At 34.2% G+C, this 72,089-nt stretch overlaps 2 protein-coding genes and 1 pseudogene across 2 annotated transcripts in view; 2 read left to right on the top strand and 1 right to left on the bottom strand.

The window, feature by feature from the left end:
* Positions 1-3,879: 3,879 nt before the first annotated feature.
* On the top strand, positions 3,880-30,394 carry CTEXP (kinase family with ARM repeat domain-containing protein). Its single transcript, XM_039033894.2, has 22 exons — positions 3,880-4,195; positions 4,287-4,633; positions 8,744-8,842; positions 9,406-9,557; positions 13,129-13,201; positions 13,363-13,485; positions 14,208-14,316; positions 16,026-16,105; positions 17,442-17,523; positions 20,188-20,327; positions 20,400-20,510; positions 20,680-20,796; positions 21,306-21,395; positions 24,466-24,519; positions 24,982-25,056; positions 25,547-25,622; positions 25,801-25,900; positions 27,431-27,500; positions 27,906-27,976; positions 28,451-28,560; positions 29,499-29,759; positions 29,831-30,394. Exons 2-22 carry the CDS (start codon positions 4,508-4,510, stop codon positions 30,094-30,096), a joined length of 2,385 nt encoding a protein of 794 aa, XP_038889822.1. The 5' UTR covers positions 3,880-4,195; positions 4,287-4,507; the 3' UTR covers positions 30,097-30,394.
* On the bottom strand, positions 11,199-11,772 carry LOC150035600 (small ribosomal subunit protein eS12 pseudogene; annotated as a pseudogene).
* Positions 30,395-66,231: 35,837 nt separating the features above from the next.
* Positions 66,232-72,089, top strand: part of FHY1 (Haloacid dehalogenase-like hydrolase (HAD) superfamily protein) — a 7,375-nt gene continuing 1,517 nt past the window's right edge. Inside the window, exons 1-6 of the mRNA XM_039033867.2 lie at positions 66,232-66,685; positions 67,994-68,069; positions 69,749-69,800; positions 70,770-70,884; positions 70,962-71,032; positions 72,048-72,089. The exon at positions 72,048-72,089 is cut by the window's right edge and continues 46 nt beyond it. Coding sequence (XP_038889795.1) covers positions 66,354-66,685; positions 67,994-68,069; positions 69,749-69,800; positions 70,770-70,884; positions 70,962-71,032; positions 72,048-72,089 — 688 coding nt within the window. The 5' untranslated portion in view covers positions 66,232-66,353. The remainder of the gene's footprint in view (positions 66,686-67,993; positions 68,070-69,748; positions 69,801-70,769; positions 70,885-70,961; positions 71,033-72,047) is intronic.

Below are 72,089 nucleotides of genomic sequence, written 5' to 3' on the forward strand. Positions count from 1 at the left end.
TTCATAAAAATAACAATTGTGAATTGGTCTCACGACAACATTGTAGAAGACATAAAATGTAAAGGATGTCACAAATTTATTCATTACTGTATGTTCCTTTATTTATGAGAAATTATAGGAAACTTTTTAATTTTCAAGTTGTCAAATGAATCTTCTCCTAATTGGCAAATTATTTAGTCTATTTTAATTTTTTTTCTTTTTGGTAGTGCATAATTATAATGAGTATCTTCCTTTTCAACCATAAGAAAGATTCATAAACTTGTCTCATTTTTAAATTATAATGTTAATGTTGGGCATGTAGCCTTTGTTAATTCGTGAAATTTTATATTATTGTTATTTTATTATTTTTAGTTAGATCTTTGATTAGTTTTCTAATTTATTACAATCTTAAATATCTTATTTATATGTTTGAGCCAAAATGTTTATTTGGTTTCCATGTGTTTGAGTTTAACATTTTTTTCATTCATTATATTAGGAGAACTACAAATGACAACAATAAAGAACAACATAATCAAATTGTATAGATTCAAAAGATCTAAAATAAATGTATATATATATATATATATATATCTCAAACTTTTGATCTTAATTTATTCTCAAATTTACTCTAATAATAAGAGTTGTGCTATTTTTATAGGAAGAAAAAAAAATCGGTTGAATCACACAAACATACTACCAAAACTAGCAATCATCAAAATTTATGTTTTAAGTATTCCAAATATCCAAAAAAATGTGCAATCATTTTATATTGTTATGAATTAACCTAAAATAAGATATATATAGTTTTAGCCATTAATTATTTTATTTTAGTTCTCATGTTAGATATTTTTTTTAAAAAAAATTAAACTTAATAAAATATAAGTTCATTTGTTCTTGACATTTCATAAACAATTTTTTTGGTAAAAGAAACAATTCATCGATAAGTATAAGGGGAGAATCCCAAGCAAATTACAATAAAGATTGCCAGTTGGTGACTAAAAAGATAAATTGACGTGAGGGAAAGGGTACTTTAATTTGCACTAGGAAAAAGTAGTAGACAAAATAAGTTAAAAAAATTGAGCACGAGAAGAACAGGTATCGTTAAAAACCCTTCCATTTCTTTCACCCCATAAGCACTAGAGGAACGCACAAATGAAGGGCAACCAAATCACCTACTTAGAACCATCAAAAGGTTGACCCATTAATACGGAGGCCAAAACATCATAAATATTATTAAGACAAGTGAAAGACCAACCAAATGCAGACAAAAGAAGATTTCAAAAGCTAGTAGCAAAGGAACAATGGAAAAAAAAAGATGAATCGACGATTTCGCATGCTTATGACACATATGACACCAAGAGGGAGAAAGAGACATAGATGGCATGCAATGTTGCAAACGATCAGTTGTATTGATGGCACCCCAACTGAGGTCTTAAAGAAAGATTTTAATCCTCTTGGGATATTTATCCCTCCAAATCACTGAAAAAAGATCAGTCAAAACTGAATCCATATCACCCACTAAATCAGTCATAAGAGATTTAACAGTAAAGCCTATGGAAGGATCAAAAGGCACAACCAAGTATCAGGGGAGGAGCAAAAGTGGACAAATGGCAGATGAAGGGATAATGAAGCCCATTCATTAATCTCCAATTCAGTAAGATTACGACGTAAATTCAAATTCCAAGCAGATGAAGAAAAGATCCAAGTATTAGCAACAGTAACCTCAAGGTGTTGCACCAATTGAAAAAGCCTTGGATAAGTGTTGGCAAGGACACCACAACTGAGCCAAGAGTCATGCCAGAAAGACATAGAGGAACCATCACCAATATGACGTCTAATCCGATTGGCAATCAGATAAGCAAATGCACAAATGTACCACCAAGAAACTCTGGAAGAACTACTAGAAATAGGTAAAGGCCAAAACACAATCGGTGGAATAATACTTAGCAACAATAAGTTTCCTCCATAAAGCATCATGCTCAGATAAAATCTCCAAGTCCATTTGGTAAGAAGAGCAGAGTTTCAATGTTTAAAATTTCCAATGTCCAGACCACCCAATAATTGAGGACGCTGAGAGGCCACCTAGTTCACATTATGTAAGCCACCATCACCATGAGAACCTTCCTAAAAGAAATCTCTAACCAACTTATCAAGACAACCAATAATAGATGAAGAGGCTTGAAACAAAGACAAACAATTAGTTAGAAGGCTAGAGAGAGTGGCTTGAATGAGAGTGTGACGACCCCCTTTTAATATATAAGCATACTTCTAATTATGGAGCTCATGTTTAATTCTTTCAACCACAAGCTGCCAAAACAAAACAAACTTAGAATTGCCACCCAAAGGAAGCCCTATATAAGATGTAGGTCAAAAACCTCTTTTGCAACTAAAAGAATGTAACAACCAATCAAATTCAGAGTCTGAAACATGAATCCCGAGGAGCTCACTCTTAGCCAGACTGATTTTGAGCCCCGATGCAAATTAAAAAATGTGGACAATGTCAAACAAGTTCTGCAAAGTAGATATATCAGTAGTAGAAAACAATAAAGTGTCATAAGCAATCTGTAAGTGATTCAGAGAAAAATCTGAGTGACCAATAGGATGAGCAACTATAAGACTCAGCCCGGAGCTGTGGTAAAAAAAAAAGACTCAAACAATCAACAACAAGTATAAATAAGAAGCAAGAGAGAGGGTCGCCCTATCTTATTCTGCATGAGGGCATAATCTTGCCACAGGGGCGACCAATAACAATGATGGTATAATTCACACTAGTAATACAACCTCTAATCTAAGTGTGCGAACGATAACCAAATTCTTTTATCTGAAGAATAGAATCAAGAAAATCCCAATCAACCGTATCAAAGGCTTTCTCAAGGTCAAGTTTTAAAATAACCATTAGTTTATTCCTCTTGGTCCAATCATCAATAAGCTCATTAGCCATCAAAGAAGCATCAATAATCTATTTATTAGCCACAAAAGCAAGCTGATTGGCAACAATGGTGAAAGGAATAACCCTCTTCAGATGATTTGATAAAAACGGGCAATAATCTTATAAGCACATAAAATAAGGCTAATAGGTCTATAATTAGAAATAGAAATCAAGTCAACCTTATTAGGGATTAGACAAATATAAGTCTCATTCAGCTTCACATTAATAACCTCAGACATATAAAAATAATTAATAACTAACATCAAATCAGATTTAAGAGTAGTAAAAAAAATACCTGAAAAATTCATCTGTAAAACCATCTGCCCCAGGAGATTTACTAACACTAAGAGAAGAAATAGCAATAAAAATCTCATCTTTAGTAAAAGGATGCTCAAAGTCCATGGATCGAGAGGACGAAATATGATTCCATTCAAGATTAATTGGAAGAAAATGCTGATCCATGTCTTTTGTGAAAAGAGATGAATAAAATGACAGAAATTCAGTCTCAATATCATGAGCAGTCAAAAGACCACGACCATCCATGGAGAGAATTTCAATAATAGAAGACTTGTGACGACAAGTAGCAACAATTTAGTGAAAAAGCCAGGTATTTTCATCACCTGCAAGAAGCCATTTCATAAATAAAATTGATGTTCTAAAAATGTTTAGCCATGTGCATTACACGTATTTTATAGTTAGTTGTAAGAAATCGGGAGGAAATAGACTTAATTTTTAAAAACAAAAAATAAAAAAACGTCAAATAAGGATTAAAAAAAAGAGTAGTTTTTGTCTTTAGAATTTAACTAAGAATTCAACTATTTTATTAAAAAAAGCTTGTAAAACATTATAAGAAATTAAGAAGAAATAGACTTAAATTTCAAAAGAACAAAAAAAATCAAATAATTATACAACGAAACCAAAAATATCTAAATCCAAAATATTGAACCAAAACTATATTTTAATAGAAGAGAAACAATCATTTTAGTAGAAGAAAATGGACGGTATAAAAAAAACAAAAAAAAAAGGTTCTCTTTAACGGTCCCGTTCGACATCACTTCCGCCCCTCCATCCTTCCATCTTCCATACCGGATCCGACAACAGACGTCAGATCGATTCGCTCGTTTCAAGCTCTTCTTCTTCTTCATCGCCTCTGCCTTTCTAACTCTTTCCCTCTCTTTAATGTTTTGAAATTACAGCAGTTTCGAAGCTCTGAGGAAGAAACTCTTTCGAAAGTGTTCGTGAAAATTCAACACAGGGAGGGGAGAGCCACGGAGATAGACAAAAGTGGTCAGTGGATTTAAATCATCATTTCTATCTTCCTTTTTTTTTTTTCTTCCCTTAGTATGTGGTGAAATTATGGTTGTCGATTCTGTTGCAGGGGCGTAGGAGGAGAAAGGGAATTCGATATTTCAATCAGGGTTTAATGAAATTCGTGTCTGGTTTGGATGAACATTGAGTGGCGCTGTTGGACCAGTGAATGCATTTCGACCCATATTAGCTATTGAAATTTACCCACATAGCGGACTGCATCATCCCAATCAGGCAGGGCTCCCTCTTCTTTCCATTTATTGAAGGAGGAGGAAGAGGAAAGAATCGAAGATGTTTAAGTTCTTAAAGGGAGTGGTGGGTGGATCTGGGACTGGGCTCAAAGATCTGCCTTACAACATCGGCGATCCATACCCATCTGCCTGGGGCTCATGGACTCACTTTCGGGGTACCTCCAAGGTATGTTTTAACACGATAAGTAGTCGCTTGGTTATGAACATGATCTAACTTTGGCCTTGCGGATTGCTGAATTCTGGTTTGTTCAATGCTAGTGATTTGTACTGGATTTTTTTAATTGAATTGACGAGGCCTGATCCTGTAGTTGGGAAATTGTCCATCCTTTTCCCAGTTGGCTTCTTACTGTTTTGGTTGGTGGTGTGTAGCAGCTTGTTTATGTGGGTGAATTGAACAGCTTTAAATTCGACTACCTTGAGTTGTGTTTTGGGTTTTATTGCTCAACTTTTCCCAGCTTTGTTCCTTACGAGGTGAGGAAATGAACTCTAAAAAATTTTCTACGTTGAGATGAAAATTAAATCTGGTTCCATCATGTGGTTCATACACGTGAAAGGAAACGAAATGTACATCCAAATGTTGAATATTCTTCTATTAAATCTGGGTGTACGCGAGCTTGCGTTACCTAATGTAGCAAAACTCTTCTTCTTCCCTTTTTCTTCCCGTTTGGGGTCTGAAACACGTTAGTTAATTATAAAGTGTCCTATATGTATTTCCTATATAGGAAAATTATAAAGAAGATGGTCTTTGTAAAAAAGGTGACCTTCTGTTGGTGGTTACTGGCTCTACCAGATCCGAACATTAAAACCTTTCTGAGAAGGAAGTGGGTAATGGGCATGGCCTTACTTGAATAGGATTTGTTCTTTAGGTAATTAGTTCACATGGAGGTTCTCATATTTCTGTGACAACATGGAGGTTTCCAAGTAGTAGCTTGGTCTGCTGGGGTGTGTGCTTTATTGTGGGATCTTTGGGTGGAAAGGAATAATAGTGTTCCGAGGAGTGGAGAGAAACCATAGTGAGGTTTGGTCTTTGGTAAGATTTCATGTATCTCTTTGTGCTTCGGTTTCGAAGGCCTTTTGTGATTACTCTCTAGGCATTATTTCTCCTAGTCAGACACCCTTTATTTAATGGGATTTTTGTATGCCCCTAATTCTTTCATTTTTTCTCAATGAAAGCAATTGTTTCAAATAAAAAAAAAAAGTAGTAGCTTTGGGATTTAAATGTTGTATTTTTTCTGGTCGTCTGCTAATTCTTTTTCTTGATAGAGCAACAATTTTTTTTATAGTCGTGAAATTATAAAGGAGATGCTAGAAGGAACAAATTTTTGTGGTAGTGACCTAGAAGTTTATTTCTTTTTTTGGAAAAAGGAACATAACTTTTATTGATAAAATTGAAAGAGGCCAATGATAAAAATGCATTAACCTTCAAGAGAATAGAGAAACTGAAAAAAAACAAAAGAAGGAGAAATACTATTGAGATACAAAGAGGATAAGCCATCAAAATGCAAATACTTAAAACCTAACAAACCAGCTCCAGAAATGAAACCAAAAGCTAGAGAACACATAAACTTTAAAGCCACAGCCAATGGAAGACCAATGAGCAGACGGGTTAGGAAGTCTATTAAGACCAAAAGTGGGATGATCAAAACCAAAAAAAAAAAAAAAAAAAAAGAAAGAAACAAATTCCAAACTCTCGCTTCCAAGCTTGCAACTACTAGGAAAAAACACAACTTCTTAAGGGAAAAGCAATAAGGGCTAGGCTTAATTGCACAAACACAATAATTCCACAATAATAGTTCAATTCATGGACTATGCCACCAAGTTGAACTTTAAATGAAGGAGAATCCGGTGGAATTGATTTCATCTACAAACCACATTTTTCAATCAAAGCATAGGATTTGACAAGAACTATGGGTGACAATTCTTCTTGAACATTTTCACCATTCTGAAACAATGTATCAAAATCATCTACAAACTAAGCCTCTAAATTCTCCTCAACAAAATCATCTTGGGCTATCCATAATATCCTCACTAGTTACACTAACATCTAAATCTCCATCAGAATTGTAACAAAAAAAAATTGTCTCGAAGAGGTGGATGGCTATAAACTTCTTTAACAAAAGAACTATTTGATCCCTGGATTTTAATGATTGATTGGCTGAAATTCAAACAAGGAGGCAAAGGATGTTAATTGTACCTAAGAGATGTGTACTAAATTGAACTCCTCTGGAGATCTTGATTTTGGTGATCTAAAAAACCAAAATGTGGCTTTGTTGGCAAAATTTGGCTGGAGGTTTATTCATGAAAAGGAAGCTCATTGTTGTATGGTGGTAAAGAGTATTCATTGGAATGACTCTTTTGAATGGCATACGTCCGAAAAAGAGGGAAGGAATCTTAGAAGTCCTTGGATTACTATATCCCGAGCTTGGTTGCAAGTTGCAAAGTTTGCATCTTTTAATCTTGGCAGTGGTACTAGAATTTCTTTTTGGCATGACAGCTGGTTGAACTCTTCTCCCTTAAGTTCTTTGTTACCAAGATTAATAAGAATCACATTGATTCCTAATGGTTTGGTCTTTGATCATTGGGATTCGAGTACTTTATCATGGTCAATCAATTTCAGAAGATTTTTAAAAGAAGAGATGCTGGATTTTCAGAATCTTTTGCTATTATTAGATAGGAAAAGAGTAGTTGAAAGGCAAGATTCCAGATCTTCTTTAGATTGTTCAGACATTTGGCTTCATCCTTCCTGATGCACAAAAACTTATGGAAATCAAGATGCCCAAGGAGAAATCAACATCATTATTTGGGTGATAGTTTTTGGGTCCCTAAATTGTTCACAGGCCACAGTCTCTTCAAAGGAAGCTGCCAAATCATTCTCTTTTGCCCTCTATGTTCGATGATAATGAAGATTGCCAGCATATTTTCTTTGATTGCCCATTCTCTTTGGAAACGTGGAGAAAGTTATTTGCACCGTTTAACCTTCATTGGGTATTTTGCAATGATTTTAAAGGGAATGTTTCTCAGCTCGTAATAGGTCATTCTTTATTCGCACATTCGCTACAGTTGTGGATTAATGCAGCCAAAGCTGTTGTATCAGAAATTTGGTTTGAAAGGAACTGGCGCATCTTCAAAGACAAGTCGCTTTAGTGGTATAATCGTTTTGAAATTGCTAGAATCAAAGCTTCCTCTTGGTGCTCTCTTTCCAAGATATTTTCTGATTATTCAGTTTAAGATATTTGTTTAATTGAAATGCTTTCATTCAATCAATGTAATTATTGTCATCATGACATATAGTACTCTATTGTAATTGTTAGATTTTGTTTTGGGACATGATGAGGGTGCTATGGGTGTGTCAACCTAGTTGAGATAGCCGGGTGCGTCTGCTGATCCCTAGTATTAGTATGCGTATTTACTTAGTCTCTTTGTAATTCAAGCAATAGTCTCTTTACATTTCATCAATGAAAAGTGTTGTTTCCGTTTCAAAAATAAAAATTGAACTCTAAAAGTTTGGTAGCATATATCACTTTTTTGTTTTTTAATTTATTTTTTTCCCAATGGTAAGAAAAAGGATAATATGGAAATGAACATCTTTCAATGTTCACATCCTCTTCACCGGCCTTTAAGTCAACATATTGTGGGGTGCTCATTGAGATTTCCAAAGGACAATTTAGACTCCTAAAGGGAAGCTGATCCACCTCATTTAGAGCTGAAAGCAAAACTAGTTTTCTTGTCTGACAGTATGGGAACATCCTCTTCAACAAAATCAGATACCTCAAACACATCTTCATCACATTTAACTTCAATCAATCTTGCAATATCTAAAGAATTAGAAAAATCTTTGAAAAATAACTTGCCTTGAAGGATACTTGGAGGATCTAGCCACACCACCACACCGTTCCAAGTCCCAATTTTCGTTTGAATTTTTAAAGGATTCCTACTCCAAGTGTAGTTTTGAAATGTTTATGAAAGGTCAAGGCTATTATGACTGAGTGTAGATATGATATTGTATCTATGTTTGACTTTTTGCTTTCTTTTGTCCATTTGAAATGCAGTTTGCTGCTAAATATGAATGATTCTTGCATATAGGATTTCTGTCACTGATGTGTAGACTTCAGCAATTTTGGGTTTCTATGTTCACCTTTTCTGTTTTATGTATATTTTATGTCATCTCTATAATCTTCTGTCATTGCCAGCCTGCTGTTCAGGTTAAGGCATACGCCATCGTCTTCTGAAATTTTCATTTTAGGTGAAATTAATGTAAGAATGGTTTCATTTTCAGGATGATGGGTCTCCAGTCTCTATATTTTCTCTTTCAGGGAGTAATGCACAGGATGGACATCTGGCTGCAGGTCGCAATGGTGTGAAACGGCTGCGAACTGTAAGTTGCCAAGGCCTATTGTTATGGATCAAATGCATTCAAATGAGATTATTTTTTGTTTTTTTGTTCTGTCCTGTTCTGTTCTGTTTTTTTTTTTTTAATTATTATTTATTTTTTAACAAAAGCCACACTTCCATTGAAATCAAGCGAATAAATACAAGGGAGAATTAGGGGTGGGGGGGGGGGGGGGTGGGGGGTGGGTAGCTGATTCCCAAGAGGAGCCCAATTAACACAAATGAGATTATTTGTGTGTTTTCATATTTTTGACTGCTGTGCCATTTCAACTCTTGTTTTGTGGATTTTGATGCATTTTTTAAAACTAATTATGTATCTTATACCAAAAATGACATGCATAGTCTTTTGGGCCAAAAGCATTTTTTTTTTGAAAGCCAGTAATCTAATCCCCTTTGTCTACTCATTGACCTCATTATACTCCAAATTTTACTTCATTTTCCTTAATTTATGAATTGATTATTTTTCTGGGCTCTTCCATAAAATCTACTATGTGATTTTTCTAGAATATTTGCCTGACATTAATAATCTATATGTGCATCTTTATTCAGGTTAGGCATCCAAATATTTTATCCTTTCTTCACAGTACTGAGGCTGAAACTATTGATGGTTCTGCTTCCAAGGTTACGATTTATATTGTTACAGAGCCTGTTATGCCATTGTCTGAAAAGATCAAGGAATTGGGTCTAGAAGGCACCCAAAGGTAAAAGCAAAATCCAACCAGAAGCTTTTCTCCAATTTTGGTTTTTGCATTTTTTGCTGCTGGTAACATGTTTTTTTTATTTTTTTATTTTTTTTTTATATATATATATACACTGTTTTGTCATTCATTTTTCAGAAGTATATTGTTATATGTAAAATGATAATGTAAGAGGCAATGAATTTTGTTTCGAGCTTCTAAAATGGTCTGCCATTAATTTTATGCCCCGATAATTGATGCATTATTTAGTTATATAGACCTATAAGAAGTTCAAAATGAGAAGAAGATAAGGGATTTTTAATGTCAAGAAATGCTTCATTGGCGGAACAGTTTTGTCTATTTGTCATCATCAAAATGTGATTGCCTAACTCTTTCTCAAGGAGCTCTTAGAAGATATCTATTGGAGGATTGAAAATTGTAGGGTATGTTTGGGAGTGATTTTTGAGAAAGTGATTTTAGTGAATTAAACCCAACTCCCTGTAATCCGAGAATGAATGCCTCTGTTCTCTCTCAACCTCAACCCCCTACCCCCACCTCCTACCCATCAACATCGACCATGGTTCCTCTACTGCCAATGATCTTTTTTTGCTCCTGTCTTCCACCATGTCTATTTACCCAGCCATGTCTATTACCCTCGACTGTAAGATTTTCACCATTGAACAAGATGTCCGATAAAGATCCTCTTGAATCTGACTGACAGAAGCAACCAAAGATTGGGCTTTCTTCATCTCCATACACCAGTCTACATTTGCTTGGATTATCAAGACCTTCTAGTCTTTCCTAACATCCCTTCAGAGCCAGAAAAATTTTAGAGAGTTCTGTATCGACGAACATACCATCTGGGTAGAAAAATGCTTCCATCATCGTGGAACTTTGGTGGAGATTGCAAAGCTTTGATAATAATGGAAGGCTCAACAAAATCCTTGTTTCCATCGATGAAGAGAGAGGGGGTTGAAAGCTTTTTATACCTTACTACACTCTTTAAAGGTATTGCCACAATGCTGCGCCAGCCATTAATGCAACCTCTTCCAACCCCATAAATGTGGCCCTGACTACCTACAAAGAAGCTCTTAAGGCTAAAGCCCCCATCCTGTACTAATCTCATGAACCTCTTACAACATCCTTTTCCATTAATCGCCTCCGATTTGTGGATGACACTATCCTTTTCTCTCTTTTATTTATTTATGTTTTTTGAACTAGGGACCAAATTTTTCATTGATGAAATGAAGAGAGAGATTAATGCTCAATAGATACAAAACTCCACAAAGGAGAGAGAGAAGTAACTAAAAGACAAATCATTAAAAAAATGTTGAGTTTCTAATCTAAAATTCTAAATCTAAGAGAAGTTTCATATCCGTAACTTTTAGATTTGGAAGGAGGAAGGCAAATGAGAGGAAGGTTGGAGAGGAAAGAGAGGTGATGGCGATGTGGTGGTAAAAAAATGTCAGCAGCACATCTGTTGGAGTAGTTTGGTGGTGTTGTGGCAGCAACAGTTGGAGTAGTGTAATGGTGGTGTCAATGGTCGATGACCATTGAATGCCAGAAGAATAAAATGAGAGGGGAAAAAGAGGAGAGAGGAAGGGATAGGAAGAGCGAGAGAAGGTTCCAATTTAAAAAAGAAATATAAAACTAATTCCTCATCAACTTCAAAGTTATAAAACAAAAAAATTATCTAGTTAGCTTAATATTATAAACAAATGCTCAGTCGGTCCTACATAACTATAAGTTAAGTGAGACCAACAACTGTAGTCTCAACAGACACCATTTTGATAATCAATTTGAACTCACATGCTTCTGGACGATGTGAAGCGCCTCGTGATCTTCCCCAAAGTCCTTATCTACGACACAAGTGTAACCAACAACTTTCCTTGCCTTTCCTTCGGAATCAATCTTGCATTGACCGGCCCACTTGCCAAGGGGTTTTGCACTTGGGACTATCATCAAGTTAACTTTGTGCTCTGTACAAAGAGCTTTGACAAGTTTAACATAATTTGGCTGGTTGCAGTCTTCTCCTAAGACACAGAGCTGAGCAACATGCTTCTCAATAGCTTTAGCACTCTTGTGAAGGCCTCGAACAAGCCCACCATGAGCCAATGATTTTCTAAGAACAAGTTGCCAAGCAGTCTCAATGTCCGTCGGCTCACCTAGAGCTGGGGCGGAGCCTCAGCCACAACTGCAACTTCATCAGCTAACATTTTTCTTCTTGATTAGTAGTTCTTCCTCCTTCCTGTTGCACGAAAAAACAGAGATTGAGAGATAGCAGCGGCGATAGGACTACTTAACTATAAGTTAAGAGGAAGGACAATGTTAACAATAGGGACTAGAATGGAGATTATCCCAAACTTCTGGGTAAAAGTGTCGAGTTTGAAAACAAGGAAGGGGCCTATGTGAACTTCTTTAATAATTTTCAGTACTTTCCTCTATCTCGGTGTGAATTGAATTTTCTCTTTCATACTTTAGTTTTGTTTTTCTTTCAATTGGAAAAGTCTAATGTAACTATGTTAGATTGGTGTCTTTCTTTTACTGCTCCCCACCTTTATTTATCTATTTTCATTATTATTCTTTTAGAAATTTCATAATCCAATGAAGTTGTTTCTTACAAAAAAGAAAACATTGTTTTTGAAACCTTAGGAACTCAAATGCAACTTAATTCAGGCATTAGGAACCAAGTCTGTTCGAGTGGTTTCACATGTCATCATATCTGTTCTGTGTGCATGTCATACTTATGAGATGAGCAATCTTTTCAGCTTTTGTGATGGTTGATGCAGTGTTTTAAAAAGCCCTCTCAGGCATGCGCCTAGGCACGCCTAGGCCCAAGGTGTAGGTCTAGAGATGCCTTGGAAAAGCAAGGCTCACAAAGTAAGGCACGCCTTAGGCGCGTGCCTTTTGTGAAGCCCCAAGGATCAAAGCCCTACACCTTGGGGCTTTTCAATTATTTTTAAAAAATAGTAATAATTAAGGATTTTCCTTCTTTATTAACTAAAAGGATAAGTTTACCAAACCTAAATGCAAAATTTCTTGTGTTTTGGGTCCCTTTTTTTTTTCCATATTTTCACTTCAATTGTACTCTCTCTTTTAATGTAATATTTTTATATATAGTGCGCCTCACAAAAAAAAGCCCGCGCTTTTTTGTGCGCCTTGCGCCTAAACTCCAGACGGCCATTTAAAAACACTAGGTTGATGCAATATAATTTAAATATACCTATGTTATCACTTTGAGAAAAGGTTTCATTAGTACTTTTATTGGTCATTAATATTTATCAAATTCCATGTTGAAGATTATCCACATATGTTGGCTTTGTTGTGTTTCTTCTAAAGAAAATAGGGATGGAGTTCGCCAGTTCTTTGATTAACCTTATTGTTAGTTCTAAGTTTTGGGTTGTATTGTTTTCTTAGTCTTTTGTTGGGTTTTTTGGTTATCTTGTATTTTTTAGATTCTGGAGTGAGTTTTTTCTGGTCTCTCTCATTGTAATGTTTTATTCAATCAACAAAAATTGTTTCTTCTAAAGAAAATTTAAATAAAAACATTAATGACAAATCCATTCTTCATTCGGTGCATTTCCATTACTGGCAGGGATGAGTATTATGCTTGGGGTCTGCACCAGGTAGCCAAAGCTGTGAGCTTCTTGAACAACGACTGTAAACTTGTAAGTATTTTGATATTCTGCACCTGGATCCTAATTATGTTAGTATTCTAATTATGTGGTCAGACCATCACTTCCTCCTTACATTCAAATTGGCTCTGCCACAGCCAGCCTCCCCTGTTCCTTTCAAGTTTCAGCTGTTTAACTAGCTATATCTCCAACAGGTTCATGGTAATGTTTGCTTGGCCAGTGTTGTTGTAACTCCAACCTTGGATTGGAAGCTCCATGCTTTTGACGTTCTATCTGAGTTTGATGGAAGTAATGAAGCTTCGAATGGGCAAATGCTGGTAAATAATAATATCTCTTGAAGTCTTGAGTTTTGTGCGTGGAAATTTCCTTATCCTTTCTATTATGCTCCTGATGTTATGTTTATGAGCTGGATTTAAGAAGACAGAGTTGAAAACTAATTGTGGGATGTTAAGGGCTGGATATTGACTTATAGTAGATAATATTTTATATGGTCTCGTTCTAAAAAATGTGTAGTCTGTTTAATCGACACTACCCTAGTCAATCTGCAATGGATGCTTTCTCCATCGAATTAGATGTGGCATGAATATTTCAAGCATGGTGTGTTGCATTGCACTGTTGATCTCCGGTCGCAGGACCTTTGTTCTGTTTTTAGTTTTTATTTACTTAGATTGTATAATTTAAATTTTATTTTTAATTGGTAACCAAAAACGATTATTTGTTCAGATGGTACAATAATTACAATGATAGTTACGAGGGTAAGATATTCCCTACACTGGTGATGTAAATACAGATTACAAAAAATTCAACCTAGAATAGTTAGAAGCAAAACAAAGACCAAATATCAAAAGGCTCTCTTTATAGACCAACTAGAGTGGGGAATTTAACTCTAGGCTTACCAGTCCTAACAATTTTAACCTAGTAAATCTTTTAATGTGGCACTTGCAGCAGATAAAAATAGTCATCCTTTCCTTTATTTTGCGTGCTCTTCTTACATTGGAATTTTGGATTTCTGTGTTGGTAACTTGAGTATTTTCTTCAGCAATATGCCTGGCTCATTGGATCACAATATAAACCGATAGAATTGGTGAAGTCTGACTGGGCTGCTATTAGAAAGTCTCCTGCATGGGCCATTGATTCTTGGGGCTTGGGTAAGTTTGAATTACTCCTACTGGTTGGGTTGCTAATTTTTATTGGTTTTATTCAGTGAAGGAATTATATTATCCTGTTGATAGGTAACCTAGTAGAAATTCTTACTTGCTCTGTATGTATCTCCTTTTGCTAAAGGTATGACAAGATATATACATTTTTAAGGGAACAGTCGTTGATGATTGTAAACTTACCATTTATGAACAAATTAGCGGACTTTGATTTAGGAGGAGTATGACCAAAATCCCTTTGTTGACATCTTGAGTATGAATAAAATTCCCGAAAGTGCATTAGAAGGTCAACAAATAAAATGTATGAACAAACAAATTCTTACTTGTCCTGATCTAGGAGTGACTCTCAGCTCAAAGTCTTCATAAAGGCTGTGGGTGAGTGTGCACTACAGTTGTGACCCAATCATCTTCTTTAATTGCGAGATCCAAAAGACATTGTGAATTGAGGCCTTAGGAAGTAATTCCGATCTATATACCACTGCCCTAATCCTGTTTATCACCTTTCTTTTTTCTTAAGGCTTATAATACTTTGGAGATATTGGAGACAAGATTTTCACCTCTTTTTGGCCAATGAACCTTGCCTATAAGGTCTCAGCTTCAGAAAGACTTCATCCCCCACTGCAAAAAGGCCAACTCTCTTCTATTTTAACATATTTTTTTCATTCTACCTTGAGCCATTCCCAGATGCTTCTTCAGCATTGTCTCTATTCATCAATTACTATTCCAAGGCGTTGTTAGTGTTATTTCTCTCCCTACGAAATTAGGGGAGCTGGATGTTGGCCATAGACTACATTAATCGGGGTGGTGTTTATTAAAATATGAAACGTGGCATTGCACGTATATCGGTATTTAGCCTAGGGTAGCCCGTAGCTGTTTTCCCCTTTTCTCTGCTTGCCCATCCATTTGTGGGTGAAAAGTTGTGCTGTGTTTAAGTGTAGTAACTTCGAGAGTGAATGCCTCTATCAAAAAATTAGTCACAAATATTTTATCTTGGTCTAAGACAATGGATTTTGGGAATTGATGTAAGAAGAATGGGTTAATTGGGTAATTGGGCAATATTCTAAATTAATTCCCTTTTTATACCCCACTTATAATAAAACTCTATAAATAGGAGTCGTCCTCTCTTATATGAAACAATTATTACCACTTGAATAAAAGATGTACAAGATTGCTTTTTGGAATATTATCTTTGAGAATATTTAGGCTACATCAATTTGGTGTCAAAGCAACCGTCTGGGCCAACGTTGACTGCCGCTAGTGGAAGGAAGATGGGGAAGGTGTATAAAAGAGACCGTCTAGGCCAATGTCCTAAGTAATTCCAAATGCCTTCCAAAAACAGAATTGTGGAAGGTGTATAAAAGAGATGGTATTAAATAAGAAGTTTTTGACAATACTAACCGTCCCTTGTAAAGCAGCTTCTCCTATTGTAGCGTAAGTTTTGGGAACCCAGATGGATCTTGTTGCAGGATGGTGATGATCTTTTGCAACTCTTCTTCTTTCTGAACTTCCTGCTGAACTACGAATACATGGAGCGAGGGAGCTGATAGAGAGAGCAATTTGACATGCGTTTCTTTTGTCTTTTTGTTTTTCTCCCTTGTGGAGTTTTGTTGCTATGGAGCGTTAGTTTCTTTTTGTTGATGAAAAGTTGTCTTTTGTTAAAAAAAAAACTTACATTAATATTTCTTTATTGCGGTTGATAGGTTGTCTCATCTATGAACTATTTTCTGGTTTGAAGTTGGGCAAAACAGAGGAGCTGCGAAATACTGCTTCCATCCCCAAGGTTTCTGTTCTTATTTGAAAATTCTCATGGGATGTTGATTTTTCTCTTATTCTTTTTCTCAATGATTTTTACTTCCTTCCCACAACCAACTGTATGGTGTACTTTAGCTTTAAACACTTTTTTCACATGTTTTCTCTTATTCTTTTCTATGTCTGTGCACTGCGGTTGTTTGGCCTTTAAGGTGGGAAAAAATGTTTAGGAGGAAACATTAAGGAAGAAGTCTCTTATTTTAAGGAACATAAAGTCGTGATGAATGATCTGGGGAGTTTAGAGGTTGCTTCTTATACCTATGGTATTTATTATTTTTATCCAAAGAGAGAAACTGAATTTCCTTGATGAATGAAATGAAAGAGGGAGTTTATAGACTCCCAACACCAAAAATTGCATTACAAGAAAATCTCCTATTTAAAAGAAGAGAGGAAAGATGGTAATTGGTAAAAAGGTGTTTACGTTTACACCCATACAAAGCATAAAAAGATAACAAACCCATAAAGTTATCGAAATGTGAGTGCTTGTGATTGAAGTTTGTTCATTTCCTTTAAGGTTCCACCCATTTAAAGTTTAAAAAATCCAATAAATCACTGAATTTGGCAAACACAAAGACAAATGAAAAGTCTTCAAAAGAAGATTTCAATCACTTGAACCAGAAGGGCACTGGATGAATAAATGATCCAATGTTTTCTTCTTCCCTCAAGTACAGGCTACATGCTGAAGGGCAAAGGCTCCAAGGGGAAAGGCCTTTGTTTTTCATGTTCTTTTTGTAAGAAACACTTCATCGATAAATGAAATAGGGGAAACCCCTGCACCAAAAGGCGATTACAACATAATGTTTCCTATTGGAGGCCATGGTTCTTCATAGGGATAGGAAAATGTTTATGAATTTCATTGGACATAATGGAAGCTGGTGCTCCCTTCCAAATCCCAAGCTTCATTTGTAAATAAGTCATAAACTTCTCCCCTGTTTTTATTGTGCTACCTAATAAGTTTTCTCTAATGGTAAAGTATGTGTGGCTTTATTTATTGAAGGGGAAAATAGCAAGATGAAGGTCAAGACTAGAATGTAGAGTTGCAATGCACATTGGCTAGCTGGGCCCAAACATCATAACGATTGCCGAGTTCATTTAAAGTTCCTTAATTTCTCGTATTACAATCCCAAATTGGCCACCTACTATTCTAGAACGATTGCCATTGTTTTTTTAACTTACATCTCATTCAATTGCTTTGAATCTTGACAGATTTGTGGTATAAGTTCATGTTACCTTTTAACTTGCATCTCATTTGATTGCTTTCGAATCTTGAGTGATTTGTTTTCATTCGTGGATGTGTTTTCTGCCAGTCTTTACTTCCAGATTATCAACGGCTATTGAGCTCTATGCCTTCTCGCAGGTTGAACACATCCAAGCTTATAGAAAATAGTGGTGAGCTTCCTTATTACCATGAACTTGTATATTTGAATTACCAGAATGCACCATGAATTGTCATGGTCTAATTAAAATCCCTTTGGAAATAGCTACTGGGAAAATGCTTTAAATTATTCAATAATTTTCTTTAGGGAGCTTTTAATATGCCTCAGTGGAAGGAGGGATGAGAAAATCTTTGTTAGCATTGGACATTGGCCTCCTAAATCCATCATAACTATTATGAAAAAAAGATCATTTACTTAATATAGTTATTGATTTTTAGTTTGAAAAACTCAATTTCGATTTAGTATGAAGCAATATATTAAACAAAATCATTGAATTTGCTTTTATTAGAAGGTAAAAGGATAGTTGATGGGCAAAATTGTAGATCTTGTTGTTAGATGCTTCAGGTGCTTTTTCGGTCAAATCATTATTCAAGCATTTGAACTCATCTTCACCAATAGACAGCCTGTTGTACAAAAACTTATGGAAATCAAGCTGTCCAAGGAGAATAAATATTATAATTTGGGTAATGATTTATGGTTCTCTCATTTGCTCACAAACTCTTCAAAGGAAGCTGCCAAACCATTATCTTTTGCCCTCAATCTGCCCCCGTGTGTGCAGAATTCTGAAGACAGCCAGCATATCTTCTTTGAATGTCATTACTCATTGGAATTATGGAGGAAATTGTTTGTAACATTTAATCTTCATTCGGTTTTCAGCAATGTTTTCAAGGAGAATGTGGCTCAGCTTATCATTGGTCTTTTTTTAATAGCTCACTCGCTTCAGTTATGGATTAATGCAGTTAAAGTAGTTTTGTCAGAAATTTGGTTGGAGAGAAATCAACGTATTTTTCGAGAAAAGTCTCTTCAATGGTTTGACCGTTATGAGATTGCAAGAGTTAAAGCTTCTTCTTGGTGTTCACTTTCCAAGAATTTTTCGGATAATTCTATTCAAGATATTTGTCTTAATTGGAATGCTTTCATTCATTCTATGTAATGGTATTTTTAGACACATAGTTTTTTATTGTATTCGAAATGTTTGTTTTGGGGTATGATGAGGATGCGGGTGTGTCAACCTAGTTGAGATAGCTAGGTGCATCTGCTGATCCCTATTTCTTATTTTTAGTAGTTTTTTTGTAATTCGAGTATTAGTCTCTTTTCATTTCATCAATGAAAAGTGTTGTTTCCTTTTTAAAAAAAGAACAAGACTTATTAGAGAAAACCTGCACATTTCTTTCCTTCCAATGGAGCCATGGAATAGCTCTCACAACATTCTTCCAAAGGACACTAGGGTTATCTTTCACAAACCCACTAGCAAGGGCTTCAGCAACCACAAGCTCAAGGAGTTGGGAAAACATCCTTGCTGTCCAAATAACTGTCTGAAGTGATTCCACACTTTTCAGCAAAAGCACAATGGAGTAACAGATAGCTGATTGATTCTTCACTATTACAGCACATCACACACATAGTCGGGGAAAAAGTCGAGTAAGGGAATCTTCTTAGAACCATATCAAAGGTTTTAATACTATTAAGAGCCACTGACCAAAAAAAAAAAAAAAAAAGAAAAAATCTCTGTTTGGGACAATACCACTACCACCCCAAATTTGAGAATTAAAGTCTTCCTCAAGCAGCCTTCTTTTCTGACAAATACCCTCCAAGGCAGAACTGACAGTAAAGCACCCGGATTTATCCAGCTTCCACACTAAAGGTTAGAGCAAGATTTCTTCTCAAAGTTTTTCCAAGGGCTGTATAGACCTTTCCAATTTTCACTAGAAGGGAGTTTGTTTTGCGCATCCAAACTACATTTACTTTTGATAACCAACCTCCATGGTGCTTTTTCCTCTTTATGAAATCTCTAGAGCCATTTTATACCCAAAAGTTTAGATTTGTGGAGGCTTATGCTAAAGCCCAAAGTTTCTTTGAACAGTAGCCTGATGGTATTAAAGAGATCAGAAATATCTCCTTTCTCATGGGAGGAAAAAAAAAAAGATGATGCCATTGAAAAATTGCAACTGGTGAACGTGCAGAGGACACATTGCCTACACTAAAGCCATTGATGAGAAGCGCCTAAACGATGCACGAGACAGTAGTGTTCATGAATAGTCAACCACTCTTTTTTTGCAATAGGAAATGAAATGATATTATAAAAACAAATTGAAATCAAGCCCTTTAAAAGTGGTTCTTTCCTTTTCCTAGTTCTCTTTGTAGTGATTGGAACCTAATGCTCAGAAGATGAGTTGAAAAGAAGCTTTATTTCCCTCTAAGAAGGGGTGCTGATTCCGTCTTCTTTTGTTGAAGATAGACAAGAACTTCTCGTTGATGATTAGAAAGTTATGAGAAGAACATAGTAATAACATTCTTAAAACCTTCCAAAATAAATAAGTAAAAGGCCTTCCATCTACTAGTTATTCTGGTAATTAAAATAACAAAAGAATTACCTAAGATCAACATGCACGCCTCCCACACTTTCCCTTGTACTTTTCTGTTTCATTTTTGTATTAAGGCTTTTTATTATATCTCATGTGTGTTTTGTGCGCTCTTGTCTCATCATTTGAAAGTTATTTGCTTTTCAGTTTCATTTTTGTATTTGCATTTCTTATTATTCTATCTTCAACCTTTTGTTTTGTTTTAATTTCGGCTTTTGCATTTGTTGATTAATTTCGCTATCTATGGATGATAGAGTATTTTCAAAATAAGTTGGTCGACACTATACACTTCATGGAAATTCTTAGTCTAAAGGATAGTGTTGAGAAGGATACCTTCTTCCGGAAGCTCCCAATTCTAGCTGAACAACTTCCTCGTCAAATAGTACTGAAAAAGGTGACTTCCAAATTACAGTATTTGTTTTCTTCTTGTGCTTGGTAAATGTCTCATTCTTTTGTCATTCTACAGTTGCTTCCTTTATTAGCTTCCTCCCTTGAATTTGGTTCAGCTGCTGCCCCTGCCTTGACCGCATTGTTGAAAATGGGTTCTTGGCTTTCAACTGAAGAATTCAGTGCAAAGGTTACATCTTTATCTTCATGTTTTAGTTGATATTATTCTGTTCGGACAAAGTTAAAATATATTTTTCTTTAAGTTTTTGTTTGCTTGATCTTTTACTTTTATCTGACATGGATTTGATCCTGGTCTATTACTTTTTGTTCACTTTGGGTTTGGCCACTATAATGTTTAGGTTCTACCTACGATTGTGAAACTATTTGCCTCCAATGATCGAGCTATAAGAACTGGACTCCTGCAACATATTGATCAATTTGGTGAATCATTGTCATCCCAAATGGTTGATGAACAGGTATGAAGTCAGTGACAACTATTGCATGTTGCATCTATATATAATGAAACTTGAGAATGTTCATCTTTCAATGAAAAGTTTGTTTCTGGTTAAAAAAAGAGAATAATGAAACTAGTTTATGTTGGTGAGAAGAAAATGATTTGGATGAGTATCAAATGGTTTTCCACTACCAATTGAAAATATATTAACTTACACTTGGGTTGGATTTCAAGAACAAAACTAAGATTCTGTACAGGGATGCAATCCTCTCTCTCTTTTTCTGGAATTTTGTTAGGCATGAGCCGAAGGGTTTTTCACACGTTACTTTATATCTGTAAGCATACAAGTATATAGAATAGTGCACCTACGCCCACACAATGAAGGCTTTGGCATTGGTTGATTGGATGCTTATATGATGCATGGTGGGTTTAGATACTGTAGCTTATATTTCTGAATTTGGTCAATTGTATAAAAGAATGGTGTAGTATCTATCATCTACAAATTTTATAATCTCACCTTGTTTTACCTAGGTCTATCCCCATATTGCCACCGGGTTCTCTGACACGTCTGCTTTTCTTCGTGAATTAACTCTAAAATCCATGCTTGTTCTTGCTCCCAAGGTATGCATATATCATTTATTATTATTCTTAATATTTTTTGACGATATTGTGACTGTTCATCTGCCTAATCACAAGTTTCTATGTGACAAACTTTTTACTTTTTTCTGATGATATTTTGAAATGAACCTAATTTTCTTTTTCTTTTCGTTTAGTAACTCAATACTTTGGAAATAAGCCATCCATTAGGCTACCAATTATATATTCATATGAGAGGAAGGATAATAAAAGAAAAGAGTTGGCTAGAGGAGGGGAGGTGTCTTCTAGTGGGACCACAGATGGTTAGAGGAGGGGGTCGGGCGGGGGGGAGGAATATATTATATGTAGCTTAGTGTAAGGGGAGTGGCCATCTTGCTTTTGATGTTAGTGTGGTACTGGTATCTTCTCTCGTGAGTGGTAGGAAGATTATGTTGTAATACATTCGGGTATCTCTTGAATTTATTAACAAGTACTACTTGATTCCCATCATATTGGTATTAGAGCCATCAATGGAAATTGGGTAGAATGTTGTAGAAGAAGTTCGAAGAGCGTTTGGATGCTATTGATAAGGAAATCAAAGTGATCAAGTTGAGTGTTCAGAAGTTACCAATGATAGATGAAACTCTTGCTTCTTTGGCAAAGAATGTGGAGCGTTTCAATATCCAAGTAGATAAACAATAGCGGGCCTTGGATGAGGTGAGGAAGATTTTGGCGACTTTGGCTTCAGAAGTAGTGTTGAATTGTAATCGTTCGGCGAAATCCACGCTGGTTGAGATGTCTAGAGTTGAAAAGAAAGCTTATGAGTTGACAGAGGAAACACCAGCTATCTTGGCAAAGGTGTTGTGTATCGATACTAGCAATGGGGGAATGGATCGGAATAAATTTAAGAAGGTCGAGATGCCAATGTTTAATGGGATGGATCTAGATTCTTGGTTGTTTAGAGAGAATCGGTATTTTAACATACACAAGTTGATGGAGGTGAAGAAGTTGACAATTGTGATAATCGATTTTTGAATCGGCGGCTCTTGATTGGTATCAACAAAGGAAGAACGTGAACCATTCAGGAGCTGGAAGGACTTGAAGATGAAATTGCTCAAGCGTTTTGATCTTCCAAACAAGGAATGGTATGTGGTCAATTTCTCACAATTAAGCTGGAATCGACGGTGGAAGAATATCATAATTGTTTTGATACCGTTACCACAACTTACGGATGAAGTTTTGGAGACACGTTCATGAATGGCTTAATTCCATGGATAAAGGCTGAGGTTGAGTGTTGGGCTCCCTTTGGGCTGGCTAATATGATGAAAATGGCCCAGTTAGTAGAGACAAGTTGAAGCGGGCCTAGGCAATGTTTTAGATGGTAAGGCCTAAACTCATTAAATCTACTATTAAGACCATTATTCATGTTGCAGAAAGAGGAGGAAGACAACCGAGTGAAATTGTTCCGATGGGGATCATAACACTACGAGGAGTTTCGGCGGCCAAAAATTGGCATGAGGGACCATCAAACGACTATTTGACGTGGAGTTTCAAGCCCGAAAGGAGAAGGGCCTTTGTTTCCGATGTGATGAGCGACACTTTGTCGGTCATCGTTGTAAGGTCCAATATTAGCGTGAATTATGCATTCTTGTCGTCCAAGAGAATGTCGAGGATCTAATAGTGTTTGAGGAAGAACAAGGAGGCACAGTGGAGTTACAACAAGCTATGGTTGAGTCGGAACCATCGGCAAAATTGTCCATAAACTCTGTAGTGGGTCTGCTTAATCCGAGTACTATAAAATTTTGCAACACAATTGGCGCAGAGTGAGTAGTTGTTCTTATTGATTGTGGCGCTACACACAACTTCATTGCTGAGCGTGTAGTTCAGCTACTGAAGCTACCAGTGGTAGATACATCGAATTATGGAGTCATTATGGGAACTGGAAAGCAGTGAAGGGTAAGGGGGTCTGTGAAGCTGTTGAGTTGAAGCTGGGATTAGTTGTGTATGAAAGTTTCCTACTACTGGAATTGGGAGAGGTGGATGTGATACTTGGTTTGCAATGGTTGTTCACACTAGGAGTGATTGAAGTTGACGGGAGGAATATGACCATGACCATGACAATTAATAAAGGGGTTGATTTGATCATCTTGAAAGGGGATTCAAATCTGACAAAAGCTAGAGTGAGCTTAAAGCGGATGATGAAATCATGGGAACCAAATGACCAGGGATTTTTTATTGAATGGCGTGCGCTGGAAGGAGGAGTGTCATTGGCTGAATGGTATGGGGTTGGCGAAGTGGTCACTAGAGAGAAGAGTCGATGGTGGGAGTATGGGAGGAATTTTTGGATGTATTTGAATGGCTAGAGGAATTGCCATGTAAGAGAGGAATTGAACATCACATATATCTCAAGCCTAGGTCAAGTCCAGTGAACATTTAGCCTTACTGATATGCATACCACCAAAAGGGTGAAATGGAGAAATTAGTCCAAGAGATTATTATACCACTAAGCCGAAAATATTTTGAGATGATTATAATTTCCTTCTACTTTTGGTTTGTAACTCGGTACTTTAGAAATAAGCAATCCGTTAGGCCACTAATTATATATACTTATGAGAGGAAGGGTAAAAAAGGGAAAAGAGTTGGTTAGAGGAGGGGAGCTGTCTTCTGGTGGGACCACAGATGATTGTGGGGGTGGATGAGGGATTTTATGTAGTTTTAAGTCGGGAGTGGGCATCTTGCTTTTTATGTTAGTGTGGTATCTTCTATGGAGTGTGGGAGGAAGATTTAGGCTGGTAATGCCTTCGGGTATCTCTTGAATTCAATAACAAGTACTACATGATTTCTATTACAATCGAACAAAACAAACAACCTAATGGTCACAAGCACTTTACTAATTACTCTATTCAGGATTCTTATCTTAATTGAAGTGCTTTAATTTTTTCATTGTAATTTAGTTTCGTATGTATCTCTTCTTTTGTTTTTGCTTCTTTCGTGCTTATTTTCCCTTTCCTGGGTTATTGTAACTTTGAGCATTAATATTTTTATTTTATTTATTTATTTTTTAAATCATGTTATTCACGATTGAGTTTTGAGATGATCTGACTTGGTATGGCAGCTTTCTCAACGCACTATTTCTGGGTCATTATTGAAGCATCTTTCAAAGTTACAGGTACTGCGTTAGCCATTTGTTGCTACAATAATGTTTTTCTTCTTCTGCTTCCATTTTTTTTTCCTTTTTCTCTTTTTGGGTGTATGCACATGTATCTATTTTGCTCGATGATAGGTCCCAAAGAACCCTTTTCATAACAATGGAAAATATAGACAAATCTCTTGACCAAAACACCACTAACTAACCAAATATCCCATACAATTTCCCTACCTTTATCCTTTTCCCTCCCCGTGACAGAATCCTATTTGTTCGTTACTTACAAAATGGGTCCTACCTTTACAAGCTTGGACACACATTACATGTTTCTTATATTTTCTGTATAACTAAATCTACTAAATAAGGCTTAGGTTCCTCCCAGCATACATGAACTGAGGCGGAGGTCTCACTTTTCTACCACTCAAGTATTGTTATTCCTTTGTTTTTTGTTTGATTATTTACTGAGAATATTTCTGAGTCTGACAGGTTGACGAAGAACCAGCAATTCGAACAAATACGACCATATTACTTGGGAATATTGCAAATTACTTAAATGAAGGGGTGAGTATTTCTGTAAAGTTGCCTGCTGGTTCACTTACAACCATCAGTCAACAATCACGTTGAACTGCTTGATTTTTAGTCATATTTTTTTTCTCTTATGATGATGTTTGGTGATGTACTAGGGTTTCTTGGTATTCAAAATGTATGTTTTCTTGTTGTTTATGTCAGATCACTTATCCTTTTTTTTTAAAAAAAATTTACATTTAAAGTTATATTAGTCTTCCATTGGAATGCATCTTTCTAGGAAAGACTTGAGAGATTCATTTCCTTTTCTCGTTTTAATCATCAGAAATGGGGATGTATTGTCATTAGTTTGGGATATTCTGGTGCAGACATTTTTTTCAATAGTGCCAATTATTTCTTAAATGTATAAGTTATCCACTCTTCATAGTCGTATCATCATTGTATTAATGGAGGTCTAATCCAGTAGTGGACAAAATTGCTTTTATCTATTGAAATAATATCTGATTGAGCTCAAATCTAAATGCAGACAAGGAAGCGAGTTTTAATTAATGCTTTCACTGTCCGTGCACTGCGTGATACATTTTCCCCAGCCCGTGGCGCAGGTATAAGAGCTGTAGTCTCTTTTTTCTTCTCAGTTTTGTTTTCCATATTAGGTCCATCCAAGTTTCTCAGTTGAAGGATCAATGCCATTACCCATTTTATTTTAATTTTTCAGAGATTTGTTGCTCAATAAATGCTGTTATATTTCTGTTATTTTAACTATCAACGTTATCATGACAGGCATAATGGCATTATGTGCTACAAGTGGATATTATGACAGTACAGAAATTGCAACTAGGATTCTTCCTAATGTTGTTGTGCTTACTATAGATCCTGACAGGTTTGTTATGATGTTTGACATTTTCAAACTGTACATTCTGAACAATGAACATTTTCTTACCCCCCCCAACCAAAAAAAAAAAAAAAAAAAAGAAGAAAAGAAGAAAAAAGAGAGGAGAGAGAGAGCAAAATGCACATCTCACCACGGTTGAAATATCTTGTGTTGATTATGTCAACCCTTAGCATTGTGATATTCTTACAAGTATCAAGGATCTTATATTACATACATTATTTCTTTCCTTTAATTAGAGTACAACAATGCATACAAAAAAAAAAAATAGCCCATCCTGCTTCGAGAAAAGTGCTCCAATTCAAAAGGGAAAAAACCCCCTAGTTGTTAATAACAAAATATCCAGAGATTGACACCCAAAAAAGGTAATAAATCTAATGATAGATACCCCACAAGACAAAAAAGAGGCTTGCCAAAGGACCCAGAAAGGGAGGATGCAATGGAACCTCCTCCCACTATAATGAGAATTTGTTTCTCAAGTGAACCTCCAAAGCATTTGGTTATTGTGAAGTCATTTTTGTTCAATGTGGAGCGAGTGAAATAATAGAATCTTTAGGTGGGAGAGACTTCTTGTAAGGATGTTTGAGACCTTGTTAGATTCTCTCTCTCTCTTTTGGGCCTTGGTTTCCAGATCTGTATTTCTCTTGTCTGGAGCCTCTTTTTATAGTTGGCTCTCCTTTTTGTATAACCCTTATTATTTCACTTTTTTTTCTCAATGAAACTTTTGTATTTTCATTTAAATAATTTTTTTTTTTTTTTTTTTTTTTTTAAATATTGAACTTGATTGCAGTCACATTTTCAACATTGTGAACCGCACAGTGAATGCCCGAAACTGTGGGTTTAGAGAAATTCACATTTAACTTTAAATTGACTGCTATAACTTAATTAACCACTTCCTATTAATCAGCTAAGGCCTAAGGGGAATAGGATAATGTCATCATTGTTACTTGTTAGTAGTTTAAGAGGGGTCTTGTCTTTACCAATTGTAAAGCCTGAACATAGACCTCTAGACAAGCTTGAGCAGTCTGTCGCTATGATGAAAAAGGGATGCTGCTGGAGACTGCTTTATGGAAAGACCCTTACCTCTAGACTTCTGCTGAACGATAATCTAAGAGTTGGAACTTGGGTTTTGTAATAAAGACCTACTTTCTCTAGTTTTGAACCAAAGCCTTTTCTCTACTAAATAGCGCTAGTACCTCTCCCTTAACATTAACTTCTTATTGTACTTTCTCTAGCATGCCATGGTAGATAGCTAATGTATGGGAAAAAGATGAGACAATAGTTGGATATTCTAATAAAATTTCTTATTGTACAGATACATAGGACCCTTTTACTTGTTTCACAAAGTTGGGGTTTTAGTTAATTCTCTTTTTAAATAAATATTCTCATTTGATTATCAATCATAATTATACAATCTAATAGTTATTTGGATGTTTTAAAATATTATCATTTTATGTCAGTTATCTCATATCTTTTTATATTCAGTAATGCCTTTTGTTCTATCACTTTTCTTGTTGATAGTGATGTTCGATCAAAGTCCTTTCAAGCAGTTGATCAGTTCTTACAGATACTAAAGCAAAACAATGAGAAGGTGTGTTAAATGCACATTTAGTTCTAGACGACTGCTTTGTTAATCTTGTTTCTTGAGATTTTAAATTCCTGGGAATAGACAGTCTGATACCAATAGCTTCCATATATTTGCTCAATCATGTTTGGAGAACCAGTCGAGCTGCTGCTTGTGAGAGACAGCTGGTGTTTTTTGTTTTGTTAACCCAAAATACTCTCACGCGGGCACATCACACAAATTCCTGTACATTTGCTGTCTTGGTATTAGATGCAAGAAGAATAGTTTTCTATTGAAGAAGAATACAATGGAACATAGCTTGCCTAATCCAGGAAAAGGAAAAAAATAGGGGATTCTATAGTAATCAAAAGTTTGTCAGCCTTCTAATTAGAAAACGTGTTATGTTGACATGTCTCCTATGGTTTACTCTAGGAAATTTCAGGAGATGCAGCTGCCGGAGGTCTGAATATCCCGTCTCTGCCAGGAAATGCTAGTTTGCTCGGGTGAGTTGGTTTAAATATCCTGTCCTCACGATCTCACACACCAATCCCCTCCTCCCCCGCCTAATTTTTTTTTTGTTGGTTTGCCAATTGCGTGTGGTTCCCCCAGAGACTTTGGATTTCTGATGTGGTGGGTGGAGCATAAGGCCAAGTCTTTAATGTGGTTATTTTTATGTTATTTTTGGATTTCCTGTCCAAAGTTTCTTGTATCTATATATCACTCAATGAACCTTTGATTCTAGATAGAAGAACATTTTTTACTGCTGTTGTTTATCCTATTTTGATTAATACGCTACTGAAGTGAGTCAAGTGACCATTAATAACACAATGGATTGTAGGATGATGATATTGTTGCCACAGGGTTTTGATTGATATACAAATTTGAAATAGTGGTCATAAATATCTGCTTAAATGTTTCATCTCTGTGTGAAATACCAATATTTTAGCCACCCACCCTGATCTCATGTTTATATGCAGATGGGCAATGAGCTCCCTGACTCTAAAAGGAAAACCTTCTGAACATGCTTCTAGCGCTCCTGTAAGCTCTAATGCACCTTTAGCTGCTACAAGTTCTGATTCCATCTCAGGTACTTTATACATTTGGAGATATTCCTCTGCCATGCTAATGTCTTTTCATGGTGATTGGTGATGGATATTCGTTATTTTTACCTTTTTCTTTTTTGATAATATAGAATGGGGGCTTTCACTCGCCATAAAATATTTTCTTGATTTTATTTGAATCTTGGTCAGCCTGTCAGAATGTGCTTGACAGACTCTTTACTGTTCATTGTAGGACTAGGGAAAGAAAAGTACCTACTTTTGAGAATATGGAAATATGATTTTGTTATGGCTTGCTAGTGGCCTAGTGGGATTCAAGTTATTTCATGATCCATGAAGCACAAAACTCTAATTATTTAATGTGTTCCTCACACCACTTTTAGGACAATGAATCAATTATTTTCAATTATTTTTAGTCTTTAAATTTCCCTTATATATCTTTGTTATAGGGTACTGCATCATTCTCTATTTATATTTATTTAACTGACTTCCTTTATTTATTGTCTACATATTGTTTGTTACAAGTATAAATATTATAATTAAACATTCCCAACCTTTTTGAATTTGGATATAGTGGAATTGTGTTTGAAGTAAAATGTATATAAGACATATCTCAATTGGTTTAAACATATACCATCGATCAAGAGGTCTGAAGTTAAGCTTAAGATATCTACTCTCGTAGTGTATTTATAAAAAACCAATATGAGCATCTCAGAGGTTAAGCTTAAGGTATCTACTCTTACTTTTGAGGTCAATGTTCAAATATTTTCTAATATCCAGTCTCACATTTGTTTACTGAAAAAATGGACTTCATTGAGATCAAATAGTTAAATGACTTGGAGCCTACTAAGTTGGGGTATCAGCCTTTTCCTCTTTTTATGCTTGCATTATCTTTTATCAATGAACCATGTCAAAATTTAGAATATTCATGTGACCATCAACTTCATTATTTCCATATTGCTTCCAGTTGAAAACGCTCCAACCACGGCACCTGTAAGGGTAAGCTCGAGTTTCGATTTAACTGAACAACATGCAACTGAATCGCCAACATCTACTGATGGCTGGGGAGAAGTTGAAAATGGAATTCATGATGAAGATGAAACTGAAAAGGATGGGTGGGATGAGTTGGAACCTCTCGACGAGCCAAAGCCATCTCCAGCTCTTGCAAACATTCAGGCTGCTCAAAAACGACCTGTGTCTCAACCTGTCTCACAAACAAAACCACCAAGTAATGTTAATTCATCTAGCTTTCTAGCTCGTGGCTCAATGACATATAATAACTCATTTCAGTTCTTTCAGGTTCAAGAAGTACAACCCGGCCAGCTAAAGAGGACGATGATCTTTGGGGTTCCATAGCTGCTCCTGCTCCAAGAACTGTCTCCAAACCGTTGAATGTAAAGGCAAGTGCAACTGTTGATGATGATGATCCCTGGGCTGCCATTGCTGCTCCTGCACCTACAACTCGAGCCAAGCCATTGTCAGCTGGTAGGGGGAGAGGAAGCAAACCAGCTGCTCCAAAATTAGGAGCTCAGAGGATAAACCGGACATCGTCGACTGGTATGTGATTGCATATAGTATAAAACAAAAGAATGATTTCAAGATTCAAGTTGCCTGCAATTTTTACTTTCCATTGTTTATTAGAGTAAAATTGGCCATTTCGTCCATGAGCTGTATCTTAACTTTGATTTCATACATAGTTTGATCTATAATAGCATTCTTTATAGTGCAGCTTTCTTTCCTTTTTTTCTTTTTTACTTGTGCAAGGAATATGATTTTGACAATGGTCTGATTCCATAGGGAGACATTTTCAAGATGTAATAAACTTTATTCTTTTTTGTAGATTGTCAGAAACATTTTATTTTATATGTACTCTATTTTAAATTGGAATTCATGTACTCAAAATAGATCAAATAAACATTGGAAATTATATTTTTCATCTAAAACAAAGTAAATTACATTAAATTCCGTCAGATTGACTGTTCCAATCTTTGAATTTTCTACCTTTTGTTTAGATTTGTGTTTATTCAGCCCTTTATTTAGACCTTTAATTCTATATCGACAGAATAAAACTATGGGCAGTTAAATTAGAATCATTAAAAGCATGCTCGAGTAATTTTTTAAAGTCATAAAAATGATTTTAACCTTTTAAAATTATTTTCAAACATGCTCTTAGTTTTGGTACTTTGAATTGTAATATGTTCTTTTTATATATTTGTATTTGTATTGGCTTATCTTTATCTCTTTATTAATGAAATTGTTGATACCGAAAATCGCACTAGGGGTAAATTTGTATTCTCGAAGAAGAATGACCCAAAATTCTGTAAAATAAACTATGAACACCAATGTAGTGTTGAGTCAAGTACACTCTGATACTCAATTGTCCAGTGGAAAACTGGTTAGGACCATTACCTTATCCACTTGAAAATATAGGCCCAACATTCGGGTTGACACTAATAAGGCAAGGGCAAGGTTTTCTACATGGGGTTACCTCGTTTCTACCTCCACCATTGACTTGTTCGTGTAATATACCAGTGACTGACAACCGTCGTCCTCTTTGATCAAGATAGAATTGACTGTAGTATCAGACACAACAGGATATATGAAAATCTCTTTACCAAGGATGAGCTTGGAAAGGAGCGGGATTGAGCTCAAATAATTCTTGGGTTGTTTGAATGCTTGCCCACTTTCCTCTGTCCGTTCAAAGTTAGTTTTTATTGTAGCACTTTAAATGAGGGAGGACATTTATTAGTAGCTCTACTCACTAATCAATCAAGGGCAACTATCTTTCCATTCAAGCTCTATTGTTGCTTTAGGTCTTAGGAGATTCCATTTCCAACACAACACGTTTCTTGTCGGGATTTGCCTCAATTCCTATTTGGTTGACCATGAAGCTTATGAACTTACTAGAAGCTACTTTAAAAGCATACTTTTTCAGGTTTAGCTTCATTTGATATCTTCACAAACCATGCATAATACTAAGGATATCTTCCCGAATTGCCTAAAACTAAGGATCCTAGGGTCTTTATCAAATTGCAAAAACTATTCGACCTAGAACCTATAGATTAGTTGACATGAGTGGAAAGACTTTACCTCACCCATGGAATGTTGAGCATGGATGTTTTATTTTCAATAGGTTTCTTTTTATATTTCTATAGTGAGAATTTTTATTTTCTAGTTTTGCCTCAAATTTGCAATGAGCATTTTGAATCTTCTCTTACTTAAGCAACAAGGATTTTGTCTTGTGAGTAAAATTCGTCTTGTTTGAGTGGGTAGAGAGTACTAATTTTGTTGAATAAAAAACTAAAGCTACAAGTTTCAATAGGTCAAGTTACAAGCTCGAGTTGAAGCAAAGGTTACATGTTCCATTAAATTCGTTAAAAAAGAAAAAAAAACAACCACCAACAAAGGTCACAAGTCAAAGGATTACAAGCTGAGGAATTCAGAATTATTCATCCTCGTGTCTGATATCGCCAAGTTGCACCAATGTTCTTGAATCTGGGAATTCAGGGGCATCTGGGAGGAATGTATTGGTAAAGTCTGAGATGTCACACTGAGGGGTAGTTGGTGGTGGTTAGCTCATAAAAACACCCATGCTTGTTAGACTTCGGCTTTCGTCATCTTGCCAAGCGTTAACTTCCAGTTGAATGAAGTTCAAATCGATGTTGGTTTATTTTCCTCAAATAATGCCCACGGCCAATGTAACCTCGTACGGGAGGTAATCATCCTTCATTTGGTGATAGGCTTCTGTCTTTTCGAAACTCTCAGCCAAACGTCTAGCACCTAATAGCTTGCTTTAAGTTTCTTGCTGTTTTGCTTTTACATTGAACTTCTTTTCCAACTTGCAGTTCTGAATTTTGAGAAGCATCAAATTGAGATTGAAGTATCGTTGTTGATCCTTGGGCATTAGTAAGCTAGGTGGATGCCTTAGTATGAAGAGTTGAAACTTGATCTAATTCTTCCCGAGGGACGTAGTTTCGCCTAATCTTACATGGTTTCACCTCGTCGCAATTTTTTGCTGTCATAGGCATTTCATAGGACATATGAAGAAAAGACACAAGAAAGATGAAAATATATAGTTTAAAAAAATGAAAAGATAAAGTTTAATAGTCATTTACCATATGGGGTGCTGGTTGGCTTATTTGATTCCTAGTCTTGGGTCAGCATGTCATCGAGTTGGACTTTCTCATTTAGACATGACCATTGAGGCATAGCTTGGGTTAGGAGCACAACCTCGTTGCTCTTAGATTCGTATGGACTATTTAAAATTGAAAGGATCGAGAGTAAATGAGTTGGCCCCTTCAACAATTGAGAGGGTTGGTAATACCACAGTTTGTCGAAAGAAGTCATGGAGTGGAGATGCTTGAAGGCATTGATGTTAGGAAGGTTGCTCTTTAGATGAAGCTTGGATGGGGTCGATCCTAGTCGGAGCACCCATAAAAGAGATTATGGGAATAAAACTAGTAGAGGGGGCATGAGAAGGGGACGTGCCCGTTCCCAGTGCAAAAGCCATTCTCTATCACATAGATTTGTTGGGAGCCATTTCTTAAAAAAAAAAAAAAAAAAAAAACATAAAGTTAGATAAAGCTTCTAAGTGGTTTTTAAGAGCCATTCAAAACAATTATATAAAAAAAAAAAAGTGATGCATACCGATCAAACATTTGAATTGAGAGGTTGAGGTTAAAATTGTCAAGTAGCTCTTGTTGCACTAAGCTGGACTATATCAAAGTAGATTGTCAATCGAGAGGGTGAGTCTTGAAAGGTAGCAGCTACATTAGACAAGTCAGGCTTTTGGTCAACTTTTACAAAGCAAAGAATAAATGTTGAAAGTTGTAAAAGGTTGGTTTCGATCGAGAGAACACATGAGAGGCTTATTGAAGGTCCTAAACTCAAACGGAACTAGAAAAGAGGGACCCACAATTTGAGGTGAGTCGATCGCCACTGATAAAAAATTGTTGCTTTTCCACCCTTTGTAATGGTAGGGCACAAAAGAATGGAATTTCTTATGCGAATACAATAGAAATTAAAGAATTTTATTTTCTTGAGTGTATGTGGAGACATAAGTATTAGATAGTATGAGGTTCCATCTCAAAACCAATTGGTAATGAGAGGAGTAACCCATCTATTTTATAAAGAGTGTGAGTCCCCTTGATTTTTCCAATGTGGGATTCTCAACATGCCCCCTCAAGATGGTGCCTCTTTTGGGTTCATCATTCTTGATCGGATCACAATTTCTTCTTACTGGATCGAAATCACCCATTCGGGCTTTATGGGCTCTGATACCATATTAGATAGTATGGGGTTCCATCTCAAAACCAATTGGCAATGAGAGGAGTAACTCATCTATCTTATAAAGAGTGTGAGTCCTTGGTTTTTCCAATGTGGGATTCTCAACAATAAGTTCCTCCATTGAAATGAGATTTGAATTCCTTAACTCAACCTAATTACATTGTACGAGTTGGGTCCTCACCTAGGGAAGAGATTCTTATCTAAATAGAGTCGGGGATCTTGAATTTCTTTCTAAGGGAATTCAAATTTTGTGTAGTTAGTGGACTCGAGGAAGGAACTTGGGAAGCCAACTCTTTGTTACGGACCCTCGTCCCCTTTCTAATGTGATTCTGTGGCATTTGGTTGGGAACGAAATCTATATCTTTAGGTCAGACAATAAGTCCTCTCTAGAATTAAAGGCTTAAATTTTCTCAAAGAAACTTGGCACACGGAATGATGAAATTACCAAGGTAGAACCCAAAACAACGGAGGCTTCAGAAGTTTGAGAAAAATCTCTTGAAATAGACCTCAAAAGCTACACCAATCCTAACTCGAGAGAGGGGCAATTGTAGAGGGTAAATTTTGATATGGTTAAATTAAGATCAAAATCAATGACCAATAGTTATTCCAATTAGGCCCAATAAAAATTACCACCATGTTGTTTGGAGAATGGATCTTGTGAGCTCAACCTGTTTAAACTAAGATGAGTGTATGTGATGTAGTAGGATTAGTAACTTAGAATATCTTGGTCAAATCCTTGATTTATTAGGATTAGAATTAGTTTTCTTGATTGATTAGAATTATGATTAGTTTCTTTTATTAATTAGGATTAGGATTAGTTTGCTTTTCAATTTTTTTATAAATAGAGAGATCGTCTTCTTGTTTTGATAAGTTTTGATCATTAATAAAATTCTCTGATTTGGTATACACCAATTGGTTTCAGAGCGCCAAGATCAATGGACTTGATGGAGGGAAAGAAGCCTTCCACGACAGAAATTTTCCAAAACAAAGAGGTGGAGACATCCATCGTCTTATCACCAAAGACTTCGACCAAATGCTTGTAGTCAATCGAAGGTTCTGTCGATGGTATCATGAGGTTACTAGAGAAATATCCCTTTAGTTGGATCAATTATCCGAAAGCTAGAAACAACTTCAAGATTTGGTAAACCTCACCCAAAGAGTTGAAGTCGAAAGGAATCTTTGTGATCAAGAACAACAACAGAATTCCTGCCAACCTTAAATCTTTCTAAGAAATGTCCAAGGACCTTTTAGACATGTTCAAGAACAACCAAGATTGAGTATATATCAGAGGAGACAAGGATAATTTGAAGAACTATCCAGTGAAGAGGAGGAAGAAGAGAATAGGGAGTAAGACATGGATAGAAGAGCTCGCAGATCATAATTTCAAAGAGAGGAATACAACGACTACAAAACTATTTTCAAATTGGAGCTTGTGCAACACAAATTGAAAGGGAAATTGACGTCGAAAATGGAGGAAAGTGACCCAACGCACGAATCTCACCACAACATAAGAGATGTTGAAATCGAAGCCGTTGGAGAGGTAGAAGAAGAAAATACCCATAGACAAACTTATTTGTGAAGGAAATCTCAACAGAGATCTCCATGAGCGGAAGCAAGATCTTTTCAAGTCCATTGTGAAAGAATAAAGGCATTCACAAACATGTAGAACAATTGTGCATCTTAGAACATATTACAACATGCTTTCTTAATCAAATACAAAAGGAATGAGAGACATACTTTTGAAGAACTTTTCTTCTGAAATTCTCTCGCTGTCGTTCAGATCATGAACAGTCTGCTCCTTGAATAAGCGCCCTTAGACACTACTACTCGGCAACCTTGGTATTCTTGGAGTGAGAATCCAGGAGGTGTGGACTCTGTGTGAATTTGGTAGAGGGAAAGAACGATCAAGTAGGTGGGAGGATGTTGTCTATCGCATAGACTGAGAGTACTTGATCGTTTAGTCTCTCGTTAGATCGTTTACATGATTGTTTAATAAATCTCGCTTTACACGATCGTTTAGTCTCTCGCTATACACGATCGTTTAGTAAATCTCTCACTATCGTTTAGTCTCTCATGAGGGCTATCGTGTAGTCTCTCGTGAGTAAAACGATTAATAATTTACTAAATGAAGCGATTTCTCTTAACAAAATGAAAACTATTTTCATTTTTATTCTTCAGTTATGAAAACTGAACATAACCTCCCACTTTCACGGTTAATGGGGAAAATAACCAACCACAATTATCATATAATTGTTTAATTATAAATAAATATAATAACTAATTTATTATATTATATTTATAACCTAAAGTTTTAATATCACATCATATGTAATATTTAAACCATAGTTCTTTTCTCCTTTATTCAATATAGATCATATTTATATCAATTTCTCCAATTATTGTATCTCATACATCATATCAATTATATCACATATAATTGAACCAATTTAATTATAGCAAATATAATCAAATTCCCTATTGTTAACTTAAACACTTCAAACTAACGAAAAAATTGATCCTCAACTTGAATCAATTGAGCTACCAAGGGGACTTTATGGACCTGTAGCTTGAAGCTCTAACGGTATGTGAAACTGACTAAACTCTTTAATCACGAAATCCACCTTCTGTTAACTGTCAGAAACTCCATTAAAGATCGACAATTGCACTCTTTTCACTATAGATATATTTTTATATCCATTGGATATAACTAATCAACAGTACGATAACCCTTCACAAATCGCTCTTAAGTACAACTGGGCCAATTTACCGTGTTGTCCCTGTAGTTACATCGAACTCCTTATGTACCACTAATTCTTCTAATGAACAATACATCATAGTCCTACTATGAGTGAACACCTCTCGGACCATGAGAAAGTGTGTAGCACCATATCGTTCAAGCCCCGAAATCAGCCCTTAAGGGAGTAATCTATCTGTTTACCCCTACTTCGGAAAAATTCGAATTCCATCTTGTGTAGCTGAGTTCCTAGGTTCCTAATCAGACGAATCCCCAAAGTGGTAGGTTTGAGTTGGCAATTTGGCCACTCGCACCCATGCAAATCAAAGGACCACCTTCACAGGTAGGAGTTCCCAACTCACTCAGAATTAAGGTCATGATACCTATGGTTATCCTAGTGAAATGAAAGTCTCTGTCATGAATGGTGTTATATAACGAGACTAAACATTTCGTGGTCCGGTCTTATACAAACTTCTTTGTACAGGACACCCCTGCTCGCATGTTTTCACATGAATGATCAGGATCAGATCATGTGTAGCACTTTACAACAATTGAATATTTATAAAGCGAGCCGTATCCGTAGTGTCACCAGGATAAGGTTTCCCTCCTTTATCCAAAGACCATTTAGGTTATCACTTGAGACATGATTCACTTGTATTTTGAAGGAACTTGAAAACCTAATTCAAGTCGATTGCGAAGCAACGTGGGAGATGATAGGTTTGGAATCGAAAAATTATCGCCGGCAATGATGAAGATTGTGTGACCCAAATTCTTTTTGTCGAACTGGTCCAATTTTCTACCCATATTCCTTTTTCCGAATCGACCCATTACCCATACTTTTTGAACCTAAACCAACCCTAGACTAGACCCAATTCGAATTTAGGCTCATTTACTTTTATTGAAGCCTTTAGCCAAACCCATACTCAAACCCACTACAATGAATATGACCCGACCTAAGTAAAAAAGTATCGTAGTCGCTCACGATAAAGAAGAAGATGAAGCAACGCGAGGTGAATTATTTTGCAATAATTCTAGCTGTATTTTTTTTGCAAAGCCGACCCAAATTCTTTTTGTCGAATCGGTCCTATTTTCTACCCATATTCCTTTTTCCAAACCGACCCATTACCCATACTTTTTGAACCTAAACCAACCCTAGACCCAATTCCAATTTAGGCTCATTTCCTTTTATTGAAGCCTTTAGCCCAACTCATACTCAAACCCACTACAATGAATATGACCCGATCTAAGTCAAATTTATTTTAGACCTTGAAACTAAGGTTTTCTTCAGACTTGATTATGCTGACAATGGATCTCTTGAACAACATAATTCTTGGATTAATTCATAATGATTTTGTTGAAAATTTTATTCCGTTTCAAAAGAAAAATCTTTGCTCGACTTGTGCAATTTGGATCAGAATTGTTTCCGTTCGAGTGGTTTATCTTTTTATTTCTACCATCAAATGGCCCAACCTATTGAGAGGTGCTCGAGTTTAGAGGTAGATGTTGGTAATTCCCAATCCCAAAAGTTTAAGAAAAGCTCCCAAATGAGCTTTTAGCCATTAATGAGTCAAGTTGGTACATGTGGTACATGGCTAAAAGCCATATACGTGAGTTCAGAAATAAAGATTAAAGTATAAGTAAAAAAGATATTTACAAACAAAAATATAAATAAACAAATGAATGAGAGTATATTAGGGGTCGGCAAAAAAAGGCATGGAGAAACAGCCAAAAACCCATACAAGCATGCCATGGAGAACATGGTCTTCATGTGGGGTTGATCTCACTTGGGTAAAACCCAACAGGGCAAGGTGTGCTTTCATAGCCAAACTTGCAAACATGCAAAGTAATGGATCTTTTTTTTTTCTTTTTGGCAACACCAATGGGAGTTTTAATTAATAAATTTAGTAGTGGCTAGTAAACAACTATTAACCAAACATTAGAGGGTTGTTTAAGAGCCGAGCACATCGATGGGTTGGATGAGTAACGATGCTAGTGATAACTTGGGTGAGTAACAACTCAATCAGAGTTCTTGAGGTCATTGGGAAGTAAAGAGGTCGTCCAAATTTCAATTACGAAATGGTTCACTTATATAATCATTAAGCCACAACTAAAGAAAGGTATGCTAAAACACAATTTTATTTTTGATGATTGAGCTCTTATATAATCATTAAGCCACAACTAAAGAAAGGTATGCTAAAACACAATTTTATTTTTGATGATTGAGCTATTTTACAAACTTGATTCTAACTTAAGTATCAGAGTGCACTTGACTTAATATCACACCGATGTTTAGAGTTGCTTGTTTTGCAAGATTTTGGGACTATTCTTCCTCACGAAAATAACTTTACCGTTGGTGCGATTTTCAGTATGAATAGAAATAATTGGTTATTGTTATTTGAAATCTTGTTGGAAAATTATATTGTACGAATGGGAAAATAATTAAACTATTTTGATTTTAGATTAAAACGAAACGTTTATATAATATTATTCATATGTCATATTTCACACATGAAAGTTTAACAGGATTTAGCTATACATTTTCAGAAGTACAAATATTTATAAATATAAGTTTAAGATTGAAATGGTATTCGAGTCCATATATTTGGATTAAAATGTCAAACCTATGATGAACTTGATCTTCAAATGGTAAAATGAGAATTTCTTGAAGTCATCTTTGATTTTAAACATAAATGAAAAAAAAAAAAATCTCCAAATTATAACACTATTATCATCCAAAACTAAACCTTGGTTTCTTTTTTTTTTTTTTCCTTTTTTTTTCTTTTTGTGAAAAGAAAAGTTGAATTTCTGAGACTTGGATGGGTTTATACATGTTTTTAGAAAATGTCATTTCAATTTTGAAGGTCTTTTTCTTTCAATTCAATTGCATGTGGGAGCGAGAATTAGAAGCTCTAACCTTCTAGTTGATGTGTTTTTAATTAGTTAGGGTAAATTGTCATTTCAATATTTAATACATGTTTGGAAGTGATTTTGAAATTATTAAAATCACTTCGAGACATGTCTTTATATCCACAAAATTTATTTAATTTTACATTTTTAAATGCCATCAAAATTGATTTTGAATTATTAAAAATACATTTCAAAATAATTCTAAAAAATATAAAAGTGATTTTAATCATTTTAGAATTAACATGTCTTTAGATACCTATTATTATGAAATCAAAACTCCTACTATAGGCAAAAATACAAATAATACATTGCAAAATTTAAAACCCTCATAACGAGAACTAAAAGATACTTTGGCATTGTTTGATAACCTTTTTATTTTTTGGTTAACATTTCTTGTTTAATGCAAAATTTAAAATTTAAAATTTAAATAATACATTAATATACCTATTCCAAAATTCAAAATTTAAATAAGATATAAATATACCTACTGCAAAATTTGTAATTAAAAATTAAAAATTCAAATAATATATAAATATGTATATTGAAATTTAAATTTAAAATAATATATAAATATACATATTAAAAAATTTAAAATTTGAAATTGAAATAATATATAAACGTCCGTATTGAAAATTAAGAAATAAAAATAAACAAATTCTACTTGAGATTCGAAGTCAGGTCGTGAAACCCATAAGGACTTGACCTAAAAAAACAAACTTCGATCTTCATTTTCTCTTTGCGTTCGCCATGGCTGCACCTCAAAGGTTCTTCCAAAGATCTTTCTTCTTCTCTCTCTTTACTCTTCAATATTTGTAGCCTCATCTCAATTCGCGTCCATTCTATAAACCATACCTATTTGAAGATTGGCAGGCAAAAAAAAGTAATAATGTTGATAGTTTTGGAAGTTTAGCCATAATCTTAGACAAGTAAATTTAAAAAATTCTTTCAAATTTTGAAACAAGAAAGGGATAGATATCAAACATGTATATTTCTTTAGAAAAAAAAAAATAATAGAAACATAGAAATAGAAATAGGAAAAACAAAGGTAATTTTCGAAAATAGAAAAATAAGATAAACTATTTACTAATATTTAATCATTTTAGACTTCTATTAGTGCTTAGCAATATTTGTTTTTGTTATTTTTTTTAAATATTTTGACATTTTTGTTATTTGTAAAAATTTCCCCCCAAAAAAGTTATTAAACATGCTTTAGTTATTCTCTAATCAAAAGCAAATTTTGCATTTAATTATTTTTAGGAACCACGGGCTTCATGAGATGGGGAAAAACTTTGTTGGTGAAAATTTTAAGTAGTTTTTTTCCTTTTTTTTCTTAATAAAAAAAAAGGTTTGTTTGAGAATCCCATATTGCTTAGTTTAGGAAGTGGAATCTCCTTCTTATACTCTCACTTTGAGTAATGAGTTTTAGAATGTGGGTATGGTGGACATCCCAACATGCGTCGTGATTATTTTCTTTTTATTAAAAAACAATTATTATTTTATTTTTTTTTATATAAAATATACAAAAGAAAAATGTTTAAGTCGTTCCAGTCTTCCACTTGCACCTCACGCGCACGTTCTATGGCTGGGTGTACTTCTCTCCTTGGTGGTTTCATCAATCTACACAACTCATTTCTCACAATCTCTCTCGATTCCTTCTGATTTCTTCTCTCGATTTCTTCTGATTTCTTCCCTTGATTCCTTTTGATTTCTTCGCTTTTCGTTTTGGTTTTTTTAGCATCTTAGTCCTAAATGGTATGTGTTTTCCGGTCGGATATAGTGCAGTTTCGATCGAGATAGTTTTATATATTCTGGGTTGTTTTTTCTTGGGGACGACATGGTAATTCCGTAGAACTGCTTGCACACTTGAGTAGAGTCGCGAAACGTCTTAAAGGGAGCAAGATTTGTGACTCAGCCTGTAACAAGTTTCTGTTTTGCAGGTTACATATTCTGACCACTGTCATTCGTGACTGTTCGTTGCTGTCATTTTTTGTCCATCGGAGGGTAGCAGTTTCAACAATTTTAAGACAAGTTTCATCTACCACTATTGCGATGGCCTTTACAAATCAGGATGACATTATGACATCCGACCTCAATTGTCCATTCCAGTTTGAAGGAGCGAACTTCAAACGCTGGAAGCAAAAAATGTTGTTTTTCCTTACAGTCAAGAAAGTAGTCGATGTTTGTACTACGAAGAAGCCAACTGTCCCAAAAAGGGATCCAACTGAACAAAAAATAAAAGAAGCCGCTGATTGGGAAGAAAAAAAAAAATTGTGTGAAAAATTCATATTAAATGGTTTGACAAATGATTTATGTGATTACTACAACACAATGAAGACAACAAAGGAAGTTCAGAATGCCCTGTAGAAGAAGTACAATACCGAGGAGGTTGGGTCGAAAGAGTATGTCGTCAGCCATTATCTTAAGTTCCAGATGACAAATGACAAATCTGTGGAGGCCAGTCCTATGAACTGCTGAAGATAACCCATGAAATAATAAGTGAAGTTATGCCCCTAAATAAGCAATTCCAAGTTGCCGTTATTATTGATAAGTTGCCTCATTTGCAGAATGATTTCAAGAAAATCTTGAGGCATAAGACCAAGGAGTTTTCTTTGGAGAGTCTGATCACCCGACTGAGGATTGAGAAAAAAGCCCGGAAGAAAAACTAGAGGGAGGAGGTGAACATTGTTCCTGGAAAATCTACCTCTGTCGTGATAAAGCCTAACCAAAAGTCCAAGGGAACCGAGAGGAAAGGTCAGAATCGTGGTTCCAGCAACCAGAACAATCAGAAGAAGCAAAAACCCCCCATCGGGAGAAATGGTACAGTTTCTTTGCTTAAATTGTAATAAATTTGGACACATGGCTAAGAACTGTAGGAATAGGCGTCGTCCTGCTGGTCAGGCGAATATGACAGAAGAACCGTCAGTTGCCATGATCGCAGAAGTAAATGTGATCGATGGTTTTGAGAGGTGGTGGATAGACACTGGCGCTACGTGCCATGTCTATCACGACCTTAATCTCTTTAAAATTTATATTGAAACTAATGATAAGAACATTCTGCTAGAGGATCACCACTCAAAGAAAGTTGCTGGAACCAGCGAGGTAGAGCTAAAGTTTACATTCGGAAGATTCTCACCTTGAAGGATGTCCTGCACACTCTGGAGATAAGAAAGAACTTGGTCTTAGGCTATCTCCTCAAAAAGGCTGGATTTACCCAAACAATAGGAGCAGATTTATATACCCTTACTAAGAATAATATATTCGTAGGGAAGGGTTATGCAATTGAGAGCATGTTCAAATTAAACCTTGACATAAATAAAATGAAATCGTCTGTTTATATGTTGTGTTCTTTAAATATTTGGCATGCTAGACTTTGTCATGTTAATAAGAGATTAATTAGAACATGATTAGGTTTTCTAATGATACCTAAGTTATCCGTGAATGAATTTGGTAAATGTGAGTATTATAGTCAGACAAAAATAACTAAGACTCCGTATAAATATGTACTTAGGGAATCTGAGCTTCTAGATTTAATTCATTCTAACTTATGTGAATTTGATGGCATCTTGACTAGGAACATATATTTTATTACTTTTATTAATGATTCATCTAATTTCACCTTTGTATATTTGCTGAAAAATAAAAGTGATGCGTTTGATGCTTTCAAGTTGTTTGTAACTGAAGTAAAAAATCAGTTTAACAAAAAGGTTAAAAGACTTCGTAGTGATAGGGAAATTGAGTACGACTCAAACAACTTTAATGAGTTCTTTAACTCACATGGAATAATACACGAAAAAACTGTACTTTACTCTCCTGAAATGAACGAAAAAGCCAAAAGAAAAAATAGAATTTTAGTTGAGCTAGTAATTGCTATTTATTCAGTTCAAGAGCCGTGTCTTATTGGTGGGGTAAAATCATCCTTACCATGTGTTATGTCTTAAATAGGATACCAAAAAAGAAAAAAAACACAACTTCACCTTGTGAAGTCGTCAAGAATAAGAAACCAAACTTTCATATTGTAGAACTTGGAGGTATCTTGAATAGATTGAATCTCGAGCGGAAGCATGCGAATGCCTTGCATTTCGATTTTTTGGTTAATATGAAACAAAATCAAAACAGAATAAAACAAAATTAGAGGATAAATCATGTTTATACATTCAACATACCTTTTAATAAGAAGAAAATGGAAAATGAACATTTTCTTACCTCTGTAGATCCCTTTGTCTTCACGAAAATCTCAAGCTTTTTCTCCGCAACTATCTCCAGCGAACAATGAACACCACCGGAGAGACCTCGATATTCTTTTGGAATCCAAGGGTAGAAGAGTGGTCTCTAACCCTTGGAGGCGGAATGGTGGAAAGGAGAAAATGTTGAGAGAATTTTGGGAGAATTTGGAGGCTAGGTTTTCAAAATGAAATCCTTGATCTAAATTTTGAGCAAAAGAAACAATTTATATGGAGAAGGGTTTATGCCTTCTCCAAGCATTTCCATATTTTCACTTAGGGTTCAATTAGTCGAATAACATTTATTTGATTAATTAGAAAACTTAATAAATAACTATATATATTAAATCTAATTTAATGTATATAGTTAATTAATTAAATAAACATCATATTTTATTTGCCTCCACCTCTCAAAATTAACTAATTTCTTATGAATCTTATTCATAAAAAAATCATTATTTGAATCCTATTAAAATATTCTCTCTTAAATATAGATCAAATCTGTAATTAACCATATCATACCAATCTCATTAATATGCTATTCCATCAATTGATTTGAACAATTCAAATCATTCCTCGAGCATTTCCTTTAGTGAGTTATCGAGAGGACCTTATGGACAAACAAAATAGAAGCTCCAATGATATGAGATTAATTGATTAAACTTCTTTAATCCAATTAATCAATATTCATTAATTACCGGGCACTCCATTAAAGACCGATAACTGCATTCTTTGCACTGTAGATTTATTTCTGTATCCACGGATATAACCAGTCAACAGAGCGATGAACCTTCACAAATGCTCATAAGTACAACTGGGTCAAAATACTGTTTTACCCCTACAGTTACATTTAACTCCTTAAGTCTCATCGATTCCTCTAATGAACAAACAGTTTATAGTCTAACTATGACCTCTTGGGCCAGTGAGAGGTTGAGACCTCATTGTTAAAGGCCCGGAACCAGCTATTAAGGGAGCAATTTATCTACTTTCCTAAGGAATAAGAAGAATTGAATTCCATCTTGTGTAACTGTGTTCCCAGATCCCTAATCAGACAAATCTCCAAAATGGTAGGCTTATTGAGTCGACTATCATGACCATTCTCACTCATATAGATCAAAGGATTGTCGTCATAAACAAGAGTTCACAACTCACTCAAGATTAAGGTCAAGTCTACTATAGTCATCCTAGTGAAATGTAAGTCTCTTCTAGTAACGGTGTTATATAGAGAGCTATTCATTTTGTGGTCCAATCTTATATAAATTCTTTGTATAGAATACCTCCGCTCGCATGTCTCCACATGAACGGTTAGGATCAGATCATTTGTTGCACTTTACAACAATTGTAACATCTACAAAACGGGTCGTATTCGTAGTGTCACCAGGATAAGGTCTCCAGCTTTATCCATCTACTACAAACCATTTAGGTTATTACTTAAACATGATAAACCGTATGTCACATACATGTTTAAGTTTCATAAATTAACCTTGGATCTTAGTTTATTGGATCGAATTAATGCAGTCTAATCATCAAATATAATACCTCTGATTTTATTAGATAAATAATTTATGTTAACAAAACTACTAACTACGAGATACACTAGATTTAGGACATCAATTCCAACAATCTCCCACTTGATCAAAGCTAGTGGAATGTATTAAAATACAATAAAAGACGAGTAGAAAAGTAAAGTATCAATATACAATGTAAGATAAAGTATCAATATACAATATAATAAACTAGGGCATGTAATATACCCAATAAAATCTCCCATTTGCCTTAGCTTAGATGACTCATATCTCGTAGACCCAAACCCTTCAAGTGACCCTAAAAAACTTTAGCCGTGAGATCCTTTGTAATTGAATCAGCAATATTATGCTTTGAGGTAATCTTTGTGACGATCACATCTTCTCGTTGCACAATCTCTCTAATAAGATGATACTTGAGCATTTACATACTCAGCCTCCATGGTGAAATCCACAATACAACCTTGCTTAATGTTGCGTCATACCATAGCTCCTCTATTCAGAGTAAACACTGATTTTGATGTGGATTTCTTTGAATCCTTATCAGTCTGAAAATCAAAGTCAATGTATCCTGTAAGGATCAAATCCTTAGCCCTATACACAAGCATATAGTTTCTCGCTCTCCTAAGATACATGAGAATAGCATTAACTCCTGTCTAGTGATAAAATCCTGGATTGGATTAATATCTACTGACTACTTCCACTATATGGCAGATGTCGAGTCTGGTACACAATATGACATACATAAGACTACGCATTGCAGATGTATAGAGAATCCATTGTTGGGTTTTATGTCTTAAAACTCGCAGTTTGTAAAAAGATAAACATTTTCTATAGTCAATAAACTTATTATTGATTTTATATAAATTGTATACATGAAAGTCTAAATCCAATAAACTAAAACCCATGACTATTATATGAGTACTTGAACTTTATGTGGAGACATAAGAGTGGATCAAGATTGAGTAAATAGTCAAAATGATCTATAGTATATGAATAAGATTGGGTACCTTATTCTGGTAACACTATTGGATGCGGCCTACTCTGTAGTTGTTACAAAAAGTTGTAAAGTGCTACATACAAAGTGATCCTAATTCGTACATGTTATAACATGAGAAGTGGGGGCATCCTATGAAATGAGTTTGCATAAGATCGGACCAAGAAATAAGTCACTCTTACTTTATAATGCTATTTACTGTATAAGATTGACTATTTCACTTAGATGACCTAGGTGACTCGATCTTAATCCTGAGCTAACTATGAACTCCTATTTATTTGGTATTATCCTTAGATTTTCATAGGTGAGGGTTGACTCAACAGCGTCAGCTCAATTAGCCTCCCATTTCAGGGGTAAGACTGAATAGATAGCTGGGGACGTAGGGTGTACGATGGAATTCACACCTACCCAATTTAGGAATAGGAGTAAGGTTGTTCTCTTAAGTACTGAATTCAGGTCTTGAACAAGGGGCCCCACCCTCTCACTAGGTTGAGAGAGTTTTGGTTTAGTAATTGGATCACAAACCAGTTGTTCATCAAAGGATCAGTAGGAACTTAAGGAACAAGAAGTAATCTCGGGGGTAAAACAGATATTTGACCCAACCATTATTATGAACAACCTGTGAAGGGTCGACTTACTAATTATGGTTAAATCATGTGGACATAATATATCTACAATGAGGGGAGTGCAACTATGGACTTTAGTGGAGTGACCCATTAGTTAATGAATGAGGGTTAATTTGGTCTAATGAGTTTAGTCAATTAATCTCGGATCGTTGGAGCCCATGATCTGTAGGTTCGCGAGGTCCCCTACTAGCTCGTAAATGGATTAGCTCTAGAGTAGCGTGATAAGTTAATGTCAAACGTTCAAATTAGAATTAAAGGAATTAGTGATTATATGTGATATACTTACGTATTTAATTTTAGAATTAAATAGAATAGGAGAATCTTTATTTAAATATGATTTAAATATATGAAGATGGATATGTGTAAAAATTAATTTATGAAATTAATTTTATAAAACTAATAAAATTTTCAGTTTTAAAATCAAATTTGATTTTGAAATTGGTTTTGATGGAAATTGAAAAGTTGGTAACATGCACAAATGGAAAAACAAGTTTTTCCGTTATCCATCTTCTACTTGCTCACACAAACACCATTTCCTTCTCTTCATTTACTCCAAGCATGAGCTGCAACCCATGCAGCTATCTTCCTTGTATGATGGTCTGCAATATATTGAAGAGATTGGAGTGATTTTGATAGAGGCAATCGATAGAATTTTAGTTGAAAATTCATGGTGAAGAAGAGGTTCTTCAACTAGATTGCTGCTGTGAACACTTCTAAAAAATCCCTTGATTCAAGCTTGTTTTGAGTCCCACAACTCAATCTAGATCACCAAGAGAATAGTGGGGAAGATCTTGAGGTGGTCTGCAACAAGATTTGGAGAAGTTTACAGCTGGAGATTGAATCTTGAAGAAGTTCTACAAAGGCATGTCATGAAACCCACTTGTTTATGCAAGAGCATGCTTTATATTTTGTCAAAATTAATGAATTAGAGTAATGATCCTTGTTACTTCTGCTGTTGCTGATTCCTTAACCTCTTGTGATGTCCTAGGACACTGTTCCTTAGACAAGACAATTCCATGTCTGAAAAGTAACAAATTCTTCTTGGAATTTTGTACCGAATATCTGCAAGCACTTTGTCAACACTTTGTCAATATAGGATGCATGAGACAAGGCTAGTGATTTGTTCTTTTGATCCCTTATAATTTGGATCCCTAGAACAAATTGTGCTTCACCCAGATCTTTCATTTGAAATTGAGTAGCTAGCCATTCTTTAATGGTAGTCAGATAACCTACATCATTCTCAATGAGTAGGATATCATCCACATGCAACATAAGAAAAGCTACTAAACTATTAATGATTTTTTTGTAAGCATGATGCGTTCTGTTCATGCGATGAAATAATAATGCTTATGAGATTAAACGCTTAGTTTTTTTTAGTCAAACCCAAATGCAAATTTGACCAAAGTTCCTGGTGAGTCCAGGGTCGAATGCAGAGACTGCTTGTATGTATGCGATAAAGCTAAAAATATGATCTTGGCGTGAGTTAAAATGTTCAAAGAAGTGATCAAATAAGTAAATTTAAACCTAAATATGCTATGGGGATTATATCTAAAGGGAAACAGTGTTTGTTGGATAACAATTATGCGATAGAAGGGTTGAGAAGAACTTTCACTAACATTTTTTAAACAACTGAATGAAGTATGCGATCAAGCTATACACTCAAAGTTACGACCAGCACTTCTCAGTGTCTTTTGCCACATTATCTTATCTCTAAGATGCATACGATAGGTATAATATGCAGAGAATGTACTTATTTCTAAGGAACATTTTTCTCTCGTTTTATGAGGTCTTAATCTAAATTCTCTCAAACTTATATGAGCTTTACTTAGAACAATTTCTCAATTGATTCAAGCAACAAATATAAGCATGCATAAAACAAGTTGATCACATGATTTCTCTAGTTATTTAGTCGTGTTAGCTACAATCTTCTCAACCCATGAAGCGATTTAGCTATGCATGATATTGGTGAAAATGATAAACAAGATGCATAATAAACATGTATTCATACTACAATTCTAAATTTGTCAATACAAGAAATATAATACAAATACACAAGAAGAGAAAGGGTTAGAGAGTCAAGTCGTGGTTCGCAATGTCTTGCTTCCTCCAGCTTGTTTTACAGCTGCTTCCTTAGATATTTAAACAATATTATCTTCTTCTTTCCCTAGAGTCCTAAGCTCTCACCAAGGAGTTTCTATGGAAGAATAATAGGGGTTTCAAGCAGAATCCCTTCTCAGGGTGTTCTTCTTGTCTCTTACAATATATCCCTTAATACATGTCACAATGTCTATTGAAAAACTTAGAGCTAAGAACTAAGCACTAAGAACTTCAAACTTCCGACTAACAACTTTTTCTACATGGCATTTGCATGGGTATTTATAGGCGTTTACGATTATTGCTTTTCTTAAGCTCATGGTTGCATTGATGGGGCGCATTAAATTCCATATCCTGCTGCGCCGACTGAAACGTGTTAGTGGTACATTAAATCTTTAACACAGCTTTTCTGTCAGCTACCAACGCAATTTGTGATATGACACACACTGCCCATGTCATGTCATGCCTCATCGCTTGCAACTTATGCGATTGTCTTCATTTTCTTCTCAGGCCGCTTCTTGCTTTGAACGCATTAATGGGCATGCCATCACGCAATCATCAGATTGGGTATACCGCACAAAAGTAGCAAAATTAGTCTAGAATTTAAATATGTTATGCGTTAGAAGTAAGTGATTGCATGCTTTGCTTTTTGTATAAATTTGTTGGCAAAATTTATCCAAGTTTTGTGCTTTTGCCTTATTATTTTAAATAAAAGAGATATAATAACTTGTATTTTTACAAGTTATCAAAACACAAGACTCATCAACATTTTGATCAAATCCATAAGATTTGACTACAACATCAAACCTCATATTCCAAGATCGAGATGCTTGTTTCAATCCATAAATGGAATGATTAAGCTTGCAAAGCTTTTGCTCTTGACCTTATTCAAGAATCTCTCTGATTAGGTCATGTAGATGGTTTCATCAAGATTACCATTCAAAAAGGCAGTATTGACATCCATTTGCCATATTTCATAGTCATAATACGTGGCAATAGATAAGAGAATCTAGATAGACTTAATCATAGAAATCGGTGAGAAAGTTCCTTCATAGTCCACTCCCTTAACCTGGGTATTACCCTTTGCTACTAGTCTAACCTTAAAGGTTTGCACATTTCCATCTATACCCAATTTTCTTTTATAGATCCATTTGCAATCTATGAGTTTTAACTCCATCAGGTCAATCTATAAGTTCCCAGACAAAATTCGAGTGCATAGACTCCATTTTTTTATCCATGGCTTTGATCCATTCATCTTTGTCAACATCAACCATTGCCTTCTTGTAAGAAGATGGATCCTTAACTTTATCATCTAATATGATGGTTTGGGTTTCTATTAAACCCAAATAATGAGTAGGTTAGGTTACAATCCTCTTACTACATCGAGGCTCTCTTAACACTTGAGAAGGATGTGTTTGACTAGATGAAGCAACATTAACAACTCTTGTTGAAGTGATTGTCTCTTCAACAACTCTTGTTGAAGTTTCAGTAGTTTCTCTGGAAATTTCATTTAATACGATTTGGTTCCTTGTCTTATGTTTTCTAATGTGGGTTTCTTCTAAGAAAGTAGCATTTGTCAATACAAATACTTTATTTTCTTTTGGATCAAAGAACAGACCACCTCTCGTTTCTTTAGAATAACCTACACATAGGCAAAAATCTTAAACGTCGTTTCAATTTCTTTGGATTTGTCACAAGTGCTGGACACCCTCAAATTTTGAGATGTCGTAAACTATTTTTATGGTCTCTCCATAATTCGAAAGGTGTTCTAGTAACACTCTTTAATGGAACCTGGTTTAAAAGATAAGCTGCAGTCTCCATTGCATAACCCCAAAACGAGATAGGTAGAGAAGCATAGCTCATCATAGAATGAACCATGTCCAACAAGGTCCTATTTCTCCTTTTTGATACACCATTTTGTTGAGGTGTACCAGGTGCTGAGAGTTGAGATATGATTCCATGTTCTATCATATAGCTATGGAATTCAATATCCATGTACTCTCCACCTCGATCTGATCGAAGCTTTGTAATCTTTTTACCTAACAAATTTTCAACTTTAGCCTTATACTCCTTGAACTTTTCAAGTGTGTCAGACTTATGTTGCATTAGGTAAACATGCCCATATCTTGAATAATTTTCCGTAAAAGTGACAAAATAATCAAACCCTCCTTTAGCTTTTACACTCTTCGGACCATAAATATCTGAATGTATAAGCTCCAAGGGTTCTTTGGCCTATATCATTTTCCAGTAAAATTTTGTTTTGTCATTTTTCTCTCCAGGCAAGATTCACATACAAGTAAAGAATTTTCTTCTAACTCGTTTAAAAGTCCATTTTTAACCAACCTCTTAATCCTATTGAGATTAATGTGACCTAGTCTTAGACACGAAAGATGAGAATTATCTTTATGAAAAAAAATTTCTTTTCTTAGTTTTAGTGGTTGTAATATTGGACATTTCAATATTGTGAAACATTTTAGATACTAATAGCCTCAATACATATAAGTTTCTCTCATTTGTTGTAGAACAAATATCAATACTATTTTTCGAGACAAACGCTTTATCTCGAATAAAAGATGCATTAAGAGATTGTTTTAACAAACATGAAATTGAAATCAAGTTCTTTTTAAAATTAGGAACATAGTAAAAATTGTCTAACAACATAAACTTTTATCTAAAAAACAACTTCAAACTCCCAACTATAACCGCTGAGACAACCACTCCTGTTCCAACTTGTAGAGTCATCTCTCCCGCTGCCAGCGGTTTCTAAGAACTAGTTTCCTGCAAAGAAGTAAAAGCATGATTAGTGGCTCCTGAATCAACTTTTCAAATATGGTTATCATTTTTCACCAAACATGTTTCCATGACCAGTAAATCATATTTACCTTCCTTTTCTCGGCCAAAGTTTTGGGCAATTCATTTTCCAATGTCCATCTTGGTTGCAATGATAACAGGTTCCTTTTACAACCTTGACTTTCTTGCCCTTTTGGGTAGCAACAGTAGTGGTGCCTTTATTCCCATTTGCACCCTTCTTCTTTTTCCACTTCTTCATACTGGATGAAGAGGGAGGCACAAATTTAGTTCCAGAGGTCGAACCTTTTATGAACTTTTCCTCGTTGGAGAAGGCAACATTTACCTCCCCATTATTTCTTTTGGTTTTCATTAAAGACTAAAAAATTTGTAGCTTGTTAAAGAAGGTGGTGAGGTTGTTGTCAATTTTGTTCATAACAAAATTGCTATGGAATTGCAGAAAGTTATCTGACAGCGATTGCATGATAAAGCTCATCTGATTGGGCTCATTTATAAGACTTCCATTCATCTCAGCGATATTGAAATGGTTCATCATGTTAAGGACATGTTCCCTAACAGACAATCCTTCAACCATCCATGCACTGAAGATGAACTTAAGAGCATATCGCGAGACATAATGTTCTCTGCGACACTGGAATTGTTTTCTGCCATTTCCTAAAAGTTATGCATGGCTTGTGAGGAAGATTTTCCAAGCATGTCACACAATTATTCCATGATCTGGCGTGCAGTAATCATGATCTCATGTTTTTTGGCTAGGACTTCAGATAAGCCTTCCAAAATATAGACCTTTGCATTATCATTAACCATGGTCCACCTCTCATAAGCATCATGAACACTTTGTGATGCGTTGTTCCCAAGGGCTGGAGAACATTCCTCCGTGAGAATGAATTTGAGGTCATTCACTAAAAAATCGTATTCATCGCATTTTTCCAAGTTGTATAATTTTCTCTAGTTAATTTTTCGACGTCAAGCAAAGTAACGATTGCGCTAGACATGCTGATACAATTACTTATATTAGAAACTTGTGCAAAAATTCATTTTTCATTTTAATCCAATCAGTTTAGCAAAAACTAATAATGAACCCAATATTATTTATTTTGTAATGATACATTCAGTGATTTGGAATAAATGCTACCTCAGGGTGTACAGTTATTCCTTATCATTGAAGTGAGACACTCTCAATTAAATATTATCCTAGCATAACTCCTTATTTATATAATATTTAATTACTATTCATTTGGTCAATAAATCATTAACTACCTTAATGCTTTATCATAATTGTAACCCTTCATTTTCAACCTTATAACCCCGTCCCAACCAGTCTGCCTCAGGGAAGAATGTGATTGAAACAATTGATTATAGCGATCTTATCCATTTCTGGAGTTTGATACGTCCTTTTCCCATGCAAACACCTTCCTAAGGGGGACGCTCCTAAGACGCCATAAGGCCGAGCATGGAAATGACGTTTCAAACCAATGAAGGAGACTGCAGGATGTGTTGACACATGTCCTTTTCCCATTTACTATAAACACTTTCTCAATTCACTTTGATATTGACCCATGCAAATAACTTCCTAAAGGAGGGTGCACCCAGCGCACCACGAGGCCGAGCATGAATTTCACCTTATGAACTTTTAGGGAGAGCGTGGGTGGAGAAATGACATATCATATACATCTTTTTCCTCCCACTAAGTGTTCTGTAGAAGATGAGTTTATTAACTTAGTAAAATCCAACTAATCAATTTTTAGCTAAGAACATGTTAATTTGCTCAACATAATACTTTTATTGAATATTTTAACAATATGTGATCTTATTCATTAAACTCTTTAACAAAACTGATCACTTATTGCATGCTTAAAAAATATTTGCACAATTCACCTTCTAGGTTGGTTCCCAATTAAAGGTGTTTCGTTTCCGTCAGCTTAAAAACCTCAGCTTAGACAGAACGTTACTTGGACAAAAGTCCCTTATGGGCAATTATTTTATAAATTTTATCGTTTAATCGAAGTTAATTTTAATCATATTAAAACAAATCAAAAGATTAACTTATTTCAAATCTCATTAGAAACGTGTTTAACATAAGTCTAGGTGAATTAATTTAAAACCATTCAAAATTAATTTTTAGTTATGTTTGCATGCAACTCTTGATTATATATTTTAATTCTAATTTCATTACTTTTATAATTGTTATAAAACAATGAAAAATAAAATTTATAAGTTTGTATTTGGTGATATTGATTAAAAAATAACGTTTATATTAATCTAACTAACGTCATGCTCAATGCAAATTTCTTTTCCATTGTAAAATATAACTCTTATATTAAATAATCATTAAGCATCATCAACCATCATGCCATCATATATTATAACAATTATAATATTGCATGATGCATGCATATGGCTTAATTATACATCTAAATGATATAACATTTATATTAAGATGCATGAACATGTTAATTTAATCATGCATCCAAAAATATAACATTTATATTTAGATATGATGTATGAAAATGTTTATCCTAAGGTGAAATTTTAAATCTAAATGGCACATTATGCACCATTCAAAACTAATTTAAAGCATACATCCCATGCATAATTAAATTAATCAGCAATTAATTGGACCGATTTTTGAAACTCTGTAATTAATTAAATTAATATAACTAATTTATATTAATCTAATTGATTAAAATTTAAAAAAACACAAAAGAAGGGGAAAAAACACTAACAAGATTCAAACTCATGACCTCAAGCTTCTTGGCAAAAGCTCTAACCAACAGACCAACTAGGAAATTAATAATAAATAATGCGTATTTGAATAATATTTCATTCCACAGTGCCTACAGTAGCACATCAGCCTCGAATGGACGAAGTGTCGTGCCTTCCGCCTCGCGTCGCAGCGTCCCGATGCTGCTGGGCAGAAAGCCCTTTTTTTTTTGCATTTTTCTAGCTTCGAACATCTCTGAAAGCCTCAATTTCTCCCTGATCTCATCAACAACGCTTGCTCTTTCGAATGACACGGACTTATAGACTTGAAGCAAGAAATTTAAATGCCCAAAAATACCGAGCCCTTACATTTCAATCAAATTAAAATGAAAAATCTATGTGTCAAAAATCGTAAACATCCAATATTGCAAATTGATGCTCAAACATTCAAAATGTAGAGTAGAAATCCCACCTCTAAGCTAGATTTTGTTTCAAAAACAAAACCAAAGAACATAAATGCAAGAAATATGGCTCTGATACCAATTGAAAGGATCAAATCTAGAGTGAAAGTGTGTGAACGCCTTACATTTCGAATTTTTGGTTTATATGAAACAAAATCGGAACAAAATAAAACAAAAATAGAGGATAAATCATGTTTATACATTTAACATGCCTTTTAATAAGAAGAAAATAGAAGAAGAACATTTTCTTACCTTTGTAGATCCCTTTGTCTTCACGAAAATCCTAAGCTTTTTCTCCGCAATGTATCTCCACGAACAATGAACACCACCGTAAGAGAGACCTCGATATTCTCTTAGAATCTAAGGGTAGAAGAGTGATCTCTAATCGAGGAGGAATGATGGAAAGAAGGAAGTTTTGAGAGAATTTTAGGAGAATTTGGAGGCTAGGTTTTCAAAATGAAATCATTGATCTTAATTTTGAGCAAAAGAAACAATTTATATGGAGAAAGGTTTTCCCTTTCTCCAAGTATTTCTATATTTTCCCTTAGGGCTCAATTAATCAAATAACATTTATTTGATTAATTAGCAAACCTAATAAATAACTATATATATTAAATCTAATTTAATGTATATAGTTAATTAATTAAATAAACATCATACGTTTATTTGCCCCACCTTTCAAAATTAACTAATTCCTTATGAATCTGATTCATAAAAAATTGATTATTTGAATCCTATTCAAATATTTCTCTCTTAATTATAAATCAAATCTATAATTAACCACATCATATTAATCTCATTAATATGTTATTCTATCAATGATTTAAATAATTCAAATAATTCCTCTTGTATATCTTTCAGTGAGCCATCGAGGGGATCTTATTGACCTACAGATTAGAAGCTCCAATAATATGAGATTAATTAATTAAACTCTTTTAATCCAATTAATCAACATTTCTTAACTACTGGACACTCCACTATAGGCCGATAACTACACTCTTCGCATTGTAGATTTATTTCTGTATCCACTGATATAACCAATCAACATAGCGATGACCTTCACAAATACTCATAACTATAATTGGATCAAAATATCGTTTTATCCCTACAGTTACATCTAACTTCTTAAGTACCACTGATTCCTCTAATGAACAAACAATTTACAATCCAACTATAAATAAACACCTCTCAGGCTAGTGAGAGGTTGAGGCCTCATTGTTTAAGATCCGAAACCAGCTATTAAGGGAGCAATTTATCTATTTTTCCAAGGAATTGGAAGGAGTGAATTCCATCTTGTATAGCTGTATTCCCAGCTCCGTAATCTGAAAAATTCCCAAAATGGTAGACTTATTGAGTCGACTATCATGGCCATTCTCACCCATATAAATCAAAGGACTGTCGTCATAAATAGGAGTTCACAACTCACGTAGGATTAAGGTCAAATCTCCTATGATCATCCTAGTGAAATGTAAGTTTCTTCAAGTAACAGTGCTATATAGAGAGTCTATTCATTTCGTGGTTCGGTCTTATACAAACTCTTTGTATAGCTCGCTTGCATGTGTCCACATGAACAGTTAGGGTCAGATCATTTGTAGCACTTTACAACAATTGTAACATCTACAAAGCAAGCCGTATTCGTAGTGTCACCAGGATAAGGTACTCAGCCTTATCCATTTACTACAGACCATTTAGGTTATTACTTAAACATGATCCATCTGTATGTCTCCACATACATGTTTAAGTTTCATAAAATAAACTTGGTCTTAGCTTATTGGATTGAATTATTGCTGTCTAATAGTCAAATAAAATACCTATGATTTTATTTGATAAATAATTTGTATTAACAAAACTAAAAACCACGAGATACACTAGATTTAGGACATCAATCCCAACATATCTAGACTTTGTAAGAATTCCAAACCCTAAAAGAAAAAAGCTTGCTATTAGAGTCTATAAGTCATCTTTATAGGTTATGCCATAAATAGTGAAGTCTATAGGTTCTATGACCTAGTAAACCAAGTGATCATTAAGTCAAATGATGCTGACTTCTTTGAGGATAGATTTCCTTTTAAATCGAAAAATAGTGGGGACTCAGGATCTGATAGTCTAACCCTAGTTAAAAATCCTACCTCTACAGAGGAAGTCGACTCAGAACCTAGAAGAAGTAAAAGAATTAGAACCGTCAAGGATTTTAGGGATGACTTTTAGACCTATAATGTAGAAGAAGACCTTAAAGACCTAAAAAAAGTCCTGTCCTCTGTAGATGCCAACTTATGGCAAGAAGCTATAAATGATGAAATGGACTCTCTTGAGTAAAAAAAAGACTTGGCATTTGGTAGACCTATCCCCTGGTTGCAAAGCAATAGGTTGCAAATGGATCCTAAGGAAGAATCTTACATCTGATGGAACAACTAATAAGTTTAAAGCCAGGTTAGTAACAAAGGGCTTTAGACAAAGATAAAACATAGATTTCTTTGACACCTTCTCCCCGGTCACTAGAATTACCTCAATCCGTGTACTGTTTTCTCTAGTTGCCCTAAATAATCTCGTAGTACATCAGATGGACGTAAAGAATGTTTTTCTAAATGGTGAACTTGAAGAATAGATTTATATGGAATAATTAAGGGCTTTAAAGTCCATGGTCAAGAGAACAAGGTTTGCAAGTTAGATAAATCTCTTTAGGGTTTGAAGCAAGCTCCTAAGCAATTGCACGAAAAATTTGATAATCTAATCTTATCTAAAGGTTTCAAGGTTAATAAAAGTGATAAATGCATCTACTACAAGTTTGAAAATAATCTTTGCACTATATGTGTCTGTATGTAGATGACTTGTTAATATTTGGGTCGAACTTGCACTTCATAAATGATGTAAAATCTATGTTGAGTGCAAACTTTGATATGAAAAACTTAGGAGAAGCGAATATAATCTTAGGCATAAAAGTGACCAGGTCTGAAAAAGGGAATTTCTTTAGATCAATCTCATTATGTAGAAAAGATTTTAAAGAAATATAATTACTTTGAATGTAAGCCAGCATGTACTCCTTATGACCCTAGTGTTAAGTTGTTCAAGAACACTGGTGACAGTGTAATCAAATTGAGTATACAAGCATCATAGGCAGTCTCAGGTACACTACTAATTGCACTAGGCCTAATATAGCTTATGATGTAGGATTACTTTGTAGGTTTACAAGCAGACCTAGTATAGAGCATTGGAATGCTATAGAGAGGGTAAGAGGTACTTAAAGTAAACCTAAAACCTAGGATTACATTTAGAAGTTTCCCGCTGTCCTTGAAGGGTTCAGCGATGTTGACTGGAGCTTCTTTATGAATGATTCAAAGGCTACAAGTGGCTATATTTTCAATATAGCAAGCGGAGGTGTCTCTTGGAAGTCAAAGAAATAAACTATCTTAGCCCAATCAACGATAGAGTCATAAATGATAGCACTAGTAACAGTTAATGAAAAATCATGCTAGCTTAGAAGTCTACTATTAGAGATTCCCCTATGGGAAAAACCGGTACTAGCCATATTAATCCATTGCAATAGTATTGCAGCGATCGCAAAATGTTAGAACCGTTACTACAATGGAAAGAGACGACAAATATGTCGTAAGCACAGTACTAGAGAGTTCTTCATTACTGATGTAGTTAGAATGGATCATATACGGACAGATGAAAATTTGGCATATTCTTTGACGAAAGGATTGGCCAGAGAAAAGGTTTTCAAAACCTCAGAAAGGATAGAACACATGCCTATAGAGAGATGAATCACTGTGAGGAAAACCCAACCTGTAGACTAGAGATCCCAAGACACAGGTTAAACGGGTAATAATTGATCAGTGATAAAGTGAATCATGCTAAAATGGACACAGAGTTCCCTTATGATGACATACAGTCTAAGCTTGATATCCTAAAGCGTAAGAAAGGTTGAACTTAGTTCTTAATGAGATCTATACTTGATGTCAAGTGGGGTACCTAACTACAGGAGTACTTTTGATAGACTCACCTATGTGAATATGGAAATGGGGGCCGCTTCCAATGAAATTTTAGGCAAACAGTCTAGAGTGTTCACTAAACTGGGATACATGTGCTATGCCTTAAAGCACAGACTTTGAAGTACACACTAGTAATGTTGTGAGTGAGATGTTGTTAGAGATAGAGTTCAAAACCAAGAGTTACTCTAGTATTTCCTGAATCATCTACACTACATAAAGGTTCGAGCCGTAAGACACCTTTGCTTATACACAGTATTTTACAGATTGTACTACTCGATGAAAAATGCTTTTCTTATGTTTTTAAATTTTCTAGTGGGGGATTGTTGGTGAAAATTTTAAGTTTTAAAGAAAAAAAAAAGGCTTGTATGAGAATCCTATATTACTTAGTTTAGAAAGTGAAATCTTCTTATTATACTCTCACTTTGAGTTGTGGGTTTGGGCCCGAGGGGTACCCATATTTTAAAGGGAGCGAGGAGATAGGCAAATATGGATATGGTGGACATCCCACACGCAAGCGTTGTCGCTGTCCGGTCGGGCTGGTGAGACGAGGCGAGTGATTATTTTTTATTAAGAAATAATTATTATTTTAATTTTTTATATAAAATAAATAAAAGAAAAAGGTCCGCGTCTTACATGCACGTTCCATGGCTGGGTGTGCTTCTCTCCCCGGTAGTTTCTTGCAACAGTTGGCCTTCGAGGCCTATAAAAAGTGCGAGCCTGTCATCAGTCTACACAACTCATTTCTCATAGTCTCTCTCGATTCCTTCTGATTTCTTCACTTTCTGTTTTGGTTTTTCAAGCATCTCAGTCCTGAAGGGTGTGAGTTTTTTGGTTACAGTGCAGCTCTGATCGAGACAGTTTTATAGATTATGGATTGTTTTATCCTGGGGATGACGTGGAAATTTCGTAGAACTGCTTACACACTTAAACAAAGCCATGAAACATCTTAAAGAGAGATAGATCCGCCACTCAGCCTATAACAAGTTTTTGTTTTGCAGATTCCATATTTTGACTACGGTCGTTCGTGACTATTCGTTGCTTTCATTTTTTGTTCATTGGAGGGTAGCGATTTCAACAAACTTTTTAAGAAACCCAAAGGAAATGATTGGAATAAAAACATAAAAAATTCAACCCATGTTATTATTGGAAAAGATAAAATAAAAAGTTGGTTTTATTAGGTTGTTTGTTTGAGCAACTTGTAACAATCCAAGTAAGAAAAGAGGAAGAAAAAAAGAATAAAGGAAATTTTAAATGGGTATCCTTGTTTCATTGATTCAACATTAAATTAGTCATTATAGTTTAATAATTGTAAGGATGAGAGATAGAACTTTCAACCATTAAAGAGAGAGGTTGATTCAATCCCTTGAAGTTGATTGATGAGTTAAAATTATAATATTGTCAAATGTGTGAGAAAAAGAATTAAAAAAAGGAATGTGCTAGTCAATTAATGATTGAAGTTAATTGATATATCGAGTATTTACATTAAAAAGATATAGTCAATTAAATATCATGATTGATTTATTAGAACAAGGATTAAAACATCACAATATATATATTGCCAATATATTGTTCGATATATCCGTAACATCACATATCTAATAGAAAAATTGGAAGATAAAATTGTCTTTCCATAAATTTGATGGGTGATATATCTTTTCATGAAAATATTCTTAGCTCAAGAAAATCATGGATATTCTGCCAATTTATCATGGAAATATTGCCAAATTATTGTGGATATTTTGCTAACATATTGTTTGAATATCTCTATTTGTCTTTTTTTTTTCTTGTTTCAATATCAAGCTTTTTCAAAATGCTACCTTTTCCAATTTCTAGTTTTTTTCAATTTTTAATCCAAAACTTTCGTTTCCAAAGAATTGAATTTGAAAAAAACCATAAAAAAGAGTAAAAACCATCCATTAATTTTTAAGATCATCGAATGAGTTTGGACAATCAATATGAATATGGATAATATGTCTATAACAATAGTAATTATGACTATTATCATAGTACTTATAGTCATTTAAATAATTATGGTTCCTATATACATCGATCTATACATGAGGACCACAACTTCCACACGAACGTGATTCTCTATATTATCTACATTCCTCATAGCATCTTCATTTGGATGGAACATGAGGTCTAAGGTATCCTCCTATTAGTAGCATTGGGGTTGACATTGAAACTCATGAATGATATAGTTCCACTTATGTCAGAAACTTTGAGCATACTATGCCTTGGAAGCAATATTGTTGGTATCAAATAAATTTTATTAATGTTAGGCTATTACCTCCTAGATCATCTTTTGACTATTGAATCTTGCATTTGACCTTCATTTTGTATGACCTAGACTTTATTAATAAAATATTCCGTTCATAATCATTTATCGACCTTCGTTATTATTATTTCATTACTACTCATATTTGGCTTCTAATTATTGATTATATGCTTAAAGTTATAGTTTATTACTTAAATAAGTTTGATTAAAAATAGAAAATTGTGTACTTATTTATTTTTATGATTACAACCATTTTAACTATTCGTAGTTGAGCTCAATCTCTTTAATTCCACACTCTTTAGACACATCATCCAACTATTTAAATCTAGATCAGCATGCCCACTTATGACTTCAATTTACAAAGATTTGGACATCATATATATAATTTTAGTATTAAAAAATATCCTAACTTAATATTGTGAATCAAGTACTTAATTATTGTTAGTAAGAGTTAAAGTTTAAATATAAGTTAGTAGATAAAGATAGCAGAGTACCATCTTAAATGTTGATAATTGGATCTTCATCATGCAGTTATAAATGTCAATTTAAAAAAATATAATAGTACTTTTGAGAGAGAGATTTGTATTGTGCATAGAGAAATACACAAACATGGAGTTTTAAAGAAAATGAGATGACATGTTTCAAAGTATTTGCACGTGCTTGCATGTACATATCATTTATATACATGTGTTGTATATATATGTATGTATATATGTAAATATATGTGTGTATATATATATGTTGCTCTTAAACCCACAAATATAGGCTTTAAAAACCAAATCTTATATGACTTAAATGGAAAGATCTCCATACCTATTATAAAATCAATTTTCCCATCTTGGAACCATTCAAGTAGAAAAGAAAAAAGAATATTGTATTGTATGATCTAATAGACCAATGATGATGATAATATTCTAGTGAAATGAGTTTGGTATGGCAATGTATTTAATAATCATAATTGGGATTGCCAAAATTCTTGATGTAAATAACTTTTCTTTTTACTTGTGTTTATATCTATATGACCTACTCATTACTCACAATGAAATGCTATGATAATTGGCTTCAATTAAATTTCTAAAATTGTAATTTCGTGATTAATAAATTATTAAACTTTCAATTTTATGCGTCTTTAACTTAGATATTTGACTTGAATTAAAAAAAAAAAAGAAAAAAAATTTAGAGATCTGACATTTTTAGAATCCACAACTTTATTAATACAAAATAGAAAATCTAGAATTTTATTAGACACAACATTCGATTTTAAATATTTTTAAATATTTTTTTAAAATTCAATTTTATATATATCTAATAGAACATTTAATTTATTTTCTTAAAAAAAATATTGAATATGTCAATAATTTATTATACACAAAATCAATGCACTAGGAACTTCTTGGACTGTTTTTCTATAAACTAGGATTCATTAAATACCAACCAGGTTTAAAAATGTCGAAGAAAATATTGAGATTTTAATTTTATGGAATTTTCGATGGAAACATCAATAAAATGTCGATTTCGATGTACATATCTAAAAAAAATATAAAAACAAGAAATTCAAAAAATAAATTTAAATTAGTAAATAAATATTTCATGATTTTCAAATAAGTTAATATGTTTATTGTTTATATTATATTTATATTAGTGTTATTTCGATGCTTATGATTTTTGTGTTTTGTGGATTTTTCTTTGATATAACGAAAATATCGATTCATCTCTTATGTTGATATCAAACCTATAAAAACGTAAAAATATCGATGAAAATATTGACATATCGACGAAAATTTAATAATAGAAATATTCACGTAATATTTTAACTTTGTTTATCTATTTATTTTATTGATCATGTTCCATCAACGATAATTTAAAATTTTTGAAGAGGGACTCTCATTTAACACAAAAAAAAAATAATAATAATTACAAACTAAATATTTTTGCCACATCAGCATAATTTTCTCACTATAAAAAATTTATCTATCTATTTAACTTCTCACTTGCCAAATAATTTAAACACACGTTATGTGTCGCGTGCTTCACGACTGTACCTTTCGTGTTGATATATAGTTTACAAAATATATTATAATGCACGATATTATAAATGTTATAAATGAGTGTTAAATGCTAAATATCATTTTTTTAATTACCACATATATTATCCATGTGTCATTCAATCACCTATGCATAGTGTCTTAATGTACCACATCCTACTTGTCACTTTCTCTATAAACAGTTGTATTTAGTGGATCTTGAAAGAATCTGCATTGGTGAGAAATTCACTTCAAAATTCTACTCAATTTTTATATTATCCAATTTTCATAATTTTAGTTATTTATTTTATTATTATATTATATTTTCTCTATATCTGTGTTATGATTTTCCTTCGTCATCATTACCACGAGGGATTGAAAATAGAGTATCTTACAATACAAGATCCTTGTATCTTGTGGAAAAATTTGAAAGAAATGTATAATCATAAAAAAAACAGTTATTTTTCCTAAAGCTCGTTATGAATAGATGCATTTAAGACTACAAGATTTTAAATCAGTAAATGATTACAATTTCGTATTAATTAAAATCAGTTCAAAATTGTTGTTATGCGAAGAGAAAATTACTGATACTAATATGTTAGATAAGATATTTTCTACATTTCATGTCTCAAATATGCTCTTGCAACAACAATATTGAAAGAAAGATTTTAAACAATATTCTGAACTAAATTCATATCTTCTTGTGGCCAAGCAAAATAACGAGTTATTGATGAACAACCACGAATCTTGACCAATTGGAACAACACCATTTCCTAGAGTGAATGTTGTGAATATTAATAATCATCGTTGAGGTCATGGTCATGGTCGAGGTTGTGACCGTCGTAGAGAAAGAAATAATTATTATTTTCGTGGTGGTCATTCTAATCATTCAAATTTCAAAAGAACCCCACAAAATTATGATTACAAAGGAAAAGCTCAAGAAGATAAGAGTTCAAAGAATGTTGAAAATAAATGCTTCCGATGCGAAATGATTGAGTATTGGTCATGTACCTATCGTACCTCAAAATACTTAGTTGATCTCTATCAAACCTCTCTAAGGGAAAAAGGGAAAAATGTGGAAGCCAATTTTGCATACCAGGATAATGACATATTTAGATTTGAGAATATCTAGACTTAATGTTGTTTTCTTTATCTATCTTCATGTTTTTTTAAATAAATGTTAACTTTTGTATATTCCAAGTGTTGTTTTTCTTATTGTAATTATTTTCTTTTAATGAAGACACATGAATCATTTTCATATGTTGGGTGATTAAAAAATAAGCAAAAAAGATCTATGTCTAGCAGACAGTGCAACTACACATACAATACTTATAAATAAAAATACTTTTCCAATTTGACAATGCTGAAAGCAAAAGTAAATACAATATCAGGTTATGCAAACTTGATTGAAGGTTTTGGAAAAGCAAATATTATTTTGCCTAAAGGGACAAAATTTACAATTAATAATGCACTGTTTTTTAATCAATTAAAGAGAAATCTTCTATGTTTTAAAGATATATGCTGCAATGCTTATCATATTGAGATTGGTAGAAAGAATAATATGGAGTATCTTTATATCATATCTACTGTCTCATATGAAAATTTTATATTAGAAGAGTTGTCTGCTTTATCTTCTGGATGATATTATACTCATATATGGGTAATTGAAACATATGCAACAATAAACCTTAAGTTCTTGAATCCATACATATTTACAATTTGGCATGACAGACTAGGTCATCAAGGGTCTATAATGATGAGAAGAATTATTGAGAATTCAAACGAACACCCATTGAAGAGCAAAAAAATTCTTCAATCTCATAAATTATTATATGATGCTTGCTCTCAAGGAAAATTAATTATTAGACCATCACCAGCTAAAGTGGGAACTAAATCACCTACATTTTGATAACGAATTCATGATGATATATGTGGACCTATTAACCCACAAAGTGGACCATTTAGATATTTTATAGTATTAATAGACGCATCTAGCGAATGATCACACGTATGCTTATTATCAAATCGAAATCTTGAATTTGCAAGATTACTTGCTCAAATAATTAAGTTAGCACAATTTCCTAATTATACGATTAAGACCATTCGTCTTGATAATTCTGGTGAATTTACATCCCAAGCCTTTGATAATTATCGTATGTCAAATGGGATAACTGTTGAATATCCTGTAGCTCATATTCATACACAAAATGGTTTAGCATACTCATTTATAAAACGTCTGCAATTAATTGCAAGATCATTACTTATGAGAGGTAAGCTTCCTACATATGTATAGAGACATGCCATTTTGCATGCAACGTCACTTGTACGCGTTAGGCCAGTAGCCTATCACAAGTACTCGCCATTACAATTAGCTTATGACCACGAGCCATATATTTCCCAACTAAGAATTTTTGGACGGTGCAGTATATGTTTCAATTGCTCCACCACAACGTACTAAGATGGGTCTTCAAAGGAGATTAGGAATATATGTTTGATATGATTCCTCATCAATTATTAAATATCTTGAGCCCTTGACGAGTGATGTATTTATTATTAGATTTGCTGATTGTCATTTTAATGAGACAACTTTTCAAATACAATAAATTTCAAATGAAACATAATGAAGGTTATAAATTGATACACTTACAAAATTTAAATCAAATTGATTTAGATGGTATAATATTTTCCTTATAGCCTGTTTGGAACCTCAGGGATTTTAAATTATAATGGATTTTAAATGAAATTCATTGTTTATAACGGCAAGAAAGATAGTGATTTTAAAATTTGGAGTGATTTCAAATATTGTTCTTATTTTTAAAGCTTTCTTTAACTAGAAGGGTCGAATTTCACAGGATTTAGAAGTAAAATCCTATATTAATAAATTTTAACCCTTTTTTTTCTTTTTTTGTCATCATCCAAATACATAATATAAATATATTCAAATATTTCTCGTTCTAGATGAAGTAATTAATTTAAAATTATTTCTTTAGGTTTCAAATCACAATATTAAGGTAATAATCAAAGAAGTCATGTGAGATTATTGAAAATAAGAGAGATTCTCTCCTCCAACTTCAACGAATATAAAATCAAATTGAAGGATAAGAATTGCTGAAAATGATGCGCGAAAGCATAATCTCATTTCTATCAGAATTGACTAGGAGAGAGAGCCATGGTTTTGGGGCTTTTGCCCATCCAACCAATTTTAATGGCTTCTCTCTTTAGCCCACCTGTTGTTTCCTTTTCCCCAATCAGACCTTCTTCGAATCCATCAAAAATGGCATCTAATTTCAACCATACCCTTCTGCGCAGAAGCTTTAGTAGCAGCGATAACACTGACATTATTGGCGACACCAAACTCTTCTCGTCTTCTCTTTCAATGGCTACTGGTTGCAGCTCTGATGGTGCTGATAAGACCTCTAGGAAGCTTCCTGTTCTGCTCTTTGACATCATGGATACCCTCGTTCGTGATCCTTTCTATGATGATGTTCCCGCCTTTTTCAGGTGCCTTGTCTTTACTTTTCTTTGTTTAATTTGTTGGAACTTCTGGGTATCAGGATGAATAGCAATTAATGATAACTGAGTTGGAAGATATATGGGTGTCATGGTTAGGCTTGTGTAACTCTGGCCACAGTGCATAAAACATGTTACCTATTAGACTCAGTTTAATTTGAGACCCAACCATAGGTTGTTCAACCAAATTTAATTTCTAATCTGCGTATACACCTACTTAGAGGTCACGTGTTTGAATCTTCGGGTGAGCTTAATAAGAAACACTATTGGTGTCTATGGAGTCTATTAAATAATATAGGATTCTATTTCATAAACTAATTGGCAATTAGAAGAGTAACCTATCTATCTTATAAAAGATTATGCGATCCTTTAATTTCTCCTTTATTGGATCCTCAACTTGTTCCCTTGAGATGATGCTTCTTTGGGTTCACTATACTTGGAAGTTTGATCGGATCTCAATTTTTGTTTTTGGATCGATGTCCATTTGAGTTTCAATGGTTCTGATACATATTAGATAACATGAGGTTCTATCTCAAAGTCAATTAACAATGAGAGGAGTAGCTCATTTTTCCAGATCTTAACAAAGTCTTTTTTGGAGTAGGTGTGTTAAAAATATTTTATATAGACAATCGAACTCCCCAATCTGACTTTATTTGTCCACTTGTTAAAATTGTGACTCTTATGGTTACTATCTGTTTCTCTAGTTTAGCTTTAGCTTTCAGGAGAGAAGAAAAGTTGACCACACTATGAGCTCCTACTTGCTTTCTGCAAAGGGGGATTGCTTAGCTTGTTTCCTTTAAACTTCTCTTTAATGTTTCATTTGTTTGAATTTTAGCGTCTATGTCTTTGTTGGCCTTATGAGGAAATGTACTTTTTCTCAACTTCAAATAGATGGAAAGATGAAGCGGCATCTGGATACCCTGTCTAACTGCTTGAACAAAGGTCTCCCTGTCATGTTTCAACGTAGGCCAAAATCCTACCTCAAGGCATAAATTTCTTGATTGCTTCATGAGATGACATGTCTATTCAATGCCAATGAATATAAGACTTCATTTTTATAGCTTTAAGAAAGATGAAAACCTGCCAACAGATATATCAATCAGTTGCGGCTCTTACTTATTTTCTGAGTAAACTAATCTTTATTGTATTATATGAATAGATAAAAATAAAAAAATAAAAAATGAACCGTATAAAAAAGTGAGTTCTAGTTTATACTACTATCCAGCCTCATTCTTTTTTCACAAAATTTCTGTTTAATATTGATTCCTTAAGTTAATTGCATCGGAATTCACTGCTCAGAATGCCCATGGAGGAACTACTTGAACTCAAACATCCAACTGTATGGATTGAATTTGAGAAGGGTTTGATTGATGAGGTATGTCTATCTTCTTATTAGCCTGTGTTCCCAAGATTTGGCTTAGTTACCATTTTAGGGTGATATAAGAACGTTTACTTATACATATAGCAGATAATGTGAATAGAAAGAGAAGTTGGAAAGATAAAAATTAAATTTGAAGGAAAGGTATATATGGAAAATATATACCATAACAACTTGAATTCTTACTTTTGTTGTTCTAACTATAAATCCTTGGTTACAATTTACTGTAACTTTTTCAGTCCTGTCCACCAAGGGAAAACTTTTCTGAGCCTATTTTACATATTCGAGACTCTATGTATTAAAGTGATAAGTTTATTTATTCAATGGAGCTTTATTGTTTGATCTTGTAACGGGACTTGGAATTAGTATGTTAATTGAGCAAACTCTAAAGCCCCAAAGACTCGATCAAGAACTCTTTTTAAATTCTTTGAATCTCGATTGATTTGCTCAACACTGAGCTAGTCCACTAGATTCTGATGGATGTGTGAACCTTTATTGAGTGAGAGAGCTCGAATACTTGTTGTAAAAGGAGCAAGAAAATGTCTAAAAATACAAATTATTCTAGCCCAAAGCGACTAATGATAGGGACTCTTTTCAGCTAGGTTCCAAAGACCTGCATCGTGGGTGGACTGTCATTGTTAATTTTTTCATGTTTTCATAAGCACTCACCTTCTGAGGACTGGCATTCCACATTTCCATTTCAGTATGGTTGCAATAGTCGAGATTCCCTGAATGTTTCTTCGTTTCTTATAAAAAAAAGTTATCTAGATTCCCGATGGGCTTAAATGGCACCATTGGCTTCTCTTCCCTTTCCTTCTTCCTCATTTTTTTTCTATATACTTTTATGCCCCTTCTAAAACCTGCTATAGCATCTCAAAGAAAAACTTGATTTCTACTAATTTGTTAGGTGAGAAAACTAAAAAAATACAAAGAACACAGCGATAGTAATATATTACAATAACAAGAGAAGTTAAACAAGAGAAGTTACAATATACAGTAGTCATTTAAAAGGGCCATTGATGAGGAGAATAAGTTAGATTATTTGTATAATTTAGTTAATAGTAATTTAGTTATTAATTTAGATTAATTATTGTTTTAGAATTTCTAAGTAATTGTTTTATTTCCTTGTAAGGCTATTAATAGCTACTTTTAGGTTGTAATAAGGAGCTTTTAAATATCATTTGAAATATAGAACTTTTGTTCTTGGAGAGCTCTCGTTCAATCTTTAGAGATGGACTTTCCTTGTTTGACCACGGATTTGACCTAATACCTTCACCCACTGCATCAGCTACTCTCTCCCAAAGTGCAACGATGGAAACTCCTATTAAATTCAGTTGTACCTTGCTCCCAACCTACTCCCTCTAATTATAACCAAAAACCCTAACAAACTCCCTAGCTTACACTAATGAACATGCCAATAATCCTAATATATCACTAATTAGGGTTCTCACATAATCATCGATGTTCTTTGCCAAAGCTTGTTTATTAAACATGAAATAACATCAGCCCTCTTTAAAGTTTACTAAATTGATTAGTTGAGAAAATGGAGGGGGCATATTTATAAGAAATAGAGTGCAAACTTGTTTTGCTTTAAAAAAAATATTTTTTTGTAACATTTTATTTCATAGTCCTTAATGTCTGACTTATATTTCTAAAAATTGTTGTTTTGTTTCAAGGCAGAGCTGGAAAAGAGATTCTTTAAAGATGAGCGACCAATAGATTTTGAAGGTTTATCGGAATCTCTCCCTATTTTTTCATTTTTGTTCCTAATTTTATGTCATTCTCTTAGTATTTTTTGAAAGAATGGTGGTCATCTACCTAAGATTTAATGTCTTACGAGTTACCTTGATAACCGGATGTAATAAGGTCAGCAATTGTCCTGTGAGAATTAATCAAGAAACGCGCAAGTTGGCTCAGATACTAATGGATATAGAATAAAGACCATATTTTTTTAATGTAAATAAAAAATACCTAAAGAAATTTAATAGTGTTTTTATTTTGAATTTTGTTAATTATTTTATTTACTTTGTGTATAGTAAACCCATGCAAGATGTTTCTATACTCTTACACAAAAGTTCTAATGTAGACTAATATGATTTATTACAACTTTCAGAATGTTTAAACATAAGATCGTCCAATTAATTACTCTGTTTCTTAGGCCTTAATGCTTTATCAAATCTTTTTGAAGGTCGGACTCTAAAATTACTCTTCATTTCTTGGTGTAACATACTGAAAAATTGTGCACTATCTTTCACTCTTTTTTCTCCTCATTGATGTAGAAAAGGAATGGAAGATTAAAAGTTACATGTTCCTTAAAGGAGAGAGAAAGAAAAGATACTAACAACAAATACAACAGCATAGAGTCATGTATGACCGACATGCCTCCTTCAAATACAGAAAAACAAATCGATTGCTTAACTCATTTACTCGGGTTTTATACTTCTGTTTTGGTACTTTATATGCTTTTAAAATGCATTGGCTGACCAGTGCTACTTGTTAATAAATTTACTTCTAGCAGTATTACTTTTCTCCAGATGCTGTTGATCTAGGAAGATTACCAGTTCAGTAATTCCAAGTATTCAAATTAGTTTTTTTTCTCTCTGCTTATGACTTTTTTTTTTTTGGAATTTTCGGCAATGGAACTATGTGCTCTTCCCTTTTAGCTTCATATTAACTTTGTTTTATCTATCTTTCCAGGCCTCAAAAACTGTATGATAAGCGGCTATTCTTACCTAGAAGGCATTGAAGAATTGCTAATTGCACTTAAAGAGAAAAACTATGAAATTCATGCGTTCACAAACTACCCTATTTGGTTCGTGGGAAAAGAATTATAGCATGTCATTTCTTCCGATTAAATGTTTCATCAACTTCTATTGTTTGATTTGGCAGGTACGAAATGATCGAGGAGAAGTTGAAAATCTCAAAATATCTATCCTGGACATTCTGCTCTTGTAAAAACGGTAGTGCTCAAGTGCTGAAAGGCTTTCCCCTTTAAGTTCTTCTCCCCTGCTTCCCATTCTTTCTCTATAAGGAGCAAAATTATTTGCATCTCCTTCACTTATTGAACTTTAGTTAACATGAGATTTTTTATTTTATATATCTTGTGTTTCTCATTAAGAAAAATGAGGGAAAAAACATATATATGTTCACTCACACGCACACACACATACCACCCTCTACATTATTTTGAACCAAGGAATCTATAGAGAAGATTGCAATATCTCCAATTAAATTATGGAACTTGTGATATTTTCCTTATTGTTCATTATTTTCCTAAACTGATTTGATTGTAGCATAATGTCACTAAAATGAAGTTCCAATGGTTCTCACTGTTTGGTTCAGTCAACTAATATATCATTTGTACTGTTTGTATTACAAGCATTCATTGTCCAACAACCATGATATGACCTTAGAGTTTTCTTCATTACCCTTCTGCTAGATTTCATATCATCATTATTGTCTCTATTTTGATTGTGCATATGATGAGTGTATGATGTTTTATCTGGTGAGATAAGAAGATTGATGCTTTAAAATCTGCAGTTCATATAATTTCAGGTTAAACCTGATTACTTTATCGACAATATGATGATATTATCATGCTCTAACATTAGTTGGTTTAGACGTGTGGATTTCTATTTGCAGTCTATTTTTCAAAATTTCCTCTGATCAAATTTCTAGTTGATAGGAACAACAACAATGTTTCTATTTTTATAAAGACACGGCAACTTCTCAAACTTAAAAAAGTTTCCAATTGTAAAACTCAACTTTAGGTGTACAACTAACTCCCAAACCAACAAATTCAAATACAACTCATAAACATATGAACAAAACTGTAAAGAAAGCTTCCCAACAAGAATTAATATTAAATGCTCAGTAATTGCAAAAGTGTTCAGACGTAGTTTACAAAGAAGCCACATTTATCTTAATAAGATCAAAATATTTGTTCCAAAAGAGCCTGTTTGCCATATGTTTCAGGAAAGAGGAAGCCGGACCCTGAGTTCTACTTGGAAGCCTTGA

This window comes from Benincasa hispida, chromosome 6, assembly GCF_027475165.1.
Source record: "Benincasa hispida cultivar pf3 chromosome 6, pf3_genome.v1.1, whole genome shotgun sequence".
Lineage (NCBI taxonomy): Eukaryota > Viridiplantae > Streptophyta > Magnoliopsida > Cucurbitales > Cucurbitaceae > Benincasa > Benincasa hispida.

Excerpts from the sequence above, each read along its gene's own strand:
- CTEXP (XM_039033894.2), top strand. The coding sequence starts at position 4,508 with ATGTTTAAGTTCTTAAAGGGAGTGGTGGGTGGATCTGGGACTGGGCTC. Across the intron at positions 4,634-8,743 it reads ACTTTCGGGGTACCTCCAAG|GATGATGGGTCTCCAGTCTC; the intron begins GTATGTTTTAAC and ends TTTCATTTTCAG. Across the intron at positions 21,396-24,465 it reads TGCTTGTTCTTGCTCCCAAG|CTTTCTCAACGCACTATTTC; the intron begins GTATGCATATAT and ends TTGGTATGGCAG.